Genomic DNA, 72,089 nt, shown 5'->3' with positions numbered 1-72,089 from the left:
ATCGATTTTCGCCACACAAGGAGTTCTTTGCAGAGATTAAGGCTATCATTACAACCCCGGTGGTCGGTGAAATAGTGGCAGTAATACCACCAACAGCCCGGCGGTAATAAATATGAAATTATGACCATGGAGGAAACCCCACAGACAGACACACCGACTGCCAGGGTGAAATCAACAGGCACCACGGGGGTAACCGCCTACAGCCAAGGCAGAAGACAATGCTCCGCCCGCAGGATAATGACACACCAATCCGCCACCTTTTCCGGGGTGGTACCAACTACATCAAAAGCCTGGCAGAAACACTGCAATGAAGGGAACCAACTCACCTCTGGAGACTCAAGGAAAAACCAGGCTGCCATGGAGCCCGAGTTGCATGTGTTCCCCATTCTCTTCTACATTCTGCTCCACTATGAACACCAAAGCCGGCGAAGACGACCACAGTGAGTACTGCCGCCTAGCACACAGGGGTGGGGGGGGAAGAGAGTGACACATACATGCAACACCCCAACACCATACACACAAGCAGATGCAGTATCACTGCATATTCACCCCTTACCCCTCAGGAATAATGCAACTAAAATAGAGTAAAAAGAGTGTAATAAGATAAATATAGTAGGAATACGTGCATCCAAATCAAAAAGTATATACATATTCACAAATCAAGGGACACTGCCCAGTCCTCAATGTTCGTGGGCCACAGGGCCACATCACAAAGTCCAAGGCCCCAACTCACTCCTGCAACAACACAGAGAGAGCACTGCAGGGGCATCAGCTCAAAATAGCAAAGCACCTCAGGGGGACAGGCAATGGGGGGGCACCTCAGCAGGAAGATGGTGCAACACCACTGTTCCTGGAGGGGGCAACATGCCCATCACTCTGTCCTGGGGAGTGAAAGACCACAGTCTCTCAAGTGGGTGACTTGCCCACAGGCAATGGAGGGGGCAACATGCCCTGTGCTTGGTCCTGGGGAGTGTAAGGCCACAGTCTCTCAAATGGGTGACTTGCCCACATGCTCTGGAGGGGGCAACATGCCATGTGCTTGGTCCTGGGGAGTGCAAGACCACAGTCTCTCAAGTGGGTGATTTTCCCACTGGCAATGGAGGGGGCAACATGCCCTGTGCTTGGTCCTGGGAGTGCAAGGCCACAGTCTCTCAAGTGGGTGACTTGCCCACTGGCAGTGTAGGGGGCAACATGCCCTGTGCTTGGTTCTTGGGAGTGCAAGGCCACAGTCTCTCAAGTGGGTGACTTGCCCACTGGCAATGGAGGGGACAACATGCCCTATTCATGGTCCTGGGCAGTGCAAGGCCACAGTCTCTCAAGTGGGTGACTTGCATTGTGCCCAGTGAGCGTGATACTGGGAGGACAGGGTGAGTGGGTGGCTTCTCCACTGGTTCTGGAGGGGGAATTGTGCCCTGTGAGCTTCATCCTGGGGGGGATGGGGTGAATGGATGGCTTCTCCACAGGTTCTGGAAGGGGCATCATGCCCTGTGATGCAGATCTTGGGGAGTGCAAGGTCACAATATCTCACCTGGGTGTCATACCCACAGGAGTTGCAGTAGCCAGGCCGCACAACAGCCCATGGATGCAGGACTACACACTGTCTGCCGGTGGTGATGGCTGCTCAGTGGTGGCAGTGGTGGTGCTGCTGCTGGAGCTGGCAGTGGTGGGGGAGACTCCAGCCCATCCCCTGCAGCCTCAGATGGCTGCCCACTGAAGCTGCTGCTGGTGGTAGTGCTGGTGGCGGTGCTGGCAGTGGTGGGGGGAGGCTGCAGTCCATCCCCTGCAGCCTTGGACGGCTGCACCACAATGGTTGGTGGTGGGGGCTCTGACTGAGTCCCAGAACCAGGCCCCTTGTCTCTACTGCCTGCTGTTGTAGGCAGGCACCTTGTCCTTCCTTCCTACAGCTGGGGATGCCTCTTTGCCCTTCCTTCCTGCAGCTGGGGTTGCCTCTTTGCCCTTCCTTCCTGCAGCTGGGCTGCCTCCTTGCCCTTCCTTCTTGCAGCTGGGGTTGCCTCCTTTCCCTTCCTTCCTGCAGCTGGGGCTGACTCCTTGCCCTTCCTTGACACACATGGGGCAGGCACCCATTCCGTCTGGCTGGCTGGTGGCCAGGATCCTTTCCCACCTGTAGTAGCTGGGGACACGACTGTGCCCGTGGACTGAGTGGCTGAGTTGCCTGCCTGGGTTTTGACCACCCTGGCCTGACGTGAGGGACGGGTGAGGGGAGGGGTAGGGAAGAGGTCAATGTTGGCGAGGAAAAGCTTCTTAGGGGCATTAGGATGGGAAGAGGGAGAGGGTTTGGGAGTGGAGGAAGAGGGAGTGGTGGTAGGAGGGGTCAGTCTGCTGTGTTTGGGTGCAGATGCATGGGCTGGGTGCTGTTGTGAGGTGGATGGCTGTTGGGTGTCTGAGTGCTTGCATTTGTGCACTTTGGGAGGAGGGGGCACAGACACAGTTAGAGAGGACACAAGGGACATGTGCATGGATGTGGGGGTGGTGACTGCCAGTGAGGGGTGTGTACTGATAGGTGTGCTGGTGATGGTGGAAATGGATGAGGATGTGGTTCATGCAGATGTGAGTGTAGACACACCTGGGAGGGAGGTGGAGGATGTTGAAGAGGGGGACACAGTGGCAATTGTGGATGTTTGTATGTCTGATTCTGGATGTTGTTTGTGTGAGTGCTTGTGGGATGAAGTGTGCTGCTTGTGTTTGCCATGTCAACTCTTGTGTGTTTCCTGGGTACCTGCTCGTCTGCCTGTGTGCTTGGGATAGGTTGGGGTTGAGGGGAATGGGACTGGGTGGTGGAAGTTGGAGGGGGGAGGGTGGAAACAGGGACAATGGCTGCAATCAGAGAGGAGGCCAGAGCCTGCATTGATCTCTGTTGTGCCGCCAAGCCACTGTGAATGCCCTCCAGAAATGCATTGGATTGTTGCATTTAGGCTGCCAGCCCCTGGATGGCTTTCAAAATGGTTGACTGCCCAACTGAGATGGATGGCAGGAGGTCAATAGCCTCCTCACTCAGGGCAGCAGGTCTATCTGGGGCAGGGCTTGAGGTGCCTGGGGCAAAGGAGAGGCCCACCCTCCTGGGTGAGCGGGCATGGGGAACTCGCTGAGGGGCTGCTGGGAGGGCGGTTCTGGTCAGGGTGGCGGCTGTACCGGTAGCTGGGGTGGTCACAGAGGTGTCCGCCAACACCAGGGAGCTTCCATCAGAGGAGGAATCCGTGTCCGATCTGTCCCCTCCAGTCTCCGTCGTGGTGCTCCCCCTGCCCTCGGTCCCACTGGTGCCCTCACAGACGGTAGATTCAGCCTCCTGGGTCCTGTGGGATGCAGCTCCCTCTGTCCCCGGTGCCTCTGCTCCTTCGCCAGATGATGCTAATGCACATAAGGACAGGGTGACAAAACAAAAAGGGGAGGGAAGAGACAAAGGATACACTTGGTCAATGGTGGCACCAACACCACCGTTGGCAAACACAACACACCCACACAGAGAACAGCCCTACACATTAGGCAATACACTACCAGTCACAAGGCTAGTCACCAGTAATGGATAGGGACATCTAACGCAAATTGCAGCATACCTGAGACCCACAAACCCCTGCCCAATAGTGGATGCCTACTAGCTTGGTTGGAGGATTTTCACATCAGAATCCTGCACAACATGGGACATACTCTGCAATTCCAGGTCTGGCCCAGGGGCACCCACAGGGCCCACACCCCGTACCCAGATACCACCCCACCAGGGGTAATTTGTAAATTACAACACTGCACTCACCCCCTTGTGGCTGCTGTGATGCCCCCAAGTGCCCATCTAGGTCTGGATAGGCTACCACCATCATGCGGGCCATCGGGGGGACAGGGCTCGACGGACACCACTTCCTCGATGGGAGGCCATCCCCAGCTGGGCCTCCGCCGTCTTCCGTGCCCACTGTCTCAGGTCCTCCCACTGTTTCCAACAGTGGGTGCTCTGCCTGCCGTACGTCCTTGGCGATGGCACGCCATATGCCCTTCTTTTGGTGGGCGCTGACCTGCAAGGAAATAGATACAGGCAAAGGTATTAGTCTGAACGTCCTGCCTGTTACACTCATGGCCCACCATGCTCCTTCCCATCCCCTGTAGCACAGACATGGCCCACCATACATGCTCTACGCTGCCCAGGCCCCATCCACCAACTCCACCTACATGAGGCCTTCACACACAGCACTTCATGCATTCATGCCCCATGCATCGTACTCACGGTGTACTCTCCTGTTGGTCTGGAGGCCCATACAGCAGTCGGTACTGGGGTAGGACCCCATCCACCAGTCGCTCCAACTCCGCAAAGGTGAAGGCAGAGGCCCTTTCCCCAGTAACACGAGCCATGGTCGGTTCCAGGCACAGGTCACAGCAGCACTTGCAGTGTAGGCCCTCTCCTGTTGAAGGTCAGGTAGCAAGTGAGTAAACAGATAGAAAATGTCAGTCACATATGCGGCGGTGCGTACCGTCACCACCGGTGGCGTACATCATCATTGGCCATTGTACCCCATAGGGCCTAATGATAACCAATGAGGAGTTGCATAGCGGTTCTCGACTGCCTCGTTCAACGGCGCGCAACTTCAACGGAATTACCTCATTTCCATCTGTCCCCCCCATACAGGACAGGCGGACGCCATTTCAGGGGGGATGCAGGCCATGGATCCTAACTGTGTCACAGTACACAAATGCACTATTTTGGACATCTCCATCAAAATAATGTTACAATCACAATATCCATTGATCTTTAGTGGTTGGAATGCAGAGATAATGACCAGCTGCTCACTCTTTTGCCCCAAAGATTGCAACTGCTGCGGATGAATAGGTGATGGAGACATCCCCCGTGTACAGACCCTGGTGGACTTGGCAACAGTGGAGGACAGGCACATTATCCTCACCTACAGAATTGACAGGGCCACAATCACAGAGCTGTGTGCCCAATTGGAGCCTGACCTAATATCTGCTATCCATCACCCCACCGGGATCCCCCCTCTTGTGCAAGTCCTATCAGTGCTCCATTTCCTGTCAAGTGGTTCTTTCCACGTGAAATTGGGCTTGGCAGCAGGAATGTCACAGCCAATGTTCTCAATAGTGCTGACCAGAGTGTTGTCCGCCCTGATTAAACACATGTGCAGCTCCACCATTTCCCCCAGGTGGAGGATTTGGCCACAGTGAATGCTGACTTCTATGCAATGGGACATATCCCCAATATCATAGGGACAATTGATGGAACACATATCGCATTTGTCCCCCTCCCCCGGCGAAATGAACAGGTTTTCAGAAATCAAAAGAGTTTTCACTCCATGAATGTCCAGATAGTGTGCCTGGCGGACTAGTACATCTCTCAAGTCAATGCAAAGTATCCTGGGTATGTGCACGAAGCCTTTATTCTGAGGAATAGCAGCATCCCAAATGTGAGGGACCAACTCCAGAGGAACAGGGTGTGGCTAATATGCGAGCCCTGGTTCCCACCCAGTGGATGTTGGTGTATGGGTATAGTGTGGGCCCCAAGAGTGAGTGTGTGTGGTTAACAGTTGTCCCTCGATATTTGCAGGTGACTCTGGTTACCCCAACCTCTCATGGCTACTGACCCCTCTGAGGAATGCCAGGACAAGGGTAGAGGAACGTTACAATGAGGCACATGGATGAACAAGAAGGATTATAGAGAGGACCTTCGGCCTCCTGAAGGCCAGGTTTTGTTGCCTCCATCTAACAGGTGGATCCCTGTGCTACTCACCCAAGAAGGTCTGCCAGATTATCGTGGCATGCTGTATGTTGCACAATCTTGCCTTGCGTCGCCAGGTGCCTTTTCTGCAGGAGAAGGAGGCTGGAGATGGCTGTGTGGCAGCAGTGGATCCTGTGGACAGTGAAGATGGAGAGGCAGAGGATGAGGATGAGGACAACAGAAGTGCAATTGTTTGTCAATACTTCCAATGAGGCACAGGTAAGACAGTGTTAATAAACATATAATTGACAGTTTGATGTGTGACATTGTCACTGGCATGCTGTGATACCCTTTGGCATCTCTTTTTGCAGAGGTTGGTGTCCCACTATTGCTCCTTGTGTGGTCAGTGCAGCCAAATACAGGTCTTTCCAATGTAAACATAACTGTACAGTTGAATTGCAATCTTTGAACCTGGTTAAACAAATATATTTTGAAAGTATTTAACATACACCATAATTGTATTTTATCAAAGTGTGTTTATTGCAGGGCTCAGAAGAATAAGGGGTAGTGCAATGGGCTAGGTTTGATGATGGACGAAATTCCAGGGTAGAGTCCAGTCTATTTGTAGCACAGGTGCATTGTCCAAGGGGGGAATGGGAAAGGGAGCAATGGCAGTTCAAGGTGGACAGGGTGACAGAGTGGGACACAAGGGTGACAATCAGGAGAATCTTAATTCCTGGTGGGGGTCTTGGCAATAGTCTCTGGCTTCTTCCTGGATCGCAGGGAACGTTTACGGGGTGGTTCTCCTTCTGCAGGGGAGGGGTGCTGGTGGCCTGTTGGTCGCGTGGTGGGGCCTCCTGCCCACTAGTGGCAGCAGAGGTGGAGGGCAGTTCAGTGGTTTGGCTAGTGTCAGGGGCCAGGTGATGTACCACTGCCTCCCTAATATTGTTGGCAATGTCTGCCAGCACCCCTGCAATGGAGACCAGGGTGGTGTTGATAGCCTTCAAGTCCTCCCTGATCCCCAGGTACTGTCCTTCCTGCAGCCGCATGTTCTCCTGCAACTTGTCCAGAATCTGGTCCAGCGAATCCTGGGAATTATGGTATGCTACCAGAAGCGTGGTGAGTGTTTCCTGGAGGGTTGGTTCCATGGGCCTGTCCTCTCCCTGTCGCACAGCAGTCCTCCAGCTTCCCTTTTGTCCTGTACCTCTGTCCCCTGAACTGTGTGCCCACTGCCACTGACCCCAGGTCCCTGTTTGTCCGGTGTTAGTGGGGTGGCCTGGGTTCCCTGTAGTGGTGGACACACTGCTGATTGGCGTGTCCTTGGGACAGAGGTATGGGCGAGCTGGGTGGGTGCTGTGGTGGTGTTTCCTGAGGGGGAGGCTCTGTGGTGGTATGGGACTGGTGGTGTGAGAGTGTGTCTGGGTAACCGACTGTCCGGAGGTCCCAGATGGGCCAGGTCGGTCATCCAGATCCAGGAGACCAGAGCTGCTGTCATCACTGTGGGCCTCTTCTGTGGGGGGACTAGATTTTGCTGGCACCTCTTTGCCGGTGACATTGGCTGGGTTACCTGTGGGGATTTAAATGCAGTGTTATTGTTTCTGTGTGTGACATATTGTGCATGGGTGTGTTGCCCTCTTCGGTTGGATTTGCCTTGGCTGCGTTTCCTTGTGTGAGTTGTTATTTGGTGGACTAAGTGATTCTTTGTAATGTGCATGCTGTGGTGATGGGTGTCCATGCCGGTCTGTGAGGGGTGTCCATGCATTGGTGTTGCATGCAGGGCTTGGCTTTGGGATGACTGGGTTGTGATGGTGGGGTGTGTGGGAGGTGGTGGAGTGATGGGAGTGAGGGTGAGGGTGGGGTATGTGATGGCATGCAGGTAGGGTGGTTACCAGAGTCCAGTCCTCCTGCTACTCCTAAAACACGAAAAGAGAGTACTGGGAGTGTTGCTATCCCACACCACCTCCCAAAAGAAATCTATATAACCACTAAGGGTGTGGGGTAGTAGGGGTTGAGGGTGGAACCGAGTCAGTGTTCCCTCAAAAGGCGGTATCTCTTGGGTCGCCTTGTGATACGGAATAGAAAAGGTGTGGGTGGAGAGTGTCCCCGAGGGTGGATGGTTGTGTTGTTCTACGGGGGGAAGGGGGGAGTTCCCTTACGGACTAGGTGGTCTCACACACATAATAGTGTCTTGCTTCATCATTTGACCACCTAGCCCCACCCAAGTAAGATGATACTACTTGGGCGGACTCAACCTCTTGGTTATAAGAATCAGAGGGAGTGCTGAAATTAAACTGACTGGATAAATCACAGGGATCCAGATGAGGTGGAGATAAAATTACAATACATGCCACCAGACACTACTAGTTAAATTTTAATGGGGTGCATGTTGGTAAGGTTAAGAACAGGGGGGAAGGCTCATTAGAGAGTAATGTCTCTTAGAGTCTAAAAAGGAATACGTATGGCCAACATGTTTCTGCCCTCTCAAAGTGCTGGTGGGTCAGGGACATTCGTCAGGGTCTAGGATCCCGGAGCACTAACAATAAGTGAAGTGCTCAAAGTGAATATTGAAGGGCCTACCTGAGCAGGTGGTTCATGGTGTGGTAGGTCTGTAATGGCTAGTAGATAAACCAAACATTAATACAAGTGAGAAGTGGCACACCACAGCACACAACACGGCAAAATGTGGGGAACAAAAAACACACTCACACACACATGCATTTAGTGACTTACCCCAGGGTCGGGGGGATGGCTCTGGTCTGGCTTGTGCCAGGGGAGGGGTATTCCCTTGTAGTCACACTCTATGGAGATTCAGGTTTTAGGGGGGGAAACAAAGAGGTGAGAAAAAGGAAATGGGAAGGAAACAAAGGAAAAAACAGAAAGAGGAAGAAGAAGAAGACAAGGAGAGAGAAGACAAGGAAGAAGAAATGAAGAGAAAAGTAGGATGAAGCAGAAAATGCTAATAAAAAAGGGGGGAACAAGAGATGAAAAAAGAAGAAGAAAAAGAAAAGGAAAGGAAAGGAAAAAAGAAAAAGAAAAAAAAAAAGGAAAAGAAAAAGAAGAAGAAAAGGAAAAAGAAAGAGGAAAAGAAAAGAAAAGAAAAGAAAGGAGATACAAAAAAAGTGGAGACAACAGGAAAGAGGGCTGTAGGCCAGGGAGGTTGTCTCTGGAACAGGGAAGGAAACACATCCAAACAGTCAAGTAGGATATCACTTACCACTCCAAAGGGGTTACCGAGGAGAGTACCTACGTGCCGGTGCCAGGCCGCTCTGGTATCGAATGGAGGGCTGGCCCGGTATTTATGGTGATGCGGGGGCAGGGGAGGCAAGTAATTATCATGTTAATTAAGCAGGATGCGGTGCAGGTGTGCCTTGCCCCAAGGGATACGTGCGTCCTGCGTTGAAGGAAACTCCGGCTCTCCGGCCATGCCCCGTGAAGGGGGCGCGGCCGGGTGCCTTGGGATGACGCACCGTAGGACTCGTGTGTAATGGAGTCCCACGGTTGAGGTTGGCCGCGTCCTTGGGACGGACAAGTGGCCCGAAGTATCCCATAGGCGCTCCGACAACGTCCTGCATAGAGGACGCGGTCGGGCGCTCCATGGTGACGTGTCGCACGTTGTGCGGCGTGCAGAGCTCGGCCAAGGGACTCTGAGAAAGAGAGTCCCGTGGTGGTGGCCCAGCGCCCCGTATGAGCTGAGGACGCGCCGGAGAGTGCCGGAAAAAAGGGGGGAGGGTGGGTAGGGGTGGGGGTTGGAAAACGGAGGTGGGGGGTGGGGGGGGAAGAGGAGGGGAAAAGAAGAGAGGGAGGGGGTGATTAAATCATGAAAAAGGACAAAAGGAAAACAAGAAGAAGGAGGGTTGGAAGGAAAAAAGAGGAGGAAAAAAAGAGAGAGAAGAAGAAAAAGAGAGGAGGGCAAGAGACAAAGAGAAAGAGAAAAGGGTGTGGGGGTTTGGGGGGGGTTTGGAGCCTGTGAGGGGGGTAATGAGGGGTGAGAAGGGGCAGGAGAGGACAAAAAGGAAGGGGCAGGAGGGGACAAGAGGTGAAAAGGGGCAGGAGAAGACAAGAAGGAAGGGGCAGGAGGGTGGGGGCGGGCAGGGGTAAGGACAGAAGAGAGGAGGAACCAGAGTAGAGTGGGAAGGAACAAGGGGGGGGTTTGGGGGTAGTGAGGGAAAGAAAACGGATAGCAAGGAAGGGGTACAGACTAAATGGAGAAGGAAGAAAAGGAGAGGGATGAAATGAAGGGGAGGAACCAAGGGGGAAAGAAAGATAAAATAACAATAGTTTTTACTCAAAGGGGTTGTTCGGTACAACTGAGGACAATAGAATGCTCCATGACGTTGTTATAGCAGAAAATCCCAAGTTGGAAACAAAAAGGGGTCATTTGAATGCTACCAAAGGATGGGAAACTCATCTGTTGGATAAAGATCAAGAGAAAGTGAAGTGTATCTCGGTGAGGATGGACTTTTCAAGACAACCATTAGCCTAAGGTTGACCACTGGATATTGTCATTGAGTCCCATGGTATCGGCCCCAGCCTCCATATCCATCTCTGCTCATATAGTAAAAGTTTCTGTTTGGTATTGGTCGTTGTGGGTTTTAGTTGGTCCAAGACCACCCATTGCATGTGGTCGGGATGGTGATTGTAGGTGACATAGGGCCTGATTCCAAGCTTGGCGGGCGGCGGGAGCCGCCCGCCAAGCGGGAACCGCCAGAAGACCGTACCGCGGTCAAAAGACCGCGGCGGTCATTCTGGGTTTCCCACTGGGCTGGCGGGCGACTGCCGAAAGGCCACCCGCCAGCCCATTGGGAAACACCCTTCCACGAGGAAGCCGGCTCCAAATGGAGCCGGCGGAGTGGAAGGTGTGCGACGGGTGCAGTAGCACCCGTCGCGAATTTCAGTGTCTGCTAAGCAGACACTGAAATTCTAAGTGGGGCCCTCTTACTGGGGCCCCTGCAGTGCCCATGCCATGGCCGAAACCACCAGGAACAGGATGGCGGTATGGGGGTCGGAATCCCCATGGCGGCGCAGCAAGCTGCGCCGCCATGGAGGATTCCCCTGGGCAGCGGAAAACCGGCGGTACACCGCCGACTTTCTGTTTCTGGCCGCGGCTGTACCGCCGCGGTCAGAATGCCCAAAGGAGCACCGCCAGCCTGTTGGCGGTGCTCCCGCGGACCACGGCCCTGGCGGTTTTTACCGCCAGGGTCGTAATCAGGCCCATAGTGTTCTGTGAGTCTTGTGGCATCTCTTTTGCAGCGAATGGTGCTCCTATGTTCGCAGATGCATGTGCCCACTCTTCTTGTTGTCATCCCAATACATCTTTGACCGCAGGGGCATGTGATCATATAGACGACGTTTTTGCTGTTGCAGTTTGTTAGTTGTCTTAGTTCCCATGGTGTTCGTAGGCCCAAGTCTATTGTAAGGGTTTTTCTGGTGAAGGCAGAGACACTGCAGTTGCCACATGGAAAGTGTCCCTTGGGGGGAGGTAGACCCCAGAGGGACTTTTGTCTGCTTTCAGCCGTGATCACCCATGGGCGGGTATGCACCATCATATCCCGGATGCTCTTGGCCTTTCTGTAGGCGTTCATAGGTACCTGAAAGGGGAGACCTCCAGAGGCGAGGATTTTCCAGTCCTCGTTTATTATTTTTTTGATCATATTGGATGCTTGGTTAAAAGTGGTCACACAAATCAGTGGGTCTCCCTTGTTGGTTCTGGTGCTGGGTTTAAGAAGCGTTTCCCTATGGCTGACGCGGGCTAGTTTGTCAGCTCTCCTAAGGAGATAGTCTGGGTACCCTCTTGTTCGGAGTTTATTCGTGAGTTGTTGTGCATGTCTTTTGTAGTCCATTACTGCAGTACAGTTCTGTCGGAGGCGGAGGAACTGGCCCACTGGGAGGTTCTCCCTAAGAGAGCGTGGGTGAAAACTCTGGAACTGAAGGAGGGTGTTTCGGTCAGTAGGTTTGTAATACACCTCTGTTACAAGGGAACCATTCCTTTTGGTTATGAGGAGATCGAGAAAGGAGACTGCTGGGTCTCCCAGAGTGGCTGTGAATCTAAGGAAAGGGTTTAGGGTATTTAACCATGTAATGAAAGTAGTCGCTTCTTCCCTTGTCCCTTTCCAAATAATCAAGATATCATCAATATATCTTTTTCATAACTTGATGTGATTGACATAAGGGTTGTCTTCTGTAAGCACCATCTCTTTTTCGAAATGGTCCACATAAAGGCATGCCAGGCTCGGTGCGAAGGTACTCCCCATCGAGCTACCTTGGATCTGTAGGAAGAAATTCTTATTGAATTCAAAGAAATTTCTGGTCAGGGCCAGATGGGCTAGATCCAGGATAAATTCTGGTGGGGTAATATAGTTCCAAACACTCCTCTTTAGTAGGCCACTAACCACTTCTAGAGTTGCCTCCTGTGTGATATTGGTATACAATGATTCCACGTCCAGGGTCATTAGTAGTTCTTTTTCTTTGTCAAACTCAAGAGTGCTTAATAACATAAGCACATCTGTAGTGCCTTTGAGGTACGTGGGAATCTGTTTTACAAATGGTTGTAAGAACCAGTCGCAGAATTGAGACAATGGTTCAAGGATGGAGCCAATCCCGGAGACTATTGGTCTTCCCGGGTTGTGGATGCTTATTCTTATGGATTTTGGGCAGAATATAGAAGTAAGGTGTTTTAGGGTTAGGTTGAGTGAGGAAGGCGGCCTTGTGCTTAGTAATCCACCCATTGTTAATGCCTTTAGCAACCAGAAAAGTAATTTCTTCCTTTATGTCTTCTGTGGGATCCTTCGGCAGTCTACTATAGTGCTGGTTGTTGTCTAATAGGCGTAAGCATTCTGCATTGTACATAGCCGTGGGCATTATCACTATTGCCCCGCCTTTGTCGGCTGGTTTAATAGTGATAGAGGAGTCATTACTAAGATTGTGGAGTGCTTTGCGTTCCTCGGTACTGATATTGTGGAAGACCTCTCTTTGTTTATTCTGTAGGTTATCGATTTTCCTGCTGACTGATTTTTCAAAGGCCAGGACTTCAGGTGGCATTAAATGGGAGGTAGGGGTGAACTTGGATTTGGGGCGCAGCCCTGTGTTCTTTTCTTGTCCAGTGTTGGGTTCGGGGTTCTGGAAAAAGAAAGTTCTTAACCTGATTTTGCGGAAGAACTCGGCCAGTTCTATCCTTAGTTTGAAAATGTCACGTTTGGGAGTGGGGACAAAGCCCAAGCCTTTCCCCAAAGCTTGTAGCTCATTTTCATTTAGTGTTTTTGTACTCAAGTTCACGACAGTGGTAGACCCCCTACTTATGTTCTGCTTGTGCTGGGGGTTTTGTCGTCTGTTGGTCCTTCCTTTAGGTTCCAACTTACTCCTTTTTTCCTTCCCCTTACACGTCCTCCTGCTACTCCTGCCAGGCCCTCAGGATGCATGATTGCCAAGACTTGCTCCTCCCATGTTGTTAGTTGGGTGGAGGAGATGGGGGTCCACCGCCAGTCCTCTGTACAGCTAATTGGTGTATTGCTGCAATGGAATGTACCTTCTCCCGTACGTCGTACCACCTCTTCCTGATGTCATCCCTTGTTCTGGGGTGCTGTCCCACGGCTCTGACACTGTCCACTATCCTCCGCCATAGCTCCCTCTTCCTAGCAATGGATATCTGCTGCACCTGTGATCCAAATAGCTCTACCCAGATGATTTCCTCCACCATGACCCTTAGCTCCTCCTCAGAGAACCTGGGGTGTTGTTGTGGTGCCATGAGTGTGGTGTGAGTGGTGTGGGTAAGGGTGTGTGGCGTGATGTGTTGGGGTGTGTGTTGTGATATGCGTGGGAGGTGTATAGGTGATGGTGGTATGTGGCTCCGCTTGTGTGGGTGCTCTTGCTGTCTCTCTATCTGTTGACAATGGTTAGTAGTCGTAAAGGGTTGTGGGTAATGTAGGTGTGTGTTTTATAGTGGTGTGAGTGTGTGGGTGTGGTGTGTGTATAGGTGCCAGGTGTGTGTCATTTAAATTGACCAATGTGGTGTTGTTTTGTATGTGTGTGTGTATTTTGAGCACAGCGGTATGTACCACCAATGGTTTACCGCCATTGAATGACGCCACAGTGATTCGTGGGTCATAATGTGGATGTTGTTCTGTTGGCGTAACGATTTGGGTTTGGATACCACCAGATGATAAATGAATGACATTTGGGCTGGCGAACTTGTGTGTGTGGCTGTATCGTGACGGATTGGTATGTGTGTCATAATTTGGTTGGCGGATATCCGCGGCGGCGGTGGCATGTTGGCTGCAGTCGGCATGGAGGTAAGCGGAATTTACCGCCAATGTCATAATGAGGGCTTAAGTCTTGTTGGCCCTGAGAATTCAGGAAACAGGAGCAAGCTCAATCCAAGCCCTTGGAGAGTACTACTCAGCAGAGCAAGAAGGCAGCAAGGCAGCAGGGTAACAGCATGGCAGCAGTACTTTAAAACAAAGCAGTCAGGTGAGTCCTTTGGGCAGCCAGGCTGCTTCTCCAGCAGGTTGCAGGTACTGGTTCAGAGTTTCTTTCCCAGGAGGTATCTTGTCAAGAAGTGTCTGAGTTGGTAGAGTCAGAGACCCGGTTTGAATACCCAAATGTGCTTTGAAGTGGGGGGCACTTCAAAGAGTGGCTTAGAAGTGCACGGGGTCCCCTTTCAGTTCCATCCTCTCTGCCAGGGTCCCAGTAGGGGGTTTGGTAGTCCATTGTGTGAGGGCAGGCCACTGTCTTTTGACATGCAACTATCAGGCCCTCCACCCTCCCAGCCCAGGAAGACCCATTCAGTATGCAGATGTGTGCAGGTGTGACTGAGCATTCTGTGTTTGGGGTTGTCTGAGTGAAATGCACAAGGGAGCTGTCAACTAACCTAGCCAGACATGAATTGTAAGGCACAGAAGATATTGAGTGTAAGGAAATGCTCACTTTCTAAAAGCCAACTTCACCAATAATCAGAATTTTCTATTACCATTCTGGTCATACTAAATATGACATGTTTACCCCTTTCAGGTCAGAATCTCCCACTCAAACAGTATATGAGGGTAGCCCTAATGCTATCCTATGAAAGGAGCCTGCCTCACAGTAGTGGAAAATGAACTTAGGAGTTTTACACTACTAGGTCATATAAACTACACAGGTACATGTCCTGCTTTATACCTGCATAGCACCCTGCCTACCTTAGGGGTGACGTATATGTAGAAAAAGGGGAGTTTAAGGCTTGGCAAGTACTTTTAAATGCCAAGTCGAAGTGGCAGTAAAACCACATACACAGCCTTGCAGTAGCAGGCCTGTGACATGGTTAAGGGCTACTTATGTGGGTGGCCCAACCAGTACTGCAGGCCCACTATTAGTATTTAATTTATAGGCCCTGGGCACATGTAGTGCACTTTGATAGGGGCTTACATGTAAATCAAATATGCCAATTGGGTATAAGCTAATGTCGCCATGTTTTAGGGAGAGAGCATATGCACTTTAGCACTGATTAGTAGTGGTAAAATGCGCAGAGTCCTAAAGCCAGAAAAAATGAGGTCAGAAAAAGAGAAGGAGGAAGGCAAAAAATTTGGGGGTGACCCTGCAGAAAGGTAAAGTGTGCAGAGTCCTAAAGCCAGCAAAAATTAGGTCAGAAAAAGAGAAGAAGGAAGGCAAAAAATGTGGGGGTGACCCTGCAGAAAAGGCCATTTCTAACAGGCCCTAAGTGTCACATTTCTTAGGAAAGTCCTGGAGGAAAGATTAGCCACAAATCCTACTTTTGATCACTTTTTCAGTCCCTAATTATTTGCGTCAATGTATTTGTTAACACTTTCACCACTATTTTTGTGTCTACATTCAGCAGGGAAATAGGTCTGTAGCTGCCACAATATAATAAGTCTTTGTTTGACTTCAGTATTAGGGATACGCAGGCCGTGTAATACTCAGTCTGGAGATCACCTTTGTTAGCAGCTTATTTGTACACTTTAAAAAGCAAGGCTACTTTCTTTGGCTTGCTGATTTCAAAGAACTCTGCTGGGAACCAAACTTGTAAAGAAGACGCTCCCACTGGCATATCAGGCCTCTATTATTTCATCTTCAGAATATTCCATTGCAAAATGAGATTCAGTTCTTCAGTTTCAGTAAGTCTTATTGTGACAGAAACTCTTCTATGCTTTCATCAAAGCATGCTTGGTAGGAACTGTACGCTTGGGTGGAACTGTGTAAGGTGCTAAAAAAATTATATGAATGTTTCTGTTATTTTTTGTTGTATTGGTCAGTAGCAGTTCATGGGTCAGTAGCAGTTCATGGGTATCCTTGATCGCCAGTATAACATGCCTGGAAACTGTACTCTTAAATTGCAAGATTAATAATTGTCCTACCTTTTACCCTTTGCTCGTAGTGTTTTTGTTGTGAAATCTCAGCTTCGGAAGAACACCAAGTGTTCAATTCATACTTGGTAGTTAGTAAAGCCTTAAGCTAATGCCAGTCGGTGATGATTCATAGTCAGTTGTTTTTTCAGAATGGCTGTTCTAGTATTCATCCTGTTACACATAGTTTCCATTTTGTTATGACAGAGTCCCTCATCCTATTAGTCAGGACCCAGATACTATTTCTCAGGAATGTAATCATATTGTCAATATTTATATGTATATAAGAGCAAAACTCCCTTTTAAAATTTATTTTAATATATAATTTTCGGTGAGGAATTTTTTTCACGTCATAATATTTTGTTTTTTATTAGTTATGTTGTCATAAAATAATAGTATATTTAATGTTAATTCTTTAAATATATTTTCTTATTTTTTATACTTATTGTTTTATAATACAGTTTTGTTTATTTTGGTGTGGGCATAGTAAATCTGAACCACCCTCTAGTATGACCCATTTCCCAATGTTGCTTTTGTAGAGTGGATATAGTCAATCTAAAGAGTCCAAAACATTCCCATTGCTGCTTGGTTTGGTATGGGAGTAGTAAATCTGACCCTGCCTGAAGAAGTCAACACTTTGCCCAATGTTTCCTAATTTGGAGTGGGAAATGTACATATGCCACAAGCCCCTTGAGTCCTACACTAATCCCTCCACTGACTACAACACTTTCCTCAATATTGCTTAAATTGTAGTAGGAATAGTAAAGCCCCAGGCTCCAACACTTTCACCAAAGCTCTTTACTTTGGAGTGGTAATAGTAAATCTGGCCCCCAAAGACTCAAATACTTTGAGGAATGATGCTTGGTTTGGTTTGGTGTGGGAATAATAAATCTGATTCACCCAGAGTCCAACAGTTTCCCAAAGATTGTAAGGCTGTAGTGGGAATAGTAAACTTCACCTCACCAATGACAGTCCAACAATTTCCCCTGGGAATAACTAGTCTGATCCTTTTAGAGTCCAAATATTCTCTTTCTCAAATGTTTCTTAGTTTGGATTGGGAGAATTAAATCTTATCTCCCCACCCAACACTAGTCTCAAAGTTGCTCAGTTTAGTGTAGGAATAATAAATATGACTAACCTATCCCTCCATATTCCAACACTTTCAACAACATTGCTTAGTTTGGAGTTGAATAGTTACTCTGACATTGCTCCTGCCCAACACTTGGGGCCTCAATACGAGTGTGGTGTTCTACAGACCACCACACTTTTGGTGGCAGTCAGGACCACCGCTGTTGCAGCAGTCCAACCACCACCTTACAACTCTGGTGGTCCGACCACCAGAGAAACCGCCAGCACCGCCAGGATCCATAATCCCGGTGGCCTGGCAGTGGAGGAGATAGTAACCCGCCAAGGCAGTGCTGAGTGCAGCGCTGGCCTTCAGATTACAACCTTGCTCTCCTCCAGCCTTTTCATGGCGGTAACACCGCCATGAAAAGGCTGGTGGAGAAAAAGTGCAGGGGGCCACAGGAGGACCCCTGCACTTTCTATGTACTTGGCATGGGCAGTGCAGGAGCCCCCTGCCCAGCACCCTCACAATGTTCACTTGCTGTTTACAGACAGTGAACATTGTGAGGGTGCTGGTGCACCCTGCGGGCTACAGCATTGCCATCAGCTCGAGGAAGAGATGTAGACAATGCTGTTGCCTGTTTCCTGCTTGGCCGGTGGGCGGAAACTGAGGTTTCTGCCCACCGACCTCGCGAGAAACTCATAATAACTACAGCGGGGTGGTCACCATGAAAGCTGCAGCCACCCTGTTATGAGTATGACTGATGAGCTTTCTGGTCCGCTAAACTCGTAAAGAGTGGCTCAGTTTGTGAAAAGTAAATATGACTCCCCCGTCCGGTAAGAGTCTAACACTTTCCCCAATATTGTTTAGTTTGAGTGGGAATAATAAATCTAACCCCCTTTAGAATCAAACATTTTCTCTTTCTCCAGTGTTGCTTAAATTGGAATGGGAATATTAATTCTTATTCCCCCATCCAATACTTGTCCCTGTTTGGCTATATTTGGTCTGGTAATGATAAGTATGACCACCTTTCTTCCTCCCAGGAGTCCAACACTTTCTTGGAGTGGAAATAGTCACTTCGACATCCTATGTCCAACACTTGCCACAAAGTTGCTTTGCTTATTGTGGGAGTAGTAAATATGACCCACAGAGTCCAACACTTTTCACAATGTTGTATAGTTTGTAGTGGGAATAGTACACATCACCCCCAGAGTGCAATATTTTCATCAATGTTTCATAGATTAGAGTGGGAATAGTGAATCTCACTGATGCAGAGTCCGAAAAGTTCCCCAATATAATTTAGTTTGGAGTGAGAATCGTAAATCGCAATCCACAGAATCCAACAGTTTTCACATTATTGTTTATACTTGAGTGGTACAAGTAAATTTCACCAACCCATGAGTCTAACACGTTCTTTAGGGCTGCTTAGTTTGGGGTAGGATTATTAAATCTTCTCCCAAGACCAACACTATCCTCAATGTTGCTTAGTTTGATGTGGGAATAAAACATCTGTCCCAGAAGTCCAACACTTTCCCCAATGCTGCTTGTATTGGAGTGGTATTAGCAAGTAACCCCCTCCCCAAAGTAAAACACTTTAAACACTGTTGCTTATTTTGAGTGAGAGCAGTTAATTCAACCCCTTAAGAGTATAGCAATTTACTCTAATGTTGTTTTGTTCAGAATGCAAAATATTAAATCACAGCGACTCCAAAGTCTGACATCTTCTCCAATGTTCTTCAGATTTGTGTGGGAATAGGAAATCTGGCTCTCCTACAGTCAAACACTTTTCCCAGTGCTGGTATGTTTGTAGTGTCAATATAAAATCTCAACATCCCCACTGCAGATTCCAACACTGCCTCCGTGCCAAAGTCCTAACATTTCTCTGATGTTGCTTAGTTTGTAGTGGGGATAGCAGATCTCACCTGCATCCAAACCTTGCCACCATGTAGCTTAGTTTGGAGTGGGAACAGAAAACACGACCCCTATCTTCACCCATAGTTCAATGTTCTCACCAATATTGCTTAGTTTAAGCCCACAGATTCCAGCAACTTCTCCAATGTTCCTTAGTTTGGGTCATATAATTGTGGTGGGTTGGGCCTGGTCTCAGCTTACCTTCAGACTTTGAAGAAATTCTTTGAAAAAGTCCAGGAGAAGGTAGAGTTCCGCGGGGCAAGGAAGCAGTCATTGTTTGTTAAAGAGTTGTTGTCATCATCAGAGAGTACTGGACGAGGTCTCTGGGTAGCCGTCAACAATGGTGGAAAAAGCTTAAAGTGGGGGAATCCAGGTTTCCGGCCAGAGGAGGTGGTATTCATCAATGGTGAGCCTGTCCCCATCATGCCTGGTGAAGATTTGTACCTTCAGACTTAGACAATTTTTTGGAAGTTAAAAGCCTCCATCTGGACCAAGGTGCTGCAGAGGAGAATGTAGCTGGGGCTACCACCAAGTCAGCCCAAGAGGAGATGCACCTTGGGCAGATCATCTGGAAGGTAGGTCCCTGATTTCTGTCAGTTTTCCTGGTACTTTTTGGAAAAACCATTTCCATGTTCAAACCTTTAGGTTTAGGTAGGAGTAGCATCTGTAACACCACTTCCAAGGGTCCAGGACTTGGGGACAGAACTTTGGTGGGCAGGACTCTAGCAGAGGCTAGGTGCAGGGTTCAAGATCACTGGAGCTTTTAATATCCCTGTAGCTCACACAGGAGGCCAGCCAACTAGCCCTTGGAATCTCTCTGCTAGTCCTGGGTTCAAGGAGATGGTCTTCTCCCCCTCAAGCAGGAAGACAGGCTTCAAGTAGCAGGGCAGTCCTCTGAAGAGCAAGGCATGCCTCGGTAACAGGTCAGTCCTCTAGTAGCAGCAAGGCATTCCTCAGTGAGCAGGTCAGTCCTCTGGTGTACAAGGCAGGCCTTCTGAAGTCTTTCTCAGGTCCTGGATTGTACTGAAGAATTGCTCTGATTGTCCAACATGTATACCTGATGCAAGCCTTTTGAGTGGGGGAAACCTCTAGGCTACATCAAGTTCTGGAAAGTTCTTCTCTTCCCCTGTCAGGACTCCAAGATGTGTAGGGTGACAAAAGACTGGTGTGAGGTTTGTTTGTGTGTGTGCTGGAGGCAGTCCTTTGACATTATAAGTGGGGAAAGGCACAGTTCTGCTCACCATGAGAGGATGACCCTTCCTGACAACACCTAGTTCCCCTTTGACTCACTGACATTGAGGAATGCACAAAAGCCAACTGGTGTGCTCTTCACAGACATGTGACCTGACACAGGCAGCAGGAACTAAATGGTTAGGACAAGAAAATGCAAGCTTGCTAAAAGTGCCATTTTCAGAATTAGAAATGACAATTATTTTGAGTCCAACGTTGGCATCCCTATCAGTTTCCAATAAAACATTAGCATTTATTAATGCAATAAGGTACCCTAATATTATACAATGGGCGAGATAGGCCTTTGAATCACCACCAGGACATGGAAAACTTAAAAACACATTTCCTACTTTTTAAATACAATGCAGACTGCCATATGGGTTGTTTAGGGCTACCTTAGTGGTGACTTATATGTTTTAAAAAGGAAGATTTAGGCCTAAAAAAGGTTTATTTGTCAGGTTGAATTGGCAGTTTCAAAAATGTACTACAGGCTCCAACTTCAGGCCTGAGACATGTTTTGAAGTGCTACTTAAATGGGTGGCACAATCAGTGCTGCAGGCCCACTGGTAGCATTTAGAGCCTGTGCACATAACATACTGTATACTAGGGACTTATAAGTAAGTTAAATATGGCAATTAGGCATTCACCTATATTGTGTTTTCGCAAGAACTGTAGCACTAGTTAGCAATGAAATTTAGAAAACAGGAGTGGTGAAGGCAAAACATTTGTGGGGATGACCACAACAAGAATGACAGGTCTAACAGATATGTAGCAATTATGTATATTATAGTGTGATTATGTTAGTGGGTTGGAGAGGAATTGTGTTTTGTGTTTATTTTTCAGGACAGGTGAAGACTTCAATCAATGTCATTTTGTTCTTATATCCCTGTTTTTAGAAGTTTTATTTTAAAAGGAATATGTGTGATGTACAATGGTTATAATGGTTATTTCCATAAGATGGATTTAATTTTTGAGTCAGAGCTTTTTAGGAGGCTTTGGACACATCCCATTACTACTACAAAACTATTTAAAATGTATTGTTTGAGTAATGAAAAAAGTTAAGGCTCGGTTTCTATTGTTTTCTAAGTGTCATTAATTGTTGATTTATTGTAGTTTCTAAGGTAATGCTCGGTTTCTATTGTTTTTCAATTGTCATTAATTGTTCGGTTTATAACATTTCTAAGGTATATATTTGCTATGTGTTTGATCTGTTTAGAGAACATATTTGCTGTGTTTTTTTATAATTCTGTTTCTATTGATTTTATGATACAGATCCAACAAAAACAATACAGTGCATATCAATAAGAGTCATCACAAATATATTCTTTGAGGAGAGAATACAGACACAGTCAGGAATATGCTTCAACAGTGACCAATGCAGTAATATTGCCCCTCAGCTTACCCTGCTAGGTAACATCGTCATGTAACCAATCCTTATGTACACTACAAGTACCAGAAGTGGAACACCGCCACAGTTGGTTGTCACTATTATACCCAACATATCCAACTCATTATTCAATCATCTCCGTCAGTGTTCCATCCAGAGATTGAATCCTCTCTGTAGGAGTAAAACAGTCCAATAGTGTTCCCCATGCAATAAGGTCAGTTAGTGCCCCCTCCTCCCTGTGTGTTATCCTCATATGTTGTTCTTCCGCAATTCCCCATTCCATTATATCTCGTAACAAGGAATGAATGGATGGACTCCTAGCACTCATCCAACCACCCTGCGCCTAGCCAGCACTAGAGCTAGTTGTGCTAGTTTATATGGTATGCTCCTTCCCCGTGGTCTCTTTACCACTCCTAAAAGGCATCTCAACAGCGTTGCTTCGAGCCCCACAACCACCTCCCACCAGTATTGCTGCACCTGCCTGCAGGTCCAATACGAATGTAGAAAAGAGGCACCCAATGCACTACATCTAGGACACCTGGCCGCTTTTGTTGGGTCAATCTTGTTGAGATGATCAGGTGTAATATACATACGGTGCACATAATTAAAATGCAGAAGCTTAAACCTATTGTTGCATGAGACTGCACACCAGAGACAGAGCCACATCCCACTCAGTGTCCTCTAAGGGATCCCCCAGCTCTCACTCCCAGGCCCTTTGCACCACATATGCCACACCTGGTTGATCCCCCGAAGAGCTCTGTAGAACAGAGTAATTAAATGAGTCTCCTCACCTCAATTTATCAGCCGTTCAACACCTTTGAGGCCGGTGGGACGACCAGGAAACCACGCCAGATCTCCTGAACCATACTCTCCATTTTGGCATACTGCAGGAACTGACCCAGAATCAAGCCAAACGTAATATGTTCCTCCTGAAAGGATATAAACTCCCCATTAGGATATAAGTTCCCCGCTACCAGACATCCTCCCGCTCTCCAGCTTTCCAAGGACATGAAGTTATCCGTATCCGAAAGGGGGCCAAGTCCCATATCTTCAGTTCCATATGGATCATGTTGAATCACTTTCTTATCGGCATGCTCCCAAATCCCTCCTGTAGTTCAAAGTACGGGACAGCTGTCTCTGACCGACCACCCTTCATTAGTATGTGTACTAATGTATCCCTGCCCATAATTCCTTCAAATAGTCACTTCTCCCAATTGTGCAACTCAGTCATCCACTTTGCAGCATGTTGCAAGTGCGCTGCATAATAATAATGACTAATGTTAGGGATAGCCAATCCTCCGTCTTCCAGCTCCCTCTGCAGTGTGGCCCGTGCCACTCTACCGAGATGCCCTGCCCACACCAACAAGATCAGTAAACTGTTCAGGCGACTAAAGAGCCAAGCAGCTAACGGAAATAAAGAACTCTGTACCAGGTATAAAAACAGTGGCAAAAAACACCATCTTGGCTATAGCCGCCCTTCCCATTACTGAAAGAGGCAGCCTGTTCCAGAACGACACCGAACGCTCAAGGCCAGTCACTACTCCTTCTACATTATGTATTTCATGCGCCGCCACAGTGTGGGTAAACCAGATACGCAGGTACCTAAAACTTTCTAAGCCCTCCAGTGGTGCACCATAGAGTAGCCCTATAGGAAACAAAAGCAACTTATTCCTATTCACCTTGAGACCAGATACAGCCCCAAACTCCTCCAGTAACTGCAACAGTAGAGGTACCAAAATACTTGGCTCACGAAGATATATCAATGCATCATCTGCGAATAATGAAACAATGTGGGTGATCTGTCTTACCCAAATGCCCCAAGGGGCCAATTCCTCAAGCAGCCACACTGCCAGTGGTTCCACCGCTAAGGCGAAAGGAAGCGGTGAAAGTGGACACCCCTGTCTGGTTCCCCGGCCAATTACACAGGATTCCGATAATTCCCCTCCCAACCCTACTCAAGCAGAGGGTGAGTATAAAGCAAGTGAACCCATGGGCAAAATAGGGGACCAAACTCCATTCTCCGCAGTACCGTCAGGAGGTATCCCCACTCCACTGTATCAAAGGCCTTTCTAGGTCCAATGATGCTAGCACCAATTCTTCCACACCGAGAGGTTCATGCAAGACATGTGCCAAACGACGTGAGTTATAAGTCGTACTACGGCCAGGTATGAAACCACATTGGTCTTCATGCACCAGACCCCCAATCACTCCACGTAGGCGAGTAGACAATATCTTACACAGGATCTTAACATCACCATTCAGCATGGTGAGCGGCCTGCAGGAGGAGGGGTCAACTGGATCCCCCCCAGGTTTGAGCATTAGACAAACGATGCCCGGGTGCATGGACTCCAGCAGGACACCCTGCACCAGGGCCTCCTCAAACACCACCAATAATTTCTTTCGCAGGAGGAGGAAAAATGTCTGATAGAGCTCGATCGGAAATCCATCCCCTCCTGGAGACATACATTTTGACAATCTCTCCACCTCATACTCACTTCAGGAACACACCCAAATAATCATCTGACACCGATGCACCGGCACGGTACACAGCCTGCAATACTTTAAAAATATCCCTGCGATTAGTCATTTGCACACCTTCGGCATTACTGATATGTAGAATGGGGGAAGATTCCACTTTAAAATCCATGTGAGTAATTTACGAGATTTGTCCCCCTCCCTGTGTAGATGCTGTCTGTAGGATCCAAGGCCCTCATTATGACATTGACAGTAAATCCGGCTTACTGCTGCGGTGAGGGCCACCAAAATACCGTCGCAAAGGTGAACATCCATTCGCCATATTATGACACACACATTCAACTAAACGAATAGTGCCATAAACATATATCCACCAGACCAAAGGTTAGTGGTAAACTGGCGTTATGAACACCCATACCGTTATACCAACAAACCAACGCCCTCCACATTATGACCCATGATTCACCACGGCGGACAATCAATGGTGGAAAACCATTGGCTGTACACACCAGTGCGGACAGAATGGCCACCCAGATTTATAACAACACAACATTGGCCAAAACTAAAAACTAAAATCACACACCTAAAACTGATACACACACCACACCCACCCACAGCACTATAAAAAAACACACCCACATTACCCACAATCCTTTACGAACATGAAAAATAGCCAAGTCGTAGCCATGCAAATCAGAGACACAACTACACACACACCACAAACACCCATCCATCCATCACACACCCACCACCCCACCACATTACTCAACACCCACTGCACAACACACACACACCACACAACACCCATGTCCCCACAAAGGCACCCCCGTTTCACAGTGTGACAGGTAAGTAATAAGTCAGGATACTAGTTAAGGGTCTTTTGATATTCGTCTTTATTTCTTTCTCTATATGTTTTATCGTTCTTTCCTTATCCCTATAGGTCAGAACATTCTCCAGTCTTTATATATATCCTCAGGGCATTCCTTTTGTTCTAGTAAGTCCTTCACGTATCTTCCTTTGGTTCTTCTTCCTGGTACTGTTGTTCCAAAGCTCTGGAATGTCATCCAGACCAAGAGAGGGAGAGAGGAAAGAAAATACAAGGCCTTTAGTAGGTAAGTACAGGGCTATTTGCTACTTTATTTATACTTTTCGTTTCCCAAAAGGATTTCTTTTGTCCTTTTTTGTGCCTTTGGGTGAGTTGTGCACTGGTTAATTCCTTTATTTTTTTTATATTCTCTATGTTAGTAATATACAGTGATTTGTTTATTATTCTTTCTTTTCCGTGTTTTCTTTTCTCACATGTGTATCACCTTTCTTCCTCACCTTGTGCTCTTATCTGTTTCTTTAGTTCATTAGTGCCCAGTGTGTTCCCCACCCTCTCCCAGGTCTCCTTCTCCCTCCTCTACAATAATTATACTTCCTTCCCCTGTCTGTCCTCGTACCTGTATAAGTCACAATCCTTCAGGAACGTGGCTGGCTTCCTTGTCCACAACTCTCCCTCTCTGCCTCCTCTTGACGAGCACACTCTGCTCTGTGCAGCGTCCTCCTTCAGTCGCTTCCTCCTTCTGCTGACCTTCCATCCTCTCCGGCCCAACTGCCCCATGCTGTGCCTCGTCCCATTCCTCCAGGACGCGTTTCCTCCTCCTCACTCTCCCTTTGCCGGCTTCACTCCTTCCGGGTCTGGGCATGTCTCCTCCCAGCACCTCTTTCCCCTCAGGTCGTGCTGGATATAAACAAGGTCTGGCATTTTTAGCGGAGTGCCCCAGGGGTACTTTACGTCTGCTACTGTTACTTGTGCCCTGTCACACACAGATGAGGAGTTGAGGGTCATGGTGGAGGAAATAGTCAGGGTAGAGTCACAGCTGTTTGGAGCACAGGCACAGCAAATCTCCATTGCAAGGAAGATGGAGCTATGGCTGCGGACATCAGGAAGAGGTGGAATGACCTAATGGGAAGGTACATTCCATGGCAGCAAGGCACCAGCTCATCATCCAGAGAACTGGCAGTGGACCCGCACCTCCTCCCTCACAGCTAACAGCATGGGAGGAGCAAGTCTTGGCAATACTGCATCCTGAGGGACTCACTGGAGTTGCCGGAGGACTGGACACTGGTGAGTCAATATTTACTACCTGTCCCCCCAAATACCTGCATGTGACCACCACCCGCACCCTGACACCCTCACTCCACTCCATCCCACACAGTACACCACCACAATTGACTATCCTGAATGCCAAGCCCTGCATGCCATACCCACTGCACGAACATCCCCCCAGCCCTGCATGTACACCCACCACCAATGCATGCCCATAAACAAACAAAGGTGGCAGAGCAACTGCAACGATATAGGGGAAGTTAGGGATGTAGAAAATGTCACAGACATGTAGCATAATACACCACTTACATCCCCACAGGTGCCCCAGCCAATCTCAGCGGTGAAGAGGTGCCACAGCTACCCAGTCCCCATCAGAAGATGTCCCTAGCGATAACAGTTACTTTGGACTTCTGGATCTGAATGAACTTCCTGGCCCATCAGGGACCACTGGTCAGTCGAACACCCAGCCCACACCCACACCCACTCCACCACAGAGCCTCCCCCCTTAGTATCCAACACCACAGCAGCTCCCCAACATCCCCACCCCCCTGTCCCCAGGACATGTTAATCAGCAGTGTGCCCGCCTCTACAAGGACCCCAGTCCACACCTCACAGCCAAGACAACAGGCTCCTGGGGTCAATGGCAGTGGGCACACCGTTCAGAGGACACAGGCACAGGGGGACAGGGACACATGGAGGACAGCTGTGCACCAGGGTGTGGACAGGCCCAGGGAACCTACTCTCCAGGAGGCACTCACAAATGTCTTGGGGGCTCACCAACAATTCCTTGACAAAATGAGTCAGATGTTAAACATCATGCAGGAGAACCAGTGGCTGCAGGAGGAACACTACCAGGAGATCAGGAAAGATATGCAGACCCTCACCACCACCATGGTCCCGAGAGCTGAGGTGCTGGGTGATATGGCCACCATCATGAGGGACTACACAGCACACCAGGGGGCTACTTCCACTAGCCAGTCAACTGAACAGCCCTCCACATCTGCTGCAGCTAGTGGACAGGTAGCCCTGCCACACGATACACTGGCCACCAGCACCCCTCCCCCTGCAGAAGATGAACCACCCCACAAACATTCCCTGCAACCCAGACAGATGCCAGAGACACTTGCCAAGACCAAGACAACCACCAGGAAATTAAATCCTCCTGGATGTCTCCCTTGTGTTCCAGTCTGTCACCTTGTCCACTTTGAACTGCCATTCCTCCCCTTCCTATGGCCCCTTGGACACTGGACCTGTGCTACAAACACACTGGACCAATACCCTGGACCTACCTCTACCATCACCCCATTTCATTGCACTATTACTTCTATATCTTTTACTACAATAAACACCCTTGAACACAACTTGAGTGATAGTGCTTTATGTGACGAAAATGCGCAACAATATTAACAGTTTCATCTTGTGCAATTGTCCTGAACTTTGTGATTGCGTACAAATAATGACCTGTAGCTGTCTGTAGTCATCACATCAGTACACAGTTGTTAACACACCAACATCTGCAAAATGAGAATGCATAGGTGACAGTCAGTTGAGATGGTAAGGCAGTGACTGCCATCATGCTACAGCCACACTGGAAAGATAAATAATCAGAGGAGTGGTCACTTCCACTGTCTTACTGGTGAGTTATTGGAAGTACTGCAATATGACTGATGTACTGCTGCCCACATCCTCATCCTCTGCCTTCTGATCCTCACTGTCCTGAGGGTCTACTGCTGCCACATGAGCATTTTCACCCTCCTCCTTCTGCAGACAGGGCACATGTCATCTGATGGCCAGGTTATGCAACAACAGCATACAACAACTATCTGGCAGACCTTCTCAGGGGAGTAGCAGAGGGATCCACCTGTCAGGTGGAGGCATCTGAACCTTGCCTTCAGGAGGCCGAAGGTCCACTCAATTATTCTCCTTCTTCACCCATGAGCATCATTATACCTATTCTCGTCCTCTGTCCTGGCATTCCTTACAGGGGTCAAGAGCCACAACAGGTGTGGGTAGCCAGAGTCACCTGCAAGAACTAAGGAACAAACATTAGCCTTGCACAATGGTATGGGTGATGACTCCTAAAGGCAAACACTGACATGTATTGGGTGGGGACTCAGACTTACCTATTAGCCAGACGCTGTGCCTCTGTAGTTGTGCCATCACATTTGGGATGCTGCTATTCCTCAAAACAAAGGCGTCATGCACTGACTCAGGATACTTGGCAGTGACGTTGGATATGTACTGGTCAGCCAGCCACACCATTTGCACAGTGATTGAGTGGAAACTCTTCCAATTCCTGAACACCTGTTATTGTGCAGGGGGAGAACAAATGCAATACGTGTTCTATCAATGGCCCCAATAATATTTGGAATATGTCCCATTACATAGAATCCAGGCTTCACAGTGGCCAAATCTTCCCCTTGAGGGAAAGCGATGTAGCTGCACATGTGTTTGAGCAAGGCAGACAAAACCCTTGCCAGCACTATTGAGAACATTGGCTGTGACATTCCTGCTGCCATGCCCACTGTCACTTGGAAAGAGCCAGTTGCCAGGAAATGGAGCACAGATAGAACCTGCACATGAGGGGGAATCCCAGTGCAATGACGGATAGCAGATATCTGATCAGTTCCAATTGAGAACACAGCTCTGTGACTGTGGCCCAGTCCAGTCTATATGTGAGTATTATGTGCCTCTCCTCCAGTGTAGCCAAGTCCACAAGGGGTCTGTACATGGGGGCTTTCATCCTCCTCCTAAACCTCCCAGTAGTAGGTACCCAAGGACACAAGAGTGAGAAAGGAGTGACAAGCTGAGCAATGGAACCACCACCTTAGTACACATTGAGCATGTATGTAATTGGACTATGTAAATGGCAATGTACCTACAATTGACTGCAATGTCGCAGTTTTGAATGTAAGAATGTTGATCAGCACCATAAAATGGCGACCACCTGTCCTGTATGTAGGGACAGGTGAAAGTGATGTAACTCTGCCGGCATTGGGCGTCATGGCTGAAGGCGGTCTTACACTGCTGTGCTATTCCTCATTGGCTAAAATGGGGTTCTATGGAGTACAATGTCCAAGGAGGAACACCGGCGGCAGTGACGGTGTACACCGCCACGGAGATGACCGCCATTTTCTGTCTATGACCTCACTTGATTCCTGACTTCACACAGGATAACACATCCACTGCGTGTGCTGCTGTGACCTGAGTCTGGAACCTGCCATGGTCCTTGTGACAGGGGAAAGGGCCCCTGCCTTCACTTCAGAGGAGTTGGAGCACCTGGCAGATGGGACCATACCTCTGTATGGACAGCTGTATCGGCCTCCAGACCAACAGGTGAGTACAGCATGGGGACGATGCATGCAACAAGGTTGCATGGAGATGTTTGTGTGATGACAGTGTGTCATCTGGGTGAAGGGTATGGCTGGTGGTAGTGTACATGCAGGGCTCCAGGTGATGTGTGTGTGCCATTTGAGGGGAAATGGTATTTGTGGGCCATATGTGTGACAGGCTGGATTGTATATTTATTGGTGATCTCCTGTCTGTATTTCCTCTGCAGGTCAACGCCCATCAGGAGAAGGTATTGTGGTGTGCCATCACCATGGACGTGTGGACCCTGGGGGTCTATAGCAGATGGAGCACCCACAGCTTGAAACTGTGAAAGGACCTGAGACGCTGGGCCCGGAAGACCACGGAGACCAAGTTGGGGATAGCCTCCCAATGATGGAGGGGTGCCCGTCGGAACCTGAGCCCCTGATGGCCTGCATACTGGCAGTGACCTACCCAGATGGGCACTTGAGGGCAGCACAGCAGCTACAAGGGGGTGAGTACAGTGTGTGTAACAACCATCTTTGTTGCATGGCATGGGATCCTGGTGGTGGGTTTCAGTTAGTGGGTGCCCCTTAATGATAGCTCAGACATTGCTGCGTGGTCCAGCTCAGGGTTAATGGCTGAATGGCAAAATCGTGTTAACAAGCTAGGTGGCATTTCATGTCAGACAGGGCCTAGTAGGTCCCAGGAGCAGTGAAGATGGTAGTGCTTGGCTCTCACCTTGCTGTGGTACATAGCCATGGAATCCCAGTCCAGTGCATAGTGCTCAATCTTGATCCCTGTGTGTGATGGTAATGTGTATGCCATCTGTGGTGTTGGTGCTGTAATTGACCCAGTGCTCCCTTTCTTTCTCCCCCCATTTTCTTCTGTCATCCTGTCCATGTGTGCATTAGCATAATCTGGTGGAGCAGGGGCACCGGGTAATAAGGGAGTGGCAGCCCACGGGACCCAGGAGTCCACCGATGCTGAGGGGACCAGTGGAATGGAGGGCGAGGGAAGCACCACTTGGGGATAGGAGTTGACAACACTGACTCTGAATCCTCCCCCGATGGAAGCTCCCTGGTGGTGGAAGACACCTCTGGAACCACCCCAGGTACAGCGCCACCCCGTACCAGCACCACCCTTCCAGTAGCCCCCACAAGTTGCCCGTGCCCGCTCAACCAGGAGGGTGGGCATCTCCTTCCCCCCAGACACCTCTGGCCCTGCCCCAGTGAGGCCTGCTGCCCTCAGTGAGGAGGCCATTGACCTCCTGAGATCCATCTCTGTAGGGCAGTCAACCATAGTGAATGCCATCCATGGGCTGGCATCCCAGATGCAGCAATGCAATGCCTACCTGGAGGGCATCCACAGTGGGTTTGTGGCCCTAGAGAGATCGTTTCAGGCTCTGGCCTCCTCCCTGATGGCAGCAAGTGTCCCTGGTCCTATGGTCCCCCTCCAACTACCACTTACCAGTCCCAGTCTCCTCAACCCCAACCCATCTCATGCACACATACAGACAAGCATGCACACAAAACATCACACAAGAGTGGTATAGACAAACACAGGTAGCACACTTCAAGCCACAAGCACTCAGAGAAAACAACAGTTGCACACACAACATCAACTGACTCCACTGTCTCCCCCTCCTCCTCCCTCACAGTCTCATCCACATTCAAACCTGCATGCACTGCATCAGCAGCACCAGCACCATCATCACCTCATCTTGCAGCACACACACCTCAATTGCAGACACCTCCACAACATCCATCCACACATCCTGTTTGTCCTCTCCCACCCTGTCTGCCCCCCCCAAGAGACACAAACCCCCCACTCAGACACCCAACAGCCATCCACCTCACACACACACACTGTCCATGCACCTGCACCGAAGTCCAGCCGAGGTACACCTCCTACAGCCACTCCCTCTACCTCCACTGCCATCCCTCCTCCCACATCACACCTCAACGTCACTAAGAAGCTTTTCCTTGCCCAACTTGACCTCTTCCCTCCCCCTCTGCCCACCTGTCCTGCCCATAAGAGCAGGGTCCCAACGACCCAGCCCAGCATTTCAGCAAAACAGTCTGCCACTGCTCTGACCAAAAAGTTAGCTGCTGGCACAAAGGGGCCCCTGAGTGTGATGGCAGCCACTCCTAGTAAGTGCACACCTCTGCCTCAGAAAGGGAGGACTAGGGTGGCAAAACTCAAGGGATAGAGGACATTGTCAGTGGAGGCACCTCTTAGACCTGGAGGCAAGGACACCAGTCACATGTGAAAGGCCAAGGGGGGCCCTCAAGAGAGGGAACACACAGATCCCCCTCCACCACCAAGGAAAGCCAAGGAGCCCCCTCCACCACCAAAGAAAGGCAATGTTCCCCCTCCAACACCAAAGAAAGCCAGGGAGTCCCCTCCACCAACAAAGAAAGACAAGGAGTCCCCTCCACCAGTAGAGGGCATGGAGTCCTCTTCACCAGCAGAGGCACCCAATGAGCCCTCTCCACCAGCAGAGGACAAGGAGCCCTCGCCACTAGCAGAGGGCATGTAGCCCACCCTCCAGAGACTGTTGGGCAAGGAGGACCCTCCAAAACCAGTGGGCAAGTGACCCACTCCAGAGACTGTGGCCTTTCACTCCACTCCAGTTTCAATTGGGCAAGGAGCCCCCTCCAGAACCAGCGAGCATGTTACCCACTTCAGCTGAGGTGCCCCCCACCCCCTTCCCCATGAGGTGCCCATTTCCAACATGATGCCCCTGAAAAGTGAAGCCCGGAAGATGTCAGGAGCCAAATTGGGCCTTGGACTGTGCCCTTTGGCCTGTGCGCCTGTTGTACTTTGGAAAGGCCATTGGCCCAATCTGGACATTGATGCCTGCATTTCAATTTTATGTTTCATTATGGTGGCTGTTGGCAGCAAATTACAGTGTTCATACATCAGTATTGTTGTCCTTGCATTATTTTCACGTGGGTCCTCTGACATTCATTTTACTTTGCAGCTGGTTTTGTGTATGGTGTATGTGTGAATGGTGTATGAGGTGCATGAGTGTGTCACTCTCCTTTTCCTCCCTCCCTCCCTCCCTAGTGTGCTAGGCGGCTGTACTCACCGTCATTGTCTTCGTCATCGTTGGTGTTCCAGGACGGTCATGGTGTGGTTGAGCATCGGGAAGGCTTGGCGTTCTGGTTCCATGGTGGTGGCGGAGTCCTCTGTGTCCCTGATGGTGAGTCTTTCATTTTCTGTGGAGTGTTTTTGCCAGGCTTTTGATGGCGTTGGTACCACCCTGTAAATCCTGGTGGTTTGCTATGTCATAATATGGAGGGCAGTACCTTGACTTCTGCCTGGCTGTTGATGGCCACTGTCGTGGTCAGTGGTGTTAGCTCCCTGGAGGTTGGTGTGGTACATTGGCTGTCTATGGGAGGTATCACCACCATGGTCAAACTTTGGCGGTAATTACTGCCAGGCTGTTGGCGGTATTACCACCACTTTAACAGTCACCGCCAATGTCATAATGAGGGCCTAAGTGTTACCTTATCTAGTGTCTCCCAGGATCTACTGCCTTCCCTGTACAACTGGAGCTGCTCCATTTCTGCCTCCCTTGTTATCAGTGTCTGGTGCTGCATGGCTGCCAACTTGCCCTCCCATTCATTAAGATCCTGTTCCACTTGGCTGCGCACCCCGCACGTGGTGCTTATACACACCCCTCTCAGAACGGCCTTCATGGCCTCCCACTTCGTTCCTCTAAATTCCGTAGATCCCCAATTCGAGGCTATGTAGTCTTTAATGGTAACTGCCGTTTTTTCACGGCAGACAGCATCTGTCAGAAATTCTGTAGACACACCCCAACCACGCATCAACCTGGGGTGCTATAGAGGTAGCGCTTCGGCAAACCTGGAAAATTGTTCAACAACTAAAGAAGAAATGAACTCTGCAGCACCAATTAAGCTGAGCTATACCTACAGTCAAAGAGGAACATAGCAATAAAGGCAAACAGGTAGGATCACAGAGAGAACAAAAGGAAAATCAATGAGGGGAATGAACAGCAACGAGGGAATGTTATCTGGTGCAAACTAGACCTGGCATCCTTGGTGTGAGTTTCCCCAATGTTTTTGCCTTCTATTCTCCTGTTTTTGCTGACTTCGTTTTTGATGGCCTTAGGACTCTAAAACATGGCAACATTTAGCTTACACTCAATTGGCACATTTAATTTACTTATAAGTCCCTCACAAGGTGGTACTAGCTTTACACAGGGCCTGTAAGTTAAATGCTACTAGTGGCCTCCAGCACTGATTGTGCCACCCACTTAAGTAGCCTTTTGAACATGTCTCCGGCCTGCCATTGCAGCCTGAGTATACGGTTTTAAAGTGCCATTTTTGACAAACACTAGCTCTGTAGTGGTTGAGGCTAGAGGGTGTTATTGAGATGATCCAGGTGTCTGTATTTCAGGATTTAGTTTTCATTGCCCCATCCTCCATCTCATTCAAGCGTGGTGTTCCTTAATAATTTTCTGATGTGTTAATTTCGGAGATTAGACAATGCAAACCACTGCCATGTGGGGAGTACAGGAAACAATAGTAGGGGTAATGGGCATCTTAGGAAGGCGTGGCTTGGGGATTTATTTCTTCTTTTGCCTTGATTTTTGTTTAAGACATGTATTTATATAATATTGTGCTGTTTCACTGTAGTACTTTGCAGTAGGGTGTTGATATTTTTAATTGTTTTTCACAAAATCACTGCTGCCATGCGACAGATGTTTATGGGACCTATGGATGTCTTTCAACGCATGCCAAATCTGAGGTGTTATTTTGTCTGTGTGTGCTTGGTGGTTCAGACTGCTCTGGACCGTACTGGGCTGTGTTCTCAGCTTTCTTTGCCAAACATGTGTATGTTAATTTGTATTTTCTGCAAGTTTAAAAAAGCTTCATCTGGGGTAACTGCCTAGGGATGTTAATATTATGGGCATTTTAAATGATTTTTGATGATTTCCATGTGCTGTCCTGGGTGATCCTTATCTACGTGGAAAGTCAACAAAAAAGTTTGTATCATTAGTCAAGTCATCCTATTGTTGTACTTGCTGCTGACCCATTTCCATAAAGTCGAAGAAACCTTTAACAATGTCAATTATGAATCTGCTAGTTCGGTCATTAGCTTACTTATTCATCTGGCATCTGGCGACAGACAACAGGCTGCAACAAGAAAGCATGTTCTCTGAAGAGCAAATACCACAGCCATCATGAACTCTGTCCACTCAGGAGCATCTTAGGACCTCTGTCCCTACCACATTTCCAACCTCTGGAGCTAAATTATCAGCATCAAGCTCACTGCCACCTTAAACTCATCCATAACCGTGACCACTTTCCTGGAAGTATGGAAACATGCAGAAGCCAAACCCCTTTTCAAGAAACCTTCTGCCGACCCCAGCAAACTGTCCCATCTATCTGCTCCCCCTACCTGCAAGAGTCATTACAAAGGCCATCAACTGCCAACTCACAGAACACCTGGATATCAACAATCTTCTGGACCTCTCCAAATCTGGATTCTACACCAACCACAGCACCAAAAACACCCTGATCGCTGCCACTGATGATATGAAAACCTTCCTCATCTCAGGAGAAACGGTGGCCTGGTCCTCCTTGACCTCTCAGCAGCATTTGATACTGTATCCCACCAGCCCTTATCAAGAGGCTTCATCACATGGGGATCCAAGGAAACAATCTCAAATGGATTGCATCCTTCCTCACTGGAAGAACCCAGAGAATCTGCCTACCACCTTTCACCTCTGAACCAAAGAACATCATCCGCTGCATCCCTCAAGGCTCATCTCTCAGCCCTACCCTGTTCAACATCTACATGACCCCCAGCCAACATTGCCAGAACCCACAAAATGAACGTTATATCCTACGTAGATGACAACCAGCTCATCCTCTCACTATTAGAAGACACCTCTACCATGAAGGCTAATTTCCACAGGTGCATGACACAACATAGCCGACTGGATGAATAACAACTGCCTAACACTCAATAGAGACAAAATGGAAGTGTTGATCACTCAGAACAACACCTCCCTGTTGAATGACTCCTGGTGGCTTGCCAAACTAGGACAAGCACCCACTCTGACAGACCACGCTCTCAACCATGGCATCCAGGACAGGAAGTTCACCATGAAAAAAACATATCAACACAATCTCTTCCATGTGCTTCCATACCCTTTGCATGCTCCATACGATCTTCAGATGGCTCACTGACAAAACCAGTAAAACCATTACTCAAGCCCTAGTCACCAGCTGGATGGACAAGGGCAACACACTCTATGTGAGAATCATCACATACTTCCTGAAGAGACTACAGACGAAATAGAATTCAGAAGCTAGATTCATCCTCAACTTTCCCAATTGTACCCACACCACCCCCACCTCAAGACGCTCCACTGGCTCCCCATTCAGAAGAGATGTCAATTTAAGAGCCTGATCCACCCCTCCAAGGCCCTTCAAAATAAAGGACCAGCATACATCAACTACTGCCTGAACTTTGACCAACCCTCCAGACACTTGCACTTGATTTCCCTCTCCCTTGCACACCCCCACCCGCATCAACCAAAGCAACAGTGGAGGAAGCTCCTTCCCCTATCTTGTGGCAAAATCCTGGAATAACCTCCCCATCACAGATGGCACTCATTCTCTCTTCTGGAATTCAGGAAGGTCCCAAAACCTGGCTGTTCAATGGAACCCCTTAGCAGCTATGTACTCAGTGTCTGGATACCCTAATGTGTGATTAGCCATGCTGTTTGATTGATTGAATGTTTGATTGATTTCCTGTGAGAGCTAGATGCCATTTATGGCTAACCTTTAAATCCCACAATTTGTTGACATCGAGATTGAGAGAACACCATTGCTTGTATTTGTAGCTTCCATCAAAAAAGAGAGGCATAGTTATCTTTCTGGACTGGAAACATATGACTTGAAATAATTAATGAATGCTGAATGATTAACATGGCATGCATGAAAAGGTTAGCTACACTTGCTTTTTTAATGTTTGCGTGATCATTCTGGGCACAAATTTCACCATCTAGAAATAGTACTTCATTGGCCTTTATTGAAGTGCATATCAGCAAATGTTCCTCAGTCTATTATCTCTTGATACTTCTGAGATCTCTAAGTTTACCTTGACTTTCAGTCTCAATGTTTTGTCCTTTTACTTTTCAAGAGGGCTGTCTCTTATAAAGAGAAAAGAAAATCTGGACACCAACTCCACACTAAGATGCAGACCTATTTCTGTCTAAATACTGCCTTGGAAAATGAGAGGCAAACCCTTCTGGATTTGACATAGAAGAAGTTATTTGGAAGAATTGTGAGTGGCGGCTTGAGTAGCAAATTCAAAGTGATTAATATGGTGTCCTTCAGCGACATAGCTTTTTTAATGTTTGGGTGATCAACTTTTCAGGGCACATGCAGGTATTCGTCAGGTAAGGGACCTAGTTTAGCCTTTACTCAAAAGTACTTACACCAGTATATGATTCCCAGTTTGTCATGCCTTTGGTTCTTCTGTGACCTCACAGACCCTGTTGACCTTGACCCTCAATCATTGTCTTTTCCATTTCTCATTCATAGGTCTTTTGTGAAGAAAGCTGAATGTCACTTCAACCCTGCTCTCATCAACAATGTCCCAAATGCAATTGCATCATGATTAATCCTCTAACACTTTCCCTTAATATACATAATTTTGAACTGTGAATCTGTAGACTGATAAAGAATGTCAGAAGCAACATAATTTTATCTTGCGCCCATAATAGATATGCTATGCAGGTGTGAGAAGCTGAATGCTCTGTCATTAGCTCTCACTGATTTTGTCTCTAATTCCCTCTACAAATTGACTGATGATTTTCTAACCCTCTTCCCCAATCATTATATCTAATGCAATGGAATCTATTGAGACTCTTCAACAGATGTCACACCTTGCAAGGCAGCCGTGGTGTAAGCAAATCTAAAGCTCTGTAGGAAGAGTGTAAAAGAAGTGCAAAGTCACCGCACCATCTCCTCTACCCTACCCATGGATATTCTAGTGCTAGAAATGGTCACTGGTAGGATATGGCCAGGTACTGTGTACTTTTATCTTTTTAAAGTACACCCCAAAGAGAATCAATGCACCAAAGCATCCTGACTTGTACATGATTATATAAGTAATCTATACTTCCCCTACTAATGAGTATCAATTTAGATAGCATAGCTATATTTAATATTTGTGCTTCTTGTGTATTTGGAAATTATTGGACACTTGATTTCAATTAAGATCCTGTCCAAGAAGAACTGTGACGATGCTGGCCTTTGCTTTGAATTTGTGCTGTATTGTTTTAGAAATCTTTTGCTGGTTCACATGGTCCAAACTAGGAAGGTGCTTTTCTATGGTGTCTTCCCTGTTAAGGCCTTGCAGTGGGTTCAGTTAATGTAAAAAAAACACTGGCAGGCACCCTATCTTGTCTACTTTCGTTTTTTTATCCATAAACAACTGGATCTTGTGTGTCTGACCATGTTTTTTGATGCTGCATGCAATTCTCTCCAATACCCCCTAGCCTACATCAGCCAAGGTGTAATCCGCAATAGGCAGCAGACGTTATGTTTGAACTTACAATGAGATCATGATTCATGCAGCAACAGCTACTCACTGGAATTTTAGGAATCAACCAATAGATCTGTTCAGCTGAGGTGAATCTTTGGTTTTGGGGATGGAGGTGTAAGGTAGCATATTTTTATGGGTACTTGCTACTATTTATTGATGACTTTGATGGGAGGGCATTAGGAATAAATATATTAAAGTCCACCATCATATCACCCACTCACATAACTCTCAGTGTAACCACACTCCCTAAACCCAATAGAATACAGCACTTCCACAATATAGCCCACCCATTCCCCCCCAATGCAGCCATTCCCCCCCTAAAGCCAACAAAACACAACTTTTCACCAACCTATAATAAAACACCAAGCCCGTCCCTTAGCCCAAACACACATCAATAACTATGTTATCCTTTCCAAACACATGCCACTCATATCACCAACAACAAAAAGGGACAGGAGCACTGTTTCAACAAATAACTGTCTAACACTGAAATTCTATTTTTAATTTCTTCATGACACACGCCCAAGGTCTCAAAACACCACAACACCTATTCAGAGGTGGTCCCTTGTTGCTGTCAGTGGATTTTCCTTAGAGGTCTCTTCTGCTGCTGCCTCCTCTTCCAACTCCAAGGCCCCTAGGTGGAAGAAAGTCACCTCGAAATGGCTTAAATTCTCTTTAGGTGCAGGTGAGTGGCTATTACTGGCTGACCTAGCACCATGCAGCTTCAGCCTCCTGGCCTCTGACAAGATTAATACTCAAAATAGTAGCGTTCAGGGAAAGCGCATGTAGTCATTCATCTTTGCAAGCCCTATGTCTAGATGAACTGGAATTATGTTTTTCCGCTTTCTGGTGCATTTTGCCTATACTTATCATTTACTGTACGGTTAGTTCACCACCAAATGCATAATAAAAAAAATGTAGGCTCAAATCGATGAAAGCAAAGTTTTGTAAGTGCAACATGTGGATAAAGAACTGTGACAACCCCTTTGCATGGGTTAAGTAAGTGGTCACCTTTTAGTTGCTGCTGCATTGAGATGATGTTCAATTGTTTCTAAATGAATTATTGATGTGGAACATTTGCCCAGTCAACCCTAAAGTGTGTAAAATGACAAATCTCTAAAGTTCTGTTACGGAAAGATGTGGCACATTTATTTATCCTGCACAATTTGACTTTTTATGTCACCCTGTCATACGATTATGATAAACGATTACTGAATTATTTTTCCAGTGGAACTGCCCTTCCCCTGCCTGATACCCAACTCACATAATGTTCTCTAATTTATAATTGCACAAATGGAATAAAGGGGCCTGTGCCAGGCACAATGTATGCAAGGGGAAGCGTTCCCACGCAGGCAGGTGCGAAAAAATGGCATAATGAAATTTACAAGATTTTATTGCATCATTTTTTCTGTCATTTTTAATGCTTGCTCAGGGCAGGCCTTAAAGTGCCACACCTCTAATAATCTATGGGCATAGCAAAGCGCCACAACAGCGTAAAAAATGTTGACGCTGTTGTGGTAACAACCGCCATGGTGCGGCATATTGTAAATATAGGGCAACCATGGTGTAATTGGGGGCGCAATGGAGCTAAAGAAAAGGAGTGCATTGGGACCGATGAGCCACTTTCTTGTAAATATGCCCCTAAATATTTTTGCTCAATTGGGGAGCTTTTGAAGATTAGGTAGGGCTGACCTTAGGGCTTCAGATAGGTTCAGTTCAATTATGGATGGGTTAAGTTAATGGAAGATAGAAGGCAACCAGTGTTAGGGGTAACATGTGAAGAAACTTAGGGAGAAGACCTAGGAGAAGTGTAGCACCTCCTGTGACTATGAACTATGAAGTCTTGCTAATCCTACAAATAAAATTTGTCCTCCACTACCAACATAAATTTTTTTTCACTGTCACATTTGAGGCTGCCTATGCCTAGGCCCCTGAATGGCAGCGCACGCACATTTGTTTTCCCAGCTTTGTTTTTATTGTTTTTTTTAACCCTTTGGGTGCGGACGTCGGCCACTGCCCAACGCCCGCACTACCTCCCTGGTGCGGGTCACGATCAGTGTAGGGGGTGCAAGATTTTTTTTTTCTTATTTTTTTTTCCCCGTGGGACACGCGGAACAACTTCTGCTTCTCCCCCCCACACCCCTCCCGCCCCTTTGTGACGTCAGCGCGCCTTGTCACATTTTCCCCACCGGAGCAGAGAGAGAAGCAAGTAAGCACTCTCTCCCTACTCTGGTGGGGAAAAAAGGCTAAAACGGCCTCCCCAGATGCCAGGGAGGCATCCATGGAAAGGGGAGAGTCTCCCCTTTCCATCGATTCCATCCTGGCACTGTTTCGTGGCCATGGATCGCAGCGCGGCTGCGATCCATGGCCAGGAAACGCCCCTAGGCACCAGGGATCTTCTTTGGGGGGGTTGTCGGCCCCTGTGTAAATGGGCCGCCCCGCGGGGGAATATATTGAAAAATAAATATGTTGGGGATGTTTTGGCGGGCGATCGTGCCCCCCAGATGGAAAAAAATGGCAGGGTCGGCCCTCCGACCACGGGCCGACCCCTGGGGCAATAATTAGTTGTAGTTTTCCCTGGGGATGCGATCGGGCTCCCCCAGGGAACATTAAAAAAAAAATAGAAAATGTTGGGGGTCAGTCCTTAGGCTGACCCCCTATTGGGCCTTTTTTTTTCATACATGTGTGCTTTGCCAAGGGAAAGCACACATGTATGGAAAAATAAAAAGTGATGTAGAGAGTCAGTCTCTTTCTCTCTCTATATATAAATACATACATATATATATATATATATATATATATATATATATATATATATATATATATATACATATGACAAATCTATATAGATGTGTGTGTGTATGTATATATATATATATATATATAAGTCCACACTTCACCCACTTGATCCAAATGTCTTTACTAAGCGAATGCCTTCACACAACGCGCTTCACGTTGTGCGAAGGCATTCGCTTAGTAAAGACATTTGGATCACACATTGGTGTCCGAGTATTCTCCAAATATTTGGAGGAAGTGTGGACTTATATATGTGGTTGCTGGAACCACACTTAACCCGCCCCGCAATTGAGCCTTGGGATTCCGGCAGTCTTGGGTGGAGTTTTATATATATATGTATGTTTTTTTTTTCATTTGTTGTTTTCCGTGACCCACAATTGGCCTCCCCCAGGGAAACCACACGTATATAAAAGATATATATATATATATATATATATATATATATATATATATATATTTATCTGTCTTTTGTCTAGTGGCAGTTTTGATGACATAAAGTAGCGCAGATGGTTTATTGTCCTGCTGCAAAGGATATACATTTATATGTATTTAGCTGACTGTCGCACTGGGTGCCACAAGCGCCAAAGGCTGTGATGATGGGTATGTGGTAACGTGAAGTAATACTATCTTTTTTGTTTTTTCCAGTGTCTTCAGAGAATCTGCCGTATTGGAGAAGAAGTGGAGGTATGGTGACAACATTTCCTATTGGACACATACCCAGGAGCAATTTTGTGACTCTATCTGGGACAGTTTAGCCAGTAGCAGAGATGGCGTCTCATTGGATGACTGCTGCTCAAGCCCTAACTCGGGTTATAGAGGACAGCTCTGATGTAGGATCAGAGACTGAGACAGCAGATACTGAGACAGCATCTGAGGGAAAGGACAATGGGGTAGAATCTGGTAGTGATTTTTCAGTCGCCGGAGTCCCATCTGACGACACCTCTTCCAGTGATTCTGAAGGAGAGGATGACGACAGCCATGCTGTCCCTTCACAAGCACAGTCTGTGCAGCAGGACAACATCGGGTTAGTCGAACCCAGAGAGCAGGTGCGTGCGGCCACAAGCACAGAGAGAGTGCTCTCTTGGCAGCCCCCCTGTTTAGTTCAGCCCCAAATTCCACCTTTTACTGGTGACGCTGGATGTAAAGTCGATACAGCTAACTTTTTGCCAGTTGACTACGTCCATCTATTTTTGGATGTTGACTTCCTTCAGTAAATTGTGCAGCAAACAAATTTGCGTGCAGACCAATTTCTGAGGGAGCGTGGAGGCACCCGAGGGCCCTGTTCTAGGGCACGCCAGTGGACTCCCACTTCGCTGGCAGAATTGAAGATATTTTGGGGCCTTACGCTCAAAATGGGGTTAGTGGAGAAACCCACCTAGCAGTCCTACTGGACGACTCGCACGGTTTGGGTAACCCCCATCTTCGCACCATACATGAGCAGAGATCGTTTTTTGCTACTGCAGCGCATGCTGCATTTCAATGACAATTCTGCTGCATTGCCCAGGGACCATCCAGACCAGGGACCATCAAAATTCGGCCTGTCGTGGAACATTTGTCTGCCAGGTTTCCAGAGATCTATACTCCTGGAAAGAATATAGCAGTTGATGAGTCCTTGATCCTGTACAAAGGACGGCTGCTTTTCAGACAGTACATTGCGAGCAAAAGAGCTCGCTATGGCATAAAGCTGTACAAGCTGTGTGAGAGCTCTTCTGGCTATGTGTACAGCTTGAGAGTGTATACAGGGAAGGACTGTACCCTAAACCCTGTAGGTTGCCCTCCCGCGTTAGGGGTCACAGGTAAGATTGTATGGGAACTTGTCCAGCCACTTCTTCACAAAGGTTATAACCTTTATGTGGACAATTTCTATACAGGAGTAGAGCTGCTCAATGAGCTCTACAAAGCTGGCACTGTGGCCTGCGGTACAGTTCGTTGTAACCGCAAAGGATTCCCACAGGAGCTTGTTTGCAAGAAGTGCCAGAAATCCCAGAGTACTGCATTGCGTTCTAACGAACTGCTCGCAGTCAAGTTCTTAGATAGGCGTGATGTATACGTGCTCACTACAATTCATGATGAGAGCACTTCTCCCATCATGGTTTGGGGTCAGATGGCCGAAGTCCACAAGCCCATCTGTATACTTGATTACAATAGGTACATGGACTGAGTGGACAAGAATGACCAGGTTCTTCAACCATACAATGTGTGTCGTAAAACTCGCACTTGGTACAAGAAACTGTTTACCCACCTGATTCAGATGGCAACATATAATGCGTATGTTGTTTACCGTCAGACAACCACAGGCAGACTCATGACTTTCCTTGACTTCCAGTTGTCTGTAATTGAAAGCCTCACTGCTGTTACAGAAGCAGCAGCAGCCTCCACCTCATATGTTCTGGAGGATGTGGCAAGGCTGCAGGAGCGACACTTTGTTGATCGTATTCCTAAAACACCTAAAAACGATCGTCCATGTCGTCGCTGTAAAGTGTGCCCGAAGCATGGAAAGCGGCAGGAGAGTCAGTATTACTGTCCCCAGTGTCCATCACAACCAGGCCTCTGTATCCCTACTTGCTTTATGTTGTATCATACTAAAGCAAAGTTCTGGGAAGTCGACTGAGGTAGAGCTGCCGTTGGGTAATCCTTTCAGTGGCAGTGCATGGATACTGAATGTCCATTGGCCACTGCTTCGTTAGGCAAGGAGCCACAGAATATTACCTCATCATGGACTTCCTTTGGACTGCTTGAGAGCTAAATCTACTTTCAGAACGTGGTCGGTGTTCTGTTTAATTAACATGCATTATATTCCCCATACTGCATATACTAGTGGACAGAACATATGCCACATTGTCACGGAGTGCCCTATCTTCACCAGCATGTCTACCTTACTTTCAATGGTAGATATGCTCTCTCAGTTCGAGGAATCACTTTGTACGGCATACTTGGAAACCCCCAACTTGCATCCACAAACTAGTATAGGTTCACTTGGCAATTATACAGGATTAGCCAGAACTCTGATGAGAACAGAGACATGAATGGGTAGGGAAAGCTTATGGTAGGTGTGCCTTCACAGGGTCATTGCACAGGTAGAAGGCAGATATTAAAGCCAGTACAGATGTACATCATCTACACCTATGGATTCAAACCCATGGTGCCATTCCAGCACTGAAGGAGAATGTCTTGTATAGGTCAGTGTTTGACCTGCTTTTCATGTTCATCCTCCATCAGAACTTAGTAGATGTTCAGTTTGCTGTATAAGTGCATTACAGTCACATCACTGCACATAATGTTGGCTGGTACATATGCTACGTTTTCATGGACTCCCCTATGTACCAAACACTACCCTTTTTCATAGCCTATGACCTTCTCTTTAGGGAACATCATGAGAAATCCCCAGCATGTCTCCCTTAGTTTCAAAGGTAGATATGGTCACTCAGTTCGAGGAATCGCTTTGTACGGCGTACTCGGACACCCCCAACTTGCATCCACAAACTGTAAGGAGTTGGATTTAGCACAGAGAGTGCGTTAAAGGCACATGAAAAACATGTCTTCCTGAGCCTCAGGTGGCTGTCACAGGAGTCATTAGTAAAGGTTTGTTACACATGCATTTGGTAATGTTAGGGAAGAAGGAGGCAGTTGGCCTATGACCTTCTCTTTAGGTAACATCATGAGAAATCCCCAGCATGTCTCCCTTAGTTTCAAAGGTAGATATGCTCACTCAGTTCAAGGAATCGCTTTGTACGGCATACTCGGACACCCCCAACTTGCATCCACAAACTGGAAGGAGTTGGATTTAGCACAGAGAGTGCATTAAAGGTGCATGAAAAACATGTCTTCCTGAGCCTCAGGTGGCCGTCACAGGAGTCATTAGTAAAGGTTTGTTACGCATGCATTTGGCAATGTTAAGGAAGAAGGAGGCAGTTACTTGACACGTGGTAAAATGTAGTCAAACTTATTCCGTTCTGTGGCGTGTGAATGTGATGGGCCCTTGTCTGGCAGCGATAAGTTAATGTGAGTGCAGTGATTGGTTGGATTGGGCCCGTGGCTGGAGATATGAAAGGGTTGTTTGTTGTGCATGAAAGGCGTGTGAATGGACCATAAAGAGGTTGGTGCCTGGACGCGGCTTTATGGCCGACCTTCAGAAGGCTTGGTTTAAATATTCAGATACTTTGATAAGTATTCAGTGTTTGGAGCCATAATTTCTGGAGGTGCTAAAACCAACCAGTGTGAGTGGTGGGTTAACTTTAACAAACTAGTACCAGGGGAGTCCAAGGGTGCAGGACTTGCGTGGCTCTCACCAGTTTTCCTTCACCCAGAATCCCCTTGAAATCACAATATGTGCTTAAAAAACACATTTGCCTTGCGTTCCAATGAGCAGAAGTTCAGGGATCTGCAGGGAGCCCCAAGTTCCACTAAGTCTCCAGCGAAAAACTGCCTCACTTTAGTGAGTGGGCAAGTGACCACAACAGGGAAGTACCCAAAACGGATTGTCGAGACATTAAAATTACCTACCACAAAACAGCCTCGTTTTTTAAGACAGTCACCGAAGTATTTGGTCCTGGGCTCTGCAGCCATATAGGGAAACCTACAAAACGCAGACATTTCTGAAAACTAGACACCCAAGGCAGCCCACGTAAATGTGGCGTGTTTGGATTTAACAAAGTTTTCTTACCCAGAATACCCTGCAAAAGTGAAACGTTGATTAAAACCACTATTTTTCCTTTCTTTTGTATCACAGAAACTACAGGAATGTGCAGGGATCCTCAACATTCCTACCACCCAGTGTTTCACCACTTGTCCTGATAAAAACACAACCCCACTTGTGTGCCTGCGCCTAGTGCCTGCTTCAGGAATGGATCACTCCAGGGTTAACAGTAGCCCTCATGCAAGGACTAACATTGACCCTTGTGTGATCCATTCCTGTTGCGGGCGCTAGGCCTACCTACACAAGTGAGGTATCATTTTTATCGGGAGACTTGGGGGAACGTTGGGTGGAAGGAAATTTGTGGCTCCTCTCAGATTCCAGAACTTTCTGTCACCGAAATGTGAGGAAAATGTGTTTTTTTAGCCAACTTTTGAGGTTTGCAAAGGATTCTGGGTAACAGAACCTGGTCAGAGCCCCACATGTCACCCCATCTTGGATTCCCCTAGGTCTCTAGTTTTCAAAAATGCACAGGTTTGGTAGGTTTCCCTAGGTGCCGGCTGAGCTAGAGGCCAACATCTACAGGTAGGCACTTTGCAAAAAACACCTCTGTTTTCTGTAAAAAAATGCGATGTGTCCACGTTGTGTTTAGGGGCATTACCTGTCACGGGCGCTAGGCCTATCCACACAAGTGAGGTATAATTTTTATCAGGAGACTTGGGGGAACGCTGGGTGGAAGGAAATTTGTGACTCCTCTCAGATTCCAGAACTTTCTGTCACCGAAATGTGAGGAAAACGTGTTTTTTTAGCCAAATTTTGAGGTTTGCAAAGGATTCTGGGTAACAGACCCTGGTCAGAGCCCCACAAGTCACCCCATCTTGGATTCTGCTAGGTCTCTAGTTTTCAAAAAATGCACAGGTTTGTTAGGTTTCCCTAGGTGCCGGCTGAGCTAGAGGCTAAAATCTACAGGTAGGCACTTTTCAAAAAACACCTCTGCTTTCTGTCAAAAAATGGGATGTGTCCATGTTGCGTTTCGTGGCATTTCCTGTGGCGGGCGCTAGGCCTACCCACACAAGTGAGGTATCATTTTTATCAGGAGACTTGGGGGAACACTGGGTGGAAGGAAATTTGTGGCTCCTCTCAGATCGCAGAACTTTCTGTCACCGAAATGTGAGGAAAATTTGTTTTTTTAGCCAAATTTGGAAGTTTGCAAAGGATTCTGGGTAACAGAACCTGGTCAGAGCCCACAAGTCACCCAATCTTGGATTCCCCTAGGTCTCTAGCTTTAAAAAATGCACAATTTTGGTAGGTTTCCCTAGGGGCCGGCTGAGCTAGAGGCCAAAATCTACAGGTAGGCACTTTGCAAAAAACACCTGTGTTTTCTGTCAAAAAGTGGGATGTGTCCACGTTGTGTTTTGGGGCATTTCCTGTCGCAGGTGCTAGGGCTACCCACACAAGTGGTGTACCATTTTTATCAGGAGACTTGGGGGAACATAGAATAGCAAAACAAGTGTTATTGCCCCTTGTCTTTCTCTACATTTTTTCCTTCCAAATATAAGAGAGTGTGTAAAAAATATGTCTATTTGAGAAATGCCCTGCAATTCACATGCTAGTATGGGCACCCCGGAATTCAGAGATGTGCAAATAACCACTGCTCCTCAACACCTTATCTTGAGCCCATTTTGGAAATACAAAGGTTTTCTTGATACCTATTTTTCACTCTTCATATGTCAGCAAATGAATTGCTGTATACCCAGTATAGAATGAAAACCAACTGCAGGGTGCAACTCATTTATAGGCTCTGGGTACCTAGGGTTCTTGATGAACCTACAAGCCCTATATATCCGCGCAACCAAAATAGTCCAGCAGACATAAGGGTATATTGCTTTCACAAATCTGACATCGCAGGAAAAAGTTACATAGTAAAACATAAAGAAAAATGGCTGTTGTTTTCAGCTCAATTTCAATATATTTTTTATTTCAGCTGTTATTTTCTGTAGGAAAACCTTGTAGGATCTACACAAATGAACCTTTGCTGAGTTCATAATTTTTTTTTGTTTTTCAAAAATAGTTAGCTTTCCGGGATCCAGCATTGGTTTCACACCCATTTCTGTCACTAACTGGAAGGAGGCTGAAAGCACAAAAAATAGTAAAAATGGGGTATGTCTCAGAAAAATGCCAAAATTGTGTTGAAAAATGTGGTTTTCTGATTCAAGGCTGCCTTTTCCTGAAAGCTGGGAAGCTGGTGATTTTAGCACCACAAACACTTTGTTGATGCCATTTTCACGGGAAAAACCACAAGCCTTCTTCGGCAGCCCTTTTTCCAATTTAAAAAACAAAAACAAAATTGTTGCTCTATTTTGGCTAATTTCTTGGTCTCCTCCAGGGGAAAGCACAAACTCTGGGTACCTTTAGAATCCCTGGGATGTTGGAAAAAAAGGACGCAAATTTGGCATGGAAAGCTTACGTGGAAAAAAAGTTATGAAGGCCTAAGCACAAACTACCCCAAATAGCCAAAAAAGGGCTCAGCACTGGGGATGGGAAACGGCCCAGCAGCTATGAGGTTAAGCATCACTAGTTTTGCAACTGCACATCTCTGATGACAATTTGAAAAAAAGAGGCCTGAAGTTGTGAAGTATGTGGTTTTGCAAACTGAAAGGCAGAGTCGAGTTTTATGAGAAACAGGTGAGGTTAATAATTGTGAAATCAATGAAGAATACGTAAACATGGATTACCACCAGGTCTGCACCACTGGATGTCTTTCTTGCAGCGGCGGTTGAGGAGGCGTTGGTGCAGCCTGCAGTTCTGGCCCTAGACCTGGTCTGTTTTGCTCATCCTAAAATAAGAAAAGCTAAATAAGTTGCTGATTCATGGGACAGTCAAACACTTCTACAGCTTCATTAGCCCTACCTGCCCCCTTCCTCCTTTTATCCTAAGAGTTCCTTGTTCTACAAATTCCTTCTCATGCTATTCCACCTCTCGTACCATTAATCTTTTTCACTATCATTGCAGTAAAAGTAAACACAATATTTCAAAACTCCTATCTTACAAAAATGGAACATCTGAGCAAAGACAGAGAAGTCATGGGAGAGCCCTACAGTCATCATATTTGGGTTCTTACCTAGTTTCCTCTCACTTCCTAACAAACAATCTAAACATAACTATACCCAGTTTCCAGTCTGCCTGCTGCCATCTTAGGTGACCCTCTTTTTTACCCAGTATTTCTTTTTAAAATCCCAATACCCAGCATGGTTTGACAGCTGCACCGAAAGCTGTTCCTCATGACCCTGTAGTCTGGACCAGTCCTCTGCATCTGATTGCTGTACTCTACTCTCAGAGAGGTTTGAGCAAGCATTTATCCCTGCAACAATTGATGGTCTTGTCAGTCCCATGACTGTCATGTAGGCTCTCATTCTCCTAATGAGAATACTGGATTTTGGTGGCAGAATCACTTGCGTTGTGGGGGACTGAGTCTGAATCCACTACAGGTGACACCTGTCGGCCTAATCTGGGTTTGTTCTGGCTAACTAGCAGTGCCTCATCTCCACCCTAGAGCAGGGATGATTGGGCAACCGAGCGGTTGACACAATTGACTCCTCAGGGAAGTCGTGGTCACTCAGATCTCATCCGTTTCTCTCAGTTACATTAGTCTCACGAATGCAAGGGCAATAAAATACTTGGCCATTGCTAGGCAGGGACACTCTCTAGACTTTTGGGAGGCTTCAAACCCACTGTATGATCATCTGTGCCCAATGGCCCTTCTTCTTCATTGAATCTGCAGTCAATTCTCTAACTGCCCTCCACTGGCTCTGTAACTCTAGGAATTGCAATTAAAGCTCAGAATGCACAATTTCTGCAACTCTCCCACCTGATCTACTGCCCAGATAAATTCTCTCACATTTATCTATGAGCCACTTAGAACTTTTGTCCTAACTTGCCACCGACATTCTTACTCATAACATAAAGGGCCAAGTTAATTGCTTTAATCTTCACTACTAAACAGAACACAGGGATAGTCACAGCTGAGTTTGAACGATATTTCTTTATGTTAAATGCCAGTTGCACAGACTTCACCAAACACTCTTTTGCTAACTAGTGGAGACAAGCCTCAGACATAGAATTAACCCACCATATGTAATTCTTGACAATTTTACTTTTTGACTGTTGTGAAGCACATTAATTCCATGACTAGAGTCTTGGTCACCAACAATCTAATGTCCCTGATTGAAAGGAGACCTACCTACATCTGCTTCTTAAGGCAGCCACCAGAATATAAGGGACAACAACCAAGATAGTGACATACTCTGAGGTAGAAAAAGGCTGAATACAAACACTTGGAAGGGCATATCTGCACAACAATCGTAAAATGTGTGGGCATCTGGTTAACTAGCATTTGCCATCTTGAATAAGGGAACAGCTGTCTGACCGGAATGTTATCCATGTTTTCGCTCATAACTACCATGGTAAGGCAATGCTGAAATAAGATTAATGTTTCTACCTCACACACCCCCTGTTCATCCCTCTATGCATGCTCTACGGATATAAATAGAAGACAGGTCCTGATTCCAGGTTTGTTGAAATGATGGTGCTATTCATCACATCCCATATACTAATACATTGGGGTATGGTATTTATCATTTCCATATAAATAGCATTTATTACGAGTTTGTAGGGAATAACTAGCGGATTTTGATGCTGGTGACAGCAAAACCCACATGGTATAGTAAACACTACACTTTTCCACTGTTAAAATCCAGTAGGTTTGGCCTGCCTAAATTCGATGAAGATTAAGATATTTAACGCACCTAGGGCCAGATATGTGACCCAGAACTTTGCGACTCGCAATTTGCGACTCATTTGCGAGTCGCAAATTGCGAGCTGCAAAAACATATGTACAACTGTGTACTTTACACTGTTTGCAATTCCCAATGGGGTTGCAAATGACCTAACTCATTAATATTCATGAGGTAGGTCACAATTTGCGACCCCTTTGGGAACGGCTGCACCCACATGGATGGTGGCCTGCTGGAGACAGCAGATCACCATGTCTCTGACTGCTTTTAAATAAAGCAGATTTGTCTTTATTTTTAAATGCAGCCTTTTTCCCTTAACCCCTTAGCTGCTGGACCGCCCCCCTTCCCCACCCCCCTTTCAGTGCTGAGCCCTTTTTTTGCTATTTGGGGTAGTTCGCACTTAGGCCTTCATAACTTTTTGTCCACATGAGCTACCCACATCAAATTTGCTTCCTTTTATCCAACATCCTAGGGATTTTAAAGGTACCCAGAGTTTGTGGGTTTCCCTGGAGGAGACCAAGAAATTAGCCAAAATACAGCAAAAACTTCATTTTTTTTAAAGAAATTGGAAAAAAAGGGCTGCCGAAGAAGGCTTGTGTTTTTTTCCTTGAAAATGGCATCAACAAAGGGTTTGCAGTGCTAAAATCTCCATCTTCCCAGCTTTCAGGAACAAGCAGACTTGAATCAGAAAACCACACTTTTCAACACAATGTTGGCATTTTACTGGGACATACTTATACTATTTTTTGTGCTTTCAGCCTCCTTCCAGTTAGTGAAAGCTGAACATTTCTGAAAAGTAGACAAAATTCTGAATTCAGCAAGGGGTCATTTGTGTAGATCCTACAAGGTTTTGTCTACGGAAAATAACAGCGGAAGTAAAAAAAGATTGAAATTCAGCTAAAAAAACAGCCATTTTTCTCCATGTTTTACTCTGTAACTGTTTACTGTGATGTCAGATTTTTAAAAGCAATATACTGTTACACCTGCTGGACTCTTTTGGTTGCAGGGATATACAGGGCTTGTAAGTTCATCAAGATCCCTAGGTACCCAGAGCCAATAAATGAGCTGCACCTTGCAATGGGTTTTCCTTATTGTGCTTAGCTGTGGATTTGGCCTCTAGTTCATCCGGCACCTAAGGAAACCTACAAACCCTGTGCATTTTTCAAAACTAGACACCTAGGGGAATCCAATATGGGATGACTTGTGGGGATCTCACCTGGTTCTGTTACCCAGAATCCTTTGCAAACCTCAAAATATGGCCAAAAACACTTTTTCCACACATTTCGGTGACAGAAATCTCTGGAATCTGAGAGGAGCCATACATTTCCTTCCACCCAGTGTTTCCCCAAGTCTCCCGATAAAAATGGTACCTCACTTGTGTGGGTAGGCCTAGTGCCAGCGACAGGAAATGCCCCAAAACACAACGTGGACACATCACATTTTCCCAAAGAAAACTGCAGTTTTTTGCAAAGTGCCTAGCTGTGGATTTTGTCCTCTAGCTCAGCCAGCACCTAGGAAATCCTACCAAATCTGTGCATTTTTAAAAACTAGACATGTAGGGGAATCCAAGATGGGGTGACTTGTGGGGCTCTCTCCAGGTTCTGTTACCCAGAATCCTTTGCAAAGCTCAATATTTGGCAAGAAAACACTTTTTCCTCACATTTCGGAGATAGAAAGTTCTGAAATCTGGGAGGAGCCACAAATTTCCTTCCACGCAGCATTCCCTCAAGTTTCCCGATAAAAATGGTACCTCACTTGTGTGGGTAGGGCTAGTGCCCGTGACAGGAATAGATCACAAAACGGTCAATGTTGGTCCTTAAATGATGACAACTGTTGACCCTGGGGTGATCCATTCCTGAAGCAGGCACTAGATACAGGCAGTCAAGTGGTGTAGTGTTTTTATCAGGACAGGTGGGGAAACACTGGGTGGTAGGAATTTTGTGGATCCCAGCATAATCCTGTAGTTTGTGTGACAGAAATGCAAGAAAAATCGAGTTTTTATTTAACATTTCAGGTTTGCAGGGGATTCTGGGTAAGGCAACTTTGGGGAATCCACACAAGTCACACCTCTGTAGATTACCCCGGATGTCTAGTTTCCAGAAATGTCGGGGTTTGGTATGTTTCCATAAATGGCCGCGGAGCCCAGGACCAAAAACACAGTGGCCTGCTTTACAAAACCAGTTTGTTTTGTGATAGATAATTTAATGTTTCCACAGTACGATATGGGCAGTGGAATTTGGGACTGAACTAAATTAGGGAGCTCCCAAGAGAGCACTCTCTCTCTGTGCTTGTCGCCGCATGCACCTGCTCTCTGGGTTGGGCTAACCCGCTATTGTCCCATTGCACAGACTGTGCTTGTGAAGTGACAGCAGGACTGTCCTCATCATCTCCCTCATAATCACTCAAAGAGGAGATATCAAATGGGACTCCTCTGACTGAAAAATCACTCCCAGAGTCTGCACCATTGTCCTATCCCTCAGATGCTGTCTCAGTATCTGCTGTCTCTGCCTCTGATCCCACGTCAGAGCTGTCCTCTATAACACGAGTGAGGGCTTGAGCAGCAGTCATCCAACCAGATGCTACCTCCACTACTGGCTAAACTGTTGCTCTAAAACACAAGCCTACGTAGACAGTCACAAAATTGCTGGTGGGTGTGTGATACGTGCAACAGTAGAGTTCACCTTACTTTTGCTTTTTCCCTCAATCAGCACGTTCTTTCAAGACACTCAAAAAACACCTTGTCACATACCAATCGGCACAGTCTTTAGCACCTCTAGCGCCCAGTCCAACAATCATTATTGGTGCTCCCACTCCCATGACCTCCTCCCCGGATTCCCTCACGACCACCCAGCAAAAGTGCCCTTCATCTCTCCATAGTGCCCCCCGCACATACATTTCATTTGTATTACAGCGCAGGTAATGGCTGACTTTACTAATGTACTCAGTTATTTACATAAAATACACTTTTGATCTTTGCAGTAGGCATATAAACCTTCCATGTTACTTTAAGGCATCAAAGCTGCCACTAGACAAAAGTCTGATCCTTTTGTAGCAGAAACATAATAACAAGACTTACTTGACTATTTAATTGCTGCCTAAAAGCTACAGCTGAAACACGTCAGTTGAAGTATGTGCATTGCTTTGAAGACGCAAGCTGCAACTGCAAGACAACTGTTCGCGAATATAAATATATATATATAGATTCCTCTGATTCCTTTTGATTTTCAATTGACAACTGTGGATTGTTTTGAGCTCGGTATTAAAAGTAAAGAAACAAACAACTTCTGAGTGTGGTTTATCTTTTTGAAAATCAAAAGGAATCAGAGGAATTGAATACGGGTGTACTACCGAAAAACCGACACCACCGTGAAGTACAAGTGCACCGGAGCATGCCATTCAGGAAAGCATTTTTCTTATTGATATATATATATATATATATATATATATATATATATGTATACATGTATATATAGATCACTTTTATATGTGGGTCCAGTTTTCCTGGGGGCCGAACACAGCCACACACGCATTGACAAAAGATATATATATATATATATATATATATATATATATATATATATATATATATATATATATATATATATATATATATATATATAGATATATACATATATCTATAAATATATATATATATATATATATATATATATATACATATTTATCTATGTAGATAGATGTATCTATCTACATAGCTAGATATATCTATATATATATATATAGATCTATATATATAAATCTATATATATATTTAGTAGCTGCATGGTTTCCTTAGGGGCCATAGTGGCCCTCAGGGAAACCATACAACTAATAAAAAAATTATTGCCCCCACAGGGGGTCGCTCTGCTCATGGGAGACCCCCTGTCAATTTCTTTTTTCTTTTTTTTGTTTTTTAAATTAACCCCTGGGGAGAGTCTCCCCTTTCAAACAAAGCCTTCCCAAATGTCAGAAAGGCCATTTGGGGCCCTTCAGCGGCTTCCTGCTCAGATGGAGAAAACAAAAGGAAAACTGGCTGCATTTAAAAAACCAAATGAAAAGTTTTCTTTTCATTTTTTCAGAGCAAGCAGTGGTGCTCTGAAAAAGTATTTTCGCTACGATTTGCGAATGGTTTGGTGCTAACTGCGATTGTTTTGTCACTACATTCACGTCCACAAAACAATCCTACATCGCACTGCAACTCGCAATTAGGAAGAGAACGCCCCTTCCTAATTGTGACTCACAAACCGTTTTTGCGATTCGGAACATAGACTACCGGATCGCAAAAAAGGGTCTGTACATCGCAAAATGTTTTTTTCTCATCGCAAAAGGCCCTATTCTGCGAATTGGGACGTTTGCGGGGAGAAAAAAGCTTTGTACATGTGCCCCTGGCAACCGCAAATATCATTCAGTTTGGAATTCTGAACACTCAGCAAACAGGAGTTTATGCAGAGGTCAGAAAATTCCAATTCATGATCAGGGCCTGGGTATTTTATTTTTGATCAATGATAAAAACTCAGCTGCCTTTCCTGCAATTTTAAGAGAACACATTTCAGTTTAGTACCTGCTCTGAATTCAGTAACTAAGAAGAAAAATGAAAACTGAAATCTTACAAGCGTGTTCGCACCTGCTAAGAGCATTAAATACATTATTGTTGTAATCTCTGTCCCCAGATCAGCACAGATCACTATTCCTTCTTTGCATATGCACGGATGCCATGGAACTGCATGCTGCTAATGATACACTTGACGTTATCCTAGGCTCAATCCGGAGAACACAAATCAGACGTCTACATTTACAAAACTAAAGCTAGATTCACAGGGGGTGACAGTAGTTGCATTGTTTAAAGATGATGCACATATTCCAAACGCAGGTTTGTTTGTGCAGCAGAAATGCTACTGTGAGTAAAAGAGCACATTTAGAAGCAAACAGTACAGGGATGCAGACAAAATGACTGCATCTCGATTGCATTGTAATAACATTTCCTTTAAGTCCACTCAGGGTCCTATTTAGAAAGAAATGGCTGCTGTGATGACATAAAACATTTATGATCTTTTTTTTCTGCTCAGCAGAAGGCCTGTTTATTTTATATCTCGTTAACAAAGACATCGGAATTCATAAACTGGAAGCACCGCATGATGTGGGTAATTGCCACTGTGAGGCCGATTGTGCAGCCTAAAGACAGGCAGCCAATTTTTATTTTAACTAGTGAATATTCCAGTGGCAGACTAAGACAAGCATTTGCAATGCAACGGGTCTCGCGTTTGCTCATGTTAGAGTTGATCGCGTTGTAAACTCCTAACCCAACTTTTCATCTATCGGCAAAAGTGCTTTTATGTACGTAACCCGAAAAAGTTAAATTAACTGTGTAAATCGCTCGACTTCTGCCAAGCGAAATCGCGCTAAGAAAATAGAGAAAAAGTAGTCCACCATCCGACAGAAAACAGTGCCTCGCATGTTTTCTGTACTTGGTCGCTGCGCTCGAGGAGGGCTGACCACCGGAAAAGGCATGACGTGTGCATGCCTTCCACTAACGAAAGCAAGCAGATTTTACTAGGCAAGCCCACAACCCAATCAAACACACTGACGTGACGTCGACAGGGCTCCGAGCCCTTTTCTAATAACTAAAGCGTCTTGCTGCAATACGCATGCGCGAGCACATGCAACGCAGACTCGACCCTAAAAAAGGTGATTTGAAATATGCTAGGGTAAATGAATCGTGTAGTTTCTTCTAGTGGTTTCTTGCAATGCCTAAGTTCCTGGTGGTGCAAAGACAAACCTTTTTTTGTAAAATACAGAGACTGTAGTCTGTGCTAGCCAAGAAGGAGACTGACAGGGTTTCTCCTAAGGTATGACTTACTGGAACATTTTCAGGGCTGCTATTTTAGCTAGACCATAAAGTATAGCTAGCTGTCTTTCATTTTTACTGAAAGGCTTTCAGGAGATTCTACTGTGTTTTTGCCACTCGACTCAGCACATCATTCATATTGTCTGATGCATTATTTGCATTGCTAGACGCTACTACAACGGCTTTTATTAACACCTGTAGGAGTATTTCTATTCATCACTGTGCACTCTAAATATGGAGGCGAGCGTCGTGCGAAGTACACCCATTTTTTAAGTTATTAAACGATGTTGACATGCCTTCAACTGCATCATACTTTATCACTTGGGGTCCAATCAAATAAAATCAAAAATGACAATTTAAGAGAATTTGAAGTTGCCCAAACGTTCCTATAGAGAAACTGCATACGTTTAGTAATTTGCACATCTTTGCTTTGTATCCCCAAATGACAGGCGTTTGCATTGGCTATTCATTGCTTCAGCTCATTGTATAGGCGCAGTAAGCAACAAACCTTGACAAAACCAATCAGTTTTGCTCTGCCAATACGTGTTAGATGCTGGAACTGCCTTTTGCCAATGCATTTTAAGTATTGACAAAGACGATAGTGGCAGACAGCCATGTTGAATCAATATTGTTTATACCCCAAGAGGGCAGGGTACCATAAGTAAACACAGCATGGCAGTCATCTTGAAAGCATAGAAAATAAAGTTTCAAGATTGGGCTAAAAGGAGGAACAGACAACACAACATCGTCTTAAGGGGTAAAAGGCCGCTTTAATAGAACAGGTCCGGTATAAACAATAACCTTGGCTATTAGCCTCACAAAACTATAACCTCACTAAACAAAGTTTCCTCCTAACCCCTCCCCCACCCTCTAAAATTGCCCCTCCCCAATAGCCCTTAATCAAACTCTTCCCCATCTGTCTTGCTGCCCCCCTTCTGTAGTTTCCCTTGCCTTTCATCCCTTTGGACCCTTGCTACAACCTCCCTGACCTCAAATCTTTCCGCATCATCCCATTCCCCCCCAAAGGCTTTACGTGCAAATGCCCCGCCATGCAGGAAAACCCGCAAGATGTTTTCCTGCCCCCACCCCCCCCTTAAAAAATCTAACAATCCCACAACCTCTCCCGCAGCAAATCAACAATCAGCATTCTCAGCTCCAATAAATACAGCTCATTCCCCATGAAGGTCAAAGACACTTCATCCTTTCGAAACAAACCAACCTCTGAAATCACAAAATTCTCATGTCGCAAAAATGAAAACCCTTTTCCTTGACAAAAATTTCTCATTTCCCTGTTTACCTTCCTCCTCTGCCTTTCTATATCCGAGATAGAATACGCCCCTCTCCAAACCCTTCGAGGGACCAAACCTGTCCGCACAATGTGCATGCCAGCCCAACGCTCCTTAATCCTCAACAAATCCATCTTCACTGCCTTTAAAAGACCTATACCCGATAATGAAACCAGATCGTTCTCACCAAGATGAATAACTAAAAGATCCAGGCAAATTCCCCTCTCCATCCTCCTGGACAAAACTGACCAAAGCTCACCCCACCTCATACCATTCTTAGCGACCCATCAAATTTTAATTCTCGCTCCATCTAAACCCAACTGCTTCCCAAAATGCCTGGATGCCGCTTGCTTTTCCGCCCACTTCACAAAGGAGTGCCCAACAATCCAAACGTTACAGCCTCCATCAGGACCACCGACGCAACCTACAAGAGAACAACGAAAAAAGGCATAAAATACTTACTCAATCATTACACAACATAACTAAACAACAACAGAAAGGAATGAAAAAACAGCAAAACAGAAAAGACTGAAAAAGAAATGCAAAATCCAGAGCAACCTGTACATAAAACCAAAATCCCCCCCACCTATACCCTATACGGTCCATCATGCAGTTGGGTTGGACTCTACAGACCTTGAAGGCAGGTTGCGTTCCGTGGCAGCACATTCGTGCCAGGGAGATATTTATTTCCTTTAATTTGACACATCAACAACAACTGATGGCTAAGACGGAAGCGACGTATGTTATGTTAAATATTGAAAAGTTGGAGAAATTGCCTTTTACTGTGGCTGAGATTCCGTCGGCTGAGTGGTTGATTCACAGGGTTATTAATTTGCCTATCTCCACTCTGCAATTTACTTCTTGTTTAAAGCACATTCCGGTGGGTAGATATGAACGGTTGGGAGACAGTTACATACATGAGGTGTGGGAGCTTCCCTTTCTATATAGATGTCTTAATGGTATGAGGGAGGTTTTTCTTAGCGGTTGCGAATGCCAAACTTCTGTCAGCCATTCGATGGTTTGTAAACAGCTGTCTTTGCACGGGGTGTGTAATGCCTCGATTGCTAACTTAGCTTGTTATCTTAAGGGAGTTCCAGTCCCGGTAATTAAAAACACTTTCCAGGTACTTTCAAACGGCAGCCACGTCCTTCTTAACAGTGAACCCTGTTGTGGCATGCGTGCCTGAATAGTTTACGTGGTCGTTGTCACCAAGGCCGTTACGTGCTGCGGGAATGTGTTGTTTCCCCCCACTCAAATTAGGGAGGTAAGGGACATCTGGCCTCATATTGTTACTTCCAAGGTGAATTTCGACAAGTTGAGTCGACTGAAAGCTCTATTGTTTCAAAAGCATGTGGCCCTTACATCTGCTAGCGAGACCTACGCACTTCAGGTGGCAAGGTCATCAGTGGAAATACAGTCCCTTTTAAATACTAACTTTCCGAGTCACTTTGGTGAACTCATGGGACGTATATTTAATGCGTCCAGCACTGCTGGAATTGCACATTTTTTCAAAGCCGTTGGTGTTGGTCTTGCTCATACCTTTTCCTCCATATTCGGTTTAATACCTTTGGCTATTCATTCTATTTTCGGAAGCCTTTTTGGGGGATTTCCGATTACTTTGGCTTTGTTGGCTGGTGTTTTGCTGTTGCTGTTGTTCTTCCGCAATGGCTTTCCCACTGCGACGAGATCCCATGTTGGCGCTCCCGTCAGCATGGCTGTGTCGTGAACGCATGATGCAGCATTTTGGAGCAACACTCCTGGGACAGTTGGAGTGTGACTGGTATCTGTCTTTCCGACCGGTTTTGGATTGTGTGCAACCCGTGTTTCGGTGCCTTTGGTGCTCCTTTGAACATGCACTGGCTCTCTGTCTCTCACTGCAGCGCCCCCCAGTGATCGATACTTATCTGTTGATGTTCCTGATTAGGGCTCATTCCCAGACTTGTGCACTACGGTTGCGTTTGCTTTGTGAGGCAGTTTATGAGATTCCCTTCCTGGAGGAAGATGGTATTGTCTCATTCATAGGCCCTGCACGGGGTGCCGCCCTGGATGGTTCTGGGGCTTTGGAACACACCTGCTCCATGATCATTTTTGGTGTGGATTTTCCGATGTTGACATCTGTCGAAGTGGAGGATCTCCTGCTTTCCGTGGCTTCCGTCTAAGAATTGGATTTTTTTTTCTCAAATTGACATTGTTTCATATTTGGCTTTAACGTGCTTCCCAATTTTAATTAGTTTTCTGCTTTGCTGTCCTCTGGACTTGTCGAAATATATTTTGTATGTTTTTATATCTAGGGCATATTTTTATTTTCGGTTTGATTAGAACCACTTGCTACCGACAAGGGGAGGGTGTAGTGTGGTCAGTTTTAGATATCCTTTGCGTGTTAGCTTCAGGCGTTAGGCCTTTGTGCACTTTGCCCTGGATGTATTTTATTCCTTTGCTCGCAGCATAGAGTCGCTGTGCACTTTGCTCTACATGCTTGTTATTTAGTTTCGTACTGATATTTTTCAAATACCCAGTTCTACGGTTTTGTTTTATTTTTATATCACACTGTTTAGCCTACTTCAGCACTGGAGTTCTCAATAACACATTCTTGTTCACTCTGTGCTTCAGTCAAGGATACATTCTGGTACATTGCCGATAGACGTGGTAGGAGTTTAGTCTTTGGCATTCTTGCGTAGGGACATTTTGTGATCACACTGACATGGTGGTTATAAAAACACTTCTTTGTCCTAATACACGCAAGAGGGAGATTCCGACCAGGGAACCACAACTAGACGTAGACTGCCTCATTGCAGATGCTGAACCAGATCACAGGCCTTTGCTCAGGTATGAGGGTTGATGGCTTCCCAGGGAATCTGAAAGGCAAGTTAGAAGCTTAACATGCTGTGTTCGAAATAGAACTAGCTGAGAGAGAGTAGAAATTGTTAACACCATGATAGCGTTATTCTTATGTTTCACTTTCCTCGTGACTATTTCAATCCTACTGTGTTGTATGGTTCTGGTTATTGCCGCTCACACCTTAATATCTAAAATGCAGTCGTTTTATTAAAACAATATATATATAAAACTTAAACTGCCTTTGTCATTTGTATATGAGATCATACTGTAAATGAGAGAGCTGGTTTGGATCTGAGTGACCACGACTTCCCTGAGAAGTTCCAAAGATGTCATGCGCTCAGCTGCCCAATCATCCCTTCCCCTTGGGAGAGATGAGGCACTGCTAGTTAGCCGGAGCAAAACCGGATTTAGGGTGACAGAGGTCCTTCCAATTGGGTCAGACTCAGTCCCCCACACCGTGAATGATCCTGCTACCTAGAAATCCAGTAGTCTCATTTAGGATAATGAGAGCTCACGCAACAACCCAAAAGGTCTGAAACCCTAAAAGCTCCATGAAAAAGCCAAGACATATATAGTAACAACAATTTAAACTCCCAAGCCGAAAAACAAACATCACTTAATACTCCCAAATCTTGAAATAGGCTTGACGTAATAGGCCGCCGGCAATCCTTTCTCGTCCCACCCTCCCAAGCCCAACCCGCAATCAAACGTCTGCAAAGCTCACCCTCCACCAGGTCATATCCCCAAAAATACTTACCGTAAAAAGAGATCCCTGACAGCTTACCTGATATAGTCACCGTCGACAACCCCATTTCTATTTGCTGCATAACAAATTGAACCGCATCTTCCCTCCACTTCTCACAAGCTTCCACACCCCCCTCCCGTTTTACAGCACCTAACCTTAAAAACTCCAACCAGGCCTGCGTGTAACTCTTCCGAGTAGACAGAGCTACGGATTGTTGAACCAGCTGCAACATCCTTACTCTCCTAATTCCCATAATTCCCTGGGAACCGCCGTCTTCTGTACATCCGCTCCTGGTGCCAGCCCACGGAATCTCTGCCACTGGAAACGAGACAACGCGTCAGCAACATCGTTATTCACACCAAGAACATATTTTGCCTTGAACATCACATTCCAATTGCAAACATTTCAAGAAAAAGACCCTCAGAAGCCTCAGCACCTTCTCATCCTTCGCTCTTTGTAAATTCACTAAATTGACGACTGACTGACTATCCACATTAAAAATCACATTCCTATTTGCAAAATCTGAACCCCAAACTGCCAAAGCAACAACCAATGGAAAAAATTCCAAACATGCACTGCTTTGTTTTGCCTTCCTCCAACTCAAAGGCCAACTCTCCGCAGCACAGTGGCCATCCCAGAATAGCCCAAAGCCATGTGCTCCAGCTGCATCTGAAAAAATTTGAATCTGCCAAAGCCAGTCAAAATCGTCCGCCAACATGCTGACCCCATTAAACTGCTGCAAAAAAATGATCCACATCCTCAAATCTTCCTTGACACTTGCACGAAGCCGAATATGATGGTGCGGCAACACTGCACCCCTCATTGCAAAGCCTAATCGCCTACAAAAAGCTCTGCCCACCTGAATAACCTTACAAGCAAAATTCAAATGCCCCAGGATGCTCTGAGCCTACTGCAACTCCAATTTTGTCTTCTTAACCGCTTTTTCCAACAAGGATACCAATTGCAGTACCTTGTCTCGTGGCAACCGAACTTCCAATTTACCTGAATCAAACTCAATGCCCAAAAAACTCAAGCAAGTAGACAGCCCTTCGGTTTTTTCCTGAGCCAGTGGAACCCCAAACTCCGCCATGGACCTCTCAAAAGTCTCCAACACTCACCAGACTGGGGCCTGCCCATGAATAGAAAATCATCCAGGTAAAGAGTAACAAACTTTGCTCCACACTGATGTTGTAAAAACCATTGCAAAAAAGTGCTAAAAATCTCAAAGAGAGAACAAGAAACAGAACAACCCATTGGCAACATCCTGTCCACATAAATGGCATCCTCAAATTGCATACCCAACAATGAAAATTCCTCAGGGTGCACGGGCAAAAGCCGGAAAGCCGACTGAATATCTGACTTGGCCATTTCAGCACCTTGTCCACATCTCCGCACTAAAGAAATCGCATACACTGATGCATAATGAACCACCGAATCCTCAGGGGCAATGAAATCATTTACTGATGCACCCGCCAGCCTGGACAGATGATGTATAAGGCGAAACTCACCCGCCTGCTTTTTTGGCACCACCCCAAGAGGGGAAATCGTCAAATTCGATAATGGCCAATGGTAAAAGGGGCCCACAATCCTACCCAACTCCACTTCCTTCTGGAGCTTAGCCCTGACCACCTCCGGGAACTGCCTTGCTGACCTCAAGTTATTAGCCCATCTCCTCAATCTCGGACCTTTGGTAACACATCTTAAAACCTTCTCAAAAGCCCCGGCTCAATATCTTTGTATCCTCCAACCGCGGATAAAATTGCAGCCAAAAGGTAACCACTTCAAGTTTAATAGGAGTAGGGCCCCTTACCTGCCAACTGCTGTCCTTGCGCTCTTCCCCTGTATGCACCTCTGCCCTGCACCCCTTGCCCAGCCCAATTGAATCCCCTAAAACATTGGTAAGCAGGATGCCTGCCCCTGCAGTCGGAGCAGTCATGCCGAAATTTGCTTTGTTGTCTAGTACACAGGCCACTGTTAAATGACCAACAGGCCCCATTATGCGGGAACTGACCTCTTTGTCCAAATCCCACTCCAAAATGGGTGGGACACCCCTGAAAGGGCTTTTACTGAACTGGTAAACCACTAGCCGTGTGCGTTGTAGGGGCATTTCTAGCATTTCTCAACCACTGCATCCATAATTCGTTATCAATCTCCCCCCAAACTTTCTCCGGATAAACAGCTTTCCAAGCTCGAAATTCTTCATCATAACGGAACCAGACGAAACCTCCGTAATCCATCTGAGCCCTTCTCACCACATCCATATACTTAAAGAGTGCCACACAGCAATCCGGAAAACGTTCGCACAAAACACTTGCATAAATCAAAAATGCAGAAGTCCAGTTCTCAATCGTCGTAGGCACCTTCGGTCTGCGAGCTAACTCCCACTCCTCTTCCTTAGATCCCTCCTTTGCCTGAACTTCTCTATGGAGCAGCTTAAAAACATCCACAAACTCACCCTTCCACATTTTTTCCTTTAAACTTTGAGTGAGATACACCCCCAAAGGCGTTGACACGCCCATATATGGCAATTTCATTCCCTTAGCACCCCGACTACTTGCACCGTTCTGCCCTGTACTCACCAGATCTACCCCCGACTTACCTGCAACCTCCTGAACTGTATCCGTAGAACCCTCTGACTTGCTCTCCTTCGCCCCATCACCTGCCTGAATGGCCACATCCACATTCTTTATCGGTCGCACCACCATCCTGCTATCACCACCAATTACCATCCCCCATCATATTTCCTGGACACCTCACCTCTACGTAAATTAGTAGCAACATCTCGACGCCCAGACAGATGATCGCCCTGGACCACCTGCCCACTCGCTGTTGCCTGATGGACTGCAACCGCCTTTTCACCAGACCCCGGAATATCTTCTTCATAATCCAACTCCTCTTCAGCGATGAAACCCAAAATAGCGCTCCGGCTATCTGAAAACGTCTCATGCACACTGAGGATCAGATCCAAGGATCCTCCATCCCGAGATGCCAAATCCCTTGCCGTCAGGCGAACAGCTCCGGATTGCGCCCTCTCTTCCATGCGGTGTCCTGGGGGTGCCCGGACCTCCAACGGTACTTGACCACCAGCCGGCCGCCCAAACCGCTGATGCACCGATGTCACCCCATGTCCACCAGAAACATGAGCAGCCTCACACCCAGGACGGTACGCCCTCGGGTCCTGTTGCCAAAAGTCTAGTCTCACCTGCGCTGAGCCCGCACTACCATCCTCACTGGATACACCACAAATAGTGCCCCTCAACACAGCGCCTTGCTCATCCTTAAACTCCACTTGCTCCCCAGCCCTAAAAACTGATTAATTGGCCACCTCCCACTCTTGTACTCGATGCACCATAGTGCTGACTACCCTTGGAATCCACTGCAAAAACCTACCACTTCGTACCTCTGCCCCTGCCCCTACATTCTTATTACTGCCCCCTCTTCTCCCACCCCACCAGACACCTCCACCAGCTCCCCTTCCTCCTCAGAATCCAATATAATTATATCCTGAACCTCCTGCCCTACAATATCCTGCTGCCCATGTTCAAACAGTGACCTATTGTCACCTATGATGCCTGCAACCATTACCTCTGAGGGTGCGGCCTTATTGGCTGCCCCTCCTAATGGGCTTTCCTCTAATTGAGGCACGCAGCACTCCCCACCGCTTTCTAAAGTGAGTGGGGCTTGCTGCACGCCCTTCCTGTGCGCACGCGCGCGCTTTACAATGCGCGCACGCGTATCAGACGCCCTCAACCGCCCACAGTCGCTCACCGCAGCCTGCAGCGCCCTCAGCTGAAAATTTGCACATGCGCCGCGCATTAACTGCCGTCCCTCCACCTGCCCTGCCTTGTCCCCGACGGCCCCTCTACCCGCCGCTGCCACCCGCAACCTCAGCACACTCGTGCTCAGGTGAAACGGAAACCTTCCTTCCATCAATACTCTTAGCTTTAAATTTTCTCAGGAGGCTGCAGAAACCCTTTCCGCTGAAGTCCTCTTCGGTCTCTTCAGCCCCATCCACGCCTGCTCACAAAAAACCCTCCTTAATTAAATCCTCCCTCCCATCTTCCTGTAAAACCTTCAAAGCCTGAATTACTTTATTCGCCTCCATAGCAACCAATAACAACAGAAGCACGCTCTCCACAAAACACAAATTCTCTGGCCTAAGACGCCCCCAAAACTAACGAGTACCGCCTCCTAGGTGTGAACCGCGGCCAAAGAGGCCGCCCACGCCCAGCTCTCCCCTTATATACCCACCCCAAAGAACCCAACACTTCCTCACTCACAGCCAATAAAAACCCGATCCCTCTGCAGCCTGCTCCAACAGCCCGATCAGCCCGGGGGGAGACCAGGTAAGCCTGACTCCCCCCAAACCCCCATAGCAGAACATTATTTTCTGTATTTAAAAGATGGCTGCAATTATGTCTTGACACATCATGGAAATACAGAAAAATAGCATTCCAAGATGGCTACCAATTCCGCTGTGGGTGTGGGAGGGAGGGACTGAAATATGGCTTCGGAGGCTTTGGTTTTGAGAAATTTTGGCATTCATTTAAAAGAAATAAATAAAAAGAAAGGAAATGTCTTTAGAACAGTCAAATTGCTTAAACTGTTCTGAGATAAGATACACATATTTCAGTTGCGTCTTGACTGAGGTTTGGTGGTAATAATCTTCTTGTCTCTTTTTTCTGTTTCTTTCAGGTTTCCGGATGTTCGCCTGCTGACACCATTAGAGGAAGGAAACAATGTGGTAAGTACAAGGGGATTTTTTTTCTACATTATATCATCACCAAATACACCCAGTAGTGGTGAGGCATGCTGAGAAGGGCAGACACTCCAATCTAAATTTGTGTTTCCTTTTTGGGAAATCATGAATAAAAAAACAAACAAACAAAACAATCAATGTCAATTAGCTAAGCGTATTTTGTGCTTCTCCATATGCTTGTTTTTATTATCTTTATGTTATGATTTTCTTTTTTTTTAAAAGGAAGGCACTTCTGAGACTCCAGATTGGCTTTTTCCTTATTTCAGGGTTCCTGTAACAGTGTTGCGAGATAGGGGAAGAATGTGAGGTTCGTTGGAGGACAAGCTAGGGAGTCAAAGGTATAAGGAGAACCACCCCAATGGTGTTCCTCCCCACCCCGGTGAATCCCGGACCCTTATTTATGGATAGCAATAGTCGGCTCCTCCCCCACTCACCGCTGGTTGCCACAACTCTGCTTGAGTTGTGGCAGGCAGTAGCACAATGTCAGGTATCGTGGGTGTGAGAGAACAGGGCTGATTGCAGAGGCCCCCTGACTTTTTGCCCTCATTTTCCACTTTTTGCTGGTGTTTTCCTGACTCTGATGGTGCCCTGCATACTGCTAACCAGTCCCAGGGCCTGTGCTCTGTGTAAAATCAGTATGCAAATTAGGCTAATTAGTATATGGTAGGGCATGTAGGTTTAGGGACCCCAGCATAGGTAGTGCACCCAGAGGTGCACTGCTGAGGTGCCCAGTGTCATTTTATAGGCAGGCCTGCCTTGCTGGCTGCTTTTAAATTAAAGTTATATGCAAATTCTACTTTGGAATTAAAAGTAGTTCCAAAGTCTTCCACTACCTTATTTTTACATATAAGTCACCCCTATGCCCTAGTGCCCTATGTGCCCCTATGTCTGGGTGCCATGTAACTATAAGCAGGGACCTTATAAAAATAGTTTTATAAGCCCTGGTGAGGTAAAGCAGCCAAATTTGTTTTCCCCTCATTATAGTGAATGGCACCCATAGGCTAGAATGGGGAGACTTTCTTTTAATGTCAAAAGTCCCCTTAAGTAACAGATACCAAGAGGTTGGTGTCAAATGAATTGTTATAATAAATCCCACAACTTCCAGTTGTTAGATTTAATATAACTTGTACAGGTAAAGAATTTTAAACCTTACCTGAAAAGTTGCCAACTTCTGCCCTGCAGTGTTGTTGCTGCTGTGCTCTGATTGGCCAGCCTCTGGCAGCCTGACCAGACTGCCTTGATGAGATGCAAAGTGGCCTAGCTTCACACAAAGAGATGTGCCTGTCGGAGGAGATCTCCTCTCAGCAGATGGTGAGGCAGGAAGGGGGAGGGCTGCCAAACTGGTCTTCAAAGGCAGAGGAGGACATTTGTAGCAACCCAGCAACACCCCACATCCTGCAAACCCAGACAATTAGGTGCCTCTTTGATTAGGTTAGGAGTGGGCAGGAGAGGGATGAGTTTATGATTTTTAGCCACACCAGTGGGTGGGCTCAGCCAGATGTAACCTCCAAAAATCACTTTCAGTCATGATGGATTTTTGAGGAATGTTGCCCCCCGGGATTGATTTTTGCCACACTTCTCAGGAAGTGGTCATCACAGGGGGACGGACCCTGCACCTGATTGGAGAGCCAGGACCCCCCTGTTTTTCACCCAGGAGCAAGGATAAAACTGGCAGACCTGTACCAACAACTCAGTTCCCTACCAGATCCCTACCAGGAAGAACTACAGAAGAAGAAGCACTGCCCCGCTGGACCCCTGGCCTGCACCTGAACCCTGCACTCTGAATGACTGCACCAGCTGCACACTTGGGCTTCACCACAAGAAGGACTTTGCCTGGCTTCAACTGGTTTAAGGAGGGATCCCCTGTTTGCTACAGGTGAAAAATTGCTAACCAGAATCCCCTGCACCAGCTCCTGAAGAAATCAACCAGCTGACCACTGTCCAGTGGCCAAAAAGGAGTTTGTGCCAGGTGCATTCTAGGAGGTGTAGTCCACACCCCCAAGGATCATCTCAGAGCTTCTGGAACCTTGAGGTGAGCTGTGGTCCCCAAAAGAACCTTAAAGGAACATCTGGGAGAAGATCCAGAAGTTTGGAGAAGTTTGGAGAACTTTTGAAAAAAAGCTCCATAGAGGGACCGACCAGCCACAGCAACTATAGCTGGCTTGCCTCAACTGTGACCCGGCCTGACTTGCAGGTTCGTCCCGGTGAAGAAAATCTCCAAAAAAGGGACTAACTCTGAACGTAGGAAGTTGACCGGGACCTCCCAGCCAGCGTATCCGAGGAGGGCTCCAAGGATGTCGGATCAAGAACCAGGTTTGCCACGGTCGAAGGAGTTTCACCTCGAAAAAAACGACTAAGTCAGAAGGTAAAAATCTCCACCGAGTGTTCCTGCGACGCGTATCCGAAGAAGAGGTCCAGGAGGTTGGATTGGACTGGCAGGTTTGTCCCGCTGAAGAAAATCTTCAGAAAAACGACTACGTCTGAAGGTAAACTTTTGACTGAGGCCTCCCGCTGGCTGTAGCCGAGCCGGGCTCCATTGCGGTCGGCCTTAAACTTTGACTTTGCCCCAGTCGAGGTGCGACCAGATGACCAGATTGGCGCTTTTTGTTTCTAGGTGCTAGAAAACAATAATGTTTTAAAAATTCATATCTCCGGTTCCCCTTATCCGATTCTATTCATGTTTGTGTCATTTTAAAGATAAAAATACAATCTATATTTATAAATTGATTTTGGATTTTTAAACTTTTCCTGTGTTTTATTTAATTACTGTTTTGTGATATTTGAATGCTTTACGCTTTGTCTCCTAAGTTAAGCCTTGTCGTTCGTTGCCAAGCTACCAAGGTGTGACGGGCCGCAGGTGCATCAAGCGGACCTGTCACGCCAGATTGGGAGTATCATTGCTGCTCCCGACCCGGAAGCAGTGATGATGGCGTCCAATCCCTTGCCGTTTCCACCAAACGGAGGGCAGGGACAGGAAATACATGCCCTTCGAGTGCATCCAAAAGACGTCCAGAGGAGAACTGGCGGGGTCGGAGTGTCAAGCAGGAAGGAGGAGAGGAGAGCAAGGCCTGACGATGTATCCGGCACCAACGACAGTGCGGAGACCAGACGAACTTTGGAAGCCCTGCCTGAGGAATCCGAGGCGCGGGAGGTGCCATGTGACAACTTCGGCCACGCTTACGGGAAAACGTGGCCACCTCAGGTGTGTGAATAAGACGGGGGAAGAAAAGGAGGGAGAGGGGAGGAGGAACTGGAAGGGAATACAGGCCTCGAAAAAGAGCATAATTAAATATTTTATTTTTGTTTTTATTTATTGGTTTCGGTTATACACTTTGTTTGTTTCTTTTATGTTTATTTTCTCACACGTGCTACCAGAGAGGGAGAGGAGGGATAGAACAAACAGAAAAAGGAGAAGGCACTAGAGATATAAAAATATAAGAGCACAGAGTACAGAAGGGACTCTTTCGTCGCTTTAGGTCCAGGAGGAGCATAAAAGGGACCAGTAGAGCAGACAGAAAAGATACACTGAACAGGCCACAGGAAACGGAAGCAAAGAACACACAGACATACGGAAAGAGGAGGCAAGCGAAAGAAAGAGAAAGGAAAGCCAATAATACCTGTGACAAGGAGAAACCGTACAGAAGGGGGAAGAAAAGAGAGGATACCCAGAACAGGTCACAGGAAAAAGGAAGAAAAGGACAGACAGCCATATAGAAAGAGGAGGCAAGCGAAAGAAAGAGAAAGGAAAAAAAGGAACTGTAAGAAAACCTAGACGTAGGGAAGAGACCCATACTTGCCTATATTTTGTTTCCTTCTTATTCCCGCATGCGCCTCCAGGGAGCCTAAGAAGAGAAGAAGAGGAGAGAAGTATATGAAATGGTTCCCCCTGGTGGGGGGTAGGTGTGCCCCCCAGGAAGTCCTGGTGCGCCAGGCAATGATTCAACCGCAGGGTGGTGACTCTGGGTTGGATGATCAGGTTCAGGGGGTAAACTCTGACCTGATGGGGAGTACGTGTGCTCCCAAGGAAGTCCTGGTGCGCCAGGCAGTGGTTCAACCGCAGGGTAGTGACTCTGGGTTGGATTGCCAGATTCAGGGGGTAAGCTCTGATCTGGTAGGGGGTAGGTGTGCTCCCAAGGAAGTCCTGGTTCACTGCGCAATGGTCCAGTCTAAGGGTGTCGTCCCTGGACTAGATAGACAGGTTCAGGGGGTAAACTCTGATCTGGTTGGGGGGGCGGTTAGTGTGCTCATCCCCCGGTGTGAAACTTCTGGTGGCTTCTCCCGAGGTGGGGAGACGCAGGACTCTGGAAGTGGGGTTCAGGGAGGGGGAAGCCCGCCCCGGGCCCCGGTGCAACCCAAGGGTGTCGTCCCTAGGTTGGGTGGTCAGTCGCCAGGTAGTGATCCTGGGCTGGCGAGAAAGTTGTGCAGGGCTGCTGTACCCAGCACCCTGGCAAGTGTGGATTCTGGTGATACAACTCCTAGGAGAGGAGGGCGGGATCCTAGAAGGAGGGGTAGAGGGAGGAGAGCCTCGCCTCTAGCCCCTGTAGAACCTATGGGTGCGGACCCTAGGTTGGTGGATCAGTGGCAGGGTAGAGCCCCTGAACTGATCGGAAATGGAGTGGAGACAGGTTGCTTTGCACCTGGGGCTACCGCCCCCCACTCATTATGGTTTCAGAGACCAGAGGCTCCTAGATGGCCTGGGGCCTGGTTCTGGCCATTGGCAGCTAGAGAATCCCCGTGGGTTGGTCTAGGCTGCCTGGGATGCATTGACAGAGAGATCCCAGTGGAGTCAGGAAGGCGTAGAACTGGAACATGCCCCTGCTGTTGTGGGCCTGGGTCCTTGTTCTATCGCCCCAATCAGGAAAGTACATCAAGGTATTGATTGTTCTCCCCTGGATTTTGGCTGGTAGGGGGTTGTGTTGGACTTTTGGCCATACGCATGGTCATCCCTAGTCTTTTTGCCTCCTTCCTCCTGGTTTTTCTGACCTTTCGCTGTTGGCTCTAGGACTCTGAGCACTTTATCACTGCTGACCAGTGCTAAAGTGCAGGTGCTCTCTCATCTAAAGTTGGTATGATTGGCTTATACCTAATTGGCATATTTAATTTACCTATAAGTCCCTTGTACAGTGGTATCTCTATACCCAGGGCCTGTAAATTAAATACTACTAGTGGGCCTGCAGCGCTGCTTGCGCCACCCACTGAAGTAGACTTTCAAACCTGTCTCAGGCCTTCTAGCGCAGGGCCTGTGTGCGCAGTTTTCTGCCACAGGGACCTGGCATCTAAATTTACTTGCCAGGCCCAGAACTCCCCTTTTACTACATGTAAGTCACCCCTAAAGTACGCCCTAGCTAGCCCTATGGGCAGGGTGCCATGTATGTAGAAAGGAAGGACATGTGCCATATTGCATGGCCTGTCCTGGTAGTGACAAACAGCCTAACTTGGTGTCTCACTGCTGTGAGTGCTGCCTTCTCATAGGATTGCATTAGAAATGCCCTGCCTTATGTGTAAGGGGTATTGTCTAATTTATGAGGGGTAGCGTAGGCGTGTTTGGTATGGTTGTGATGGTGAAAATAAATACTGCTTACTGGTGTGGGTGTATTTTTTATTACTATCACAGAAATGCCACTTCTAGAAAGTGCGCATTTATCTGTGCTTATAATTCTGGTGTTTTGCAGCTTGACTCCAATCCACGTCTGGGCAGAGTGACAGTTGGGGCTTTGTGCATACTTTTCAGACAGCCTGTACACAGGGAGGGTGGAGGTGTCACTGAGGTGCATCTGCATACTGAATAGTCTTCCTGGGCTGAGAGAAGGGAGAGGCGGGGCACACCTACATTTGTAAAGGCTGTGCCCTGGCCTCACACAATAGGGTCGTTAACCCCCCACTGATGTTTGGAGCCTGTGCTGAAAGGAGAGAGGGGGCACTCCCAGAACCAGTTGTAACTGGCTGGAACCTCCTCTCCCTGTCATTGTAAAACACTGAAAAAAAGGACTATAAGTACAGGGGAATTTTCCCCACAATTTGAACATTCTTGGAACTTGAAACTGGACACAGGACGCTGATGAATGGACTCACCAGGAAACCGCCATGGACTGCTGCTGCTGTGCTGACCTGTGACCTGCCTGGTCACTAGGAGGAACTGCCACCATCTGCACCCCTTGTGCTGGCCTGTAGCTGGGCACACCAGCCCTGTGCTCCTTCTTGCTTAGTTGTTCCCAGGGGCAGGGTGCTGTGGCCCCTGACCCCTGCAACGATTTTTAAAATCTGTGCCCAGAATGCTTTGACGAGGAACAAGACATTCTTTGAATGACTGAGGCTGCTGAAGGGCCATTG

Source organism: Pleurodeles waltl, chromosome 12, assembly GCF_031143425.1.
Source record: "Pleurodeles waltl isolate 20211129_DDA chromosome 12, aPleWal1.hap1.20221129, whole genome shotgun sequence".
In the NCBI taxonomy this organism is placed as follows: Eukaryota; Metazoa; Chordata; class Amphibia; order Caudata; family Salamandridae; genus Pleurodeles; species Pleurodeles waltl.
Note: the sequence above shows the minus strand (reverse complement) of the source record.